At 40.8% G+C, this 72,089-nt stretch overlaps 4 protein-coding genes and 1 long non-coding RNA gene across 5 annotated transcripts; 2 read left to right on the top strand and 3 right to left on the bottom strand.

Moving 5' to 3' along the window:
* The first annotated feature begins 23,583 nt into the window (after positions 1-23,583).
* On the top strand, positions 23,584-24,867 carry LOC141641636 (uncharacterized). Its single transcript, XM_074450290.1, has 4 exons — positions 23,584-23,710; positions 23,803-23,991; positions 24,077-24,237; positions 24,763-24,867. The coding sequence occupies exons 1-4, from the start codon at positions 23,584-23,586 to the stop codon at positions 24,865-24,867; spliced, it is 582 nt and encodes a 193-aa protein (XP_074306391.1).
* An 11,921-nt stretch (positions 24,868-36,788) lies between these two features.
* LOC141641635 (uncharacterized) lies at positions 36,789-37,876 on the top strand. The gene is made up of 2 exons (XM_074450289.1): positions 36,789-36,965; positions 37,211-37,876. Exons 1-2 carry the CDS (start codon positions 36,789-36,791, stop codon positions 37,874-37,876), a joined length of 843 nt encoding a protein of 280 aa, XP_074306390.1.
* A 4,325-nt stretch (positions 37,877-42,201) lies between these two features.
* LOC141641634 (uncharacterized) lies at positions 42,202-42,621 on the bottom strand. The gene has a single exon (XM_074450288.1). It carries the CDS (start codon positions 42,619-42,621, stop codon positions 42,202-42,204), a length of 420 nt encoding a protein of 139 aa, XP_074306389.1.
* Positions 42,622-50,067: 7,446 nt separating this feature from the next.
* LOC141641633 (uncharacterized) lies at positions 50,068-50,781 on the bottom strand. Its single transcript, XM_074450286.1, has one exon. The coding sequence runs from the start codon at positions 50,779-50,781 to the stop codon at positions 50,068-50,070; it is 714 nt and encodes a 237-aa protein (XP_074306387.1).
* A 9,264-nt stretch (positions 50,782-60,045) lies between these two features.
* On the bottom strand, positions 60,046-62,361 carry LOC141631154 (uncharacterized). The gene is made up of 3 exons (XR_012537598.1): positions 62,302-62,361; positions 62,134-62,212; positions 60,046-60,188 (listed from the first exon to the last, which is right to left on the bottom strand). It is a non-coding gene; the product is annotated as an uncharacterized LOC141631154 (long non-coding RNA).
* Positions 62,362-72,089: the final 9,728 nt, after the last annotated feature.

Here is a 72,089-nt window from a genome sequence, read left to right as displayed (position 1 = left end):
GTGTTTAATACTAATACAATACCTAAAGTGCAAGATTCTGATGTGGGCCTTCTCTCGTCTCTTTGTTTTTATGTAATAATAGGTCTCTTGCCAGCCGGATAGCATACAATGTGGATACTACGTTTGTCGGTTCATGTTGGAGATTATTATGCGAAGATATATCCTTATTCCAGAAAAGGTTAGTAATTTAATAATGTGTTTATTACTTTTTTTAAATTAGAGTTGATGTTGTCTTGCTTGCTGCTATACCATGATGTTGCTATGCTGAATGATGTATGTTGTTACAATAATGTCTTGTCTTTGTTTTTTCCGCAGTATGTAATCAGCGCGCCACAAGAACTTCAGCAGTACAAACGGCAACATATAGACGAGTGTGGACATGGGACCACGGGGGCGCTTGGGAAACAAGCGTTTGCATTTGTGGAGTCGCCACCAATTTATTGTGGAAAATTGGAAACTGTTCCAATACCTCCTGCCATGTCAAGACACAAAGTAGTGACATGAACACCAAGAACTCGTTACCCTTAGCATTCTATGTCTAGAATGACTCTCGTGGATGCCAATGAACACGGATGTTCACAGAGATCTGGAGTAAGGGGTGAGGGTACGTATTAGGAAGCTCTTTTGATCGAACACCTAATCCCGCCCGCCTCGATAGCGGCCTCTACTAATGATTAGGGAAATCGTCTATACTTGATATATTGTCGATTATATGCATGCAATGCAACATCCAACGTTTTAATCCTAACATGTGAGAATTAGACTAAGTCGGTGAGACACGTAGTTTAGCATACAATGAATGTCAAAGTCGGGAGTTTATGTTCAATTACATGTGAAAAGCATACAAGCAATGCGATAAAAGAAATACAATAATACAATAATGAAAATTACAACGGATTCATGATTTATGTCGAAAATACCTTTAAAACGGATAATTTGGAAAAAAGAATAAATAAACGAATTAACGAACAGGAATTAGGCGATAATACGATTAGTAGTTAATTATACGTAGATTAATTAAACTAGGTCAGAGCAGAACGGAAGTTCAGAGACAGAAGTCATCCTGGAACAGGCGCGGCAGAGCTGCGCCCTCTGGAAGAGGCGCAGCAGTTGCTGCGTTTGTTCCAAGGGTGAGTTCTGGCTGTGAAGCCGGAACTGCAAATCGTTAATGTTAATTGGTTAATTTAAGGATTGATTATGATATTTACTCGGATGAAAGTGATTAATAGGTTATTTACATGCGATTGATGGTCATAAAAGCAATAAAACATAGATGAGACGGATGCAAACGGATTATTTACATGAACGAACGATTGATTAGTGACATAGATGAACAAAATAGGTTAAACATGACGAATTAATGACGAAACCGACAATAGACAGATGAAAATATATCCACGGTCGAATTCCAAAACTCAATATGAACAAATCGAATTCCTACAACCCGGATTGAATTTTATGACGAAAACCCGCAGATATGAGATTATAAGGGATTTAAGTCGAATTTAATGACGAATTAAACGTGTTAAAGATGATGAAAAATATACATGAGATTATTAGAATATTGTATCGAAGAATTAAAGAAAACAAACGAAAACAAACAAAGATTGACGAATTACAGAGGACGAAGGAAGAAGAAAGGAAGCAGGATCTGCGGCAGCCTCACGAAGAGGCGCAGCAGGAACTGCGCTCCTTCGAAGAGGCGCAGCAGTTGCTGCGTCCTTTCTCGACGGTTTGTCTTCTGGAAATCCGTAAAAAAAAAAGAGTTTTAAAGCACGGTTTTAGAAATCGGTTTTAAGAGGAATTTTCGACATAAACCTTACATTAATGATACAAAAAGTAAATAACAATAAATAAACAAGGATTTACACCCTCAGACTTACATGTTTGACGAAACGAGATGAACTAAGTTATCGATTAGTGATGCTCGACTCGAATGTAGACGAAAGTGCCCTCGTAAGAGGAAAACGATTAGATTAATTAAGTTGATTGATGTGGAGTTGGTCAAATTGGTCGGTCATACAAACGAGGCTGGTACTGAGAAGGATCCGAGCTTACTTGGTCGAATGTTCAAGCATGTAGACGCCAAAACGTAAGAACGTGGTCTAGAATGCAAAGGGAGAAGAGAAGGGCGGACACTCGCGTGAGAAATATGTGAGACCGAAGGTCTCTATTTATACTAATCACACGACGGAATTATGGTAAGACTAGGATACGGAAGGAAAGATCCGGAAACAACCGACTTAGGTTAAACACGAAAACTTGGACAAAAAGAAAACCATGAGGAAAAGGCCCAGCAGGTGCTGCGTTCCTTGGAAGAGGCGCAGCACTTGCTGCATCCTTTCCTCAGCGAGTTCCTCCTGCGCAAGAAAGCGCGTTTGACAGCCTGTCGTATTTCAGGAATAACTTTCTCTACAAGACTCGGATTAAGGTGATTTCGGTGGCGTTGGAAATCTAAGAAAGAGATCTAGAACTTTCTGTGAAATAGGCCTGACCCAAAAAAGTCGTTATGACCTCGTAAAATGGGCCTAAAAGTCGGGTTGTCATTTTAGCTAAATGAAATGCACATTTTGTAATGTAAACTTTAAGTTTAGCCTAATGAAATGACATGTGACTCAAAATGAGATATAATCTCAACATTTTATGACATCTTAACCTTAGGTAGACAAGCACATTGCTTTGACTCGGGATTTGACGGTTTTAGGAAATGAAGACGGTTTTTGACCCGGACTCCAAATGTACTCTAATTACTGCCAAAACGACCGTAATGACACCTAAATGACAACCATGAGGTAGACACAAGTGTTTGAGCGATCACTTGACGATAAACCTACGAACTGTCACAAATCGTTCCGCGTACCAAACATGCGGCCCAATCATCACCGGGTGTTTGCGGGAGGTGTAGAAACGAGGTGTCTACAGAGCCCCCACTTTGACTGAGGCTTGGACAAGGCGAAAGTCAAAGTATAGACATCAGGTCAATCGAAGATTACAACCTGATGACTATGGCGACGCGAGGCGGTTCAAGGGGTCTGAACCAAGGACCTGTCGTCGGGAACATTTTAGAGTCTGTCGACTATCGGGGAGGGTCGTTTAAAGTCCATTAGACTACGTAAGGAGGCTCGCCAGCCATAAGAAGAGACCATACCTGAGAATTCTTTCTCGAGATGCTTCCGGAGTTGCGTAGGAGCTAAGGTTAAGACCTAAAAGATATGTAAGGATTGTGCTAGGGTGTGGGACCCTAAAGGAAAGCATCGACGGGAAGGAGGCCAAATATAAGTTCAACTTAAAGGGGTAACCAAGGTTTGAGTTGTAGGAACTCTAAGGAAGTGATGATCCTAAAGGAATATGATCCTAAAAGGAAAAGGTGATCCAAAGGAATATGATCCTAAAAGGAAAAGGTGATCCTAAAGGAATATGATCCTAAAAGGAAAAGGTGATCCTAAAGGAATATGATCCTAAGGGTAGAAGTGTATGAACTCTAGGGATTTTGGGAACTTAAAAGAAGCTAGGTGTGTGAACCTGGGTATATGAACCTAAAAGGGCGGCTGGTATGGGAACTTAAAGGCTTGTGAACCTAAAGGAATTGGGATCCTAAGGTTAAGTTTAGGAACTGCTGGGTTACTAATTCTTGTTTTAAACGCGTGCGTTTAAGCTTTCTGAGGTATGAGAACTCCAAAAGGATTTTATGGGTTTATGAACCTAAGGATGTTGGTGTGGGAGCTTAAAGGCTTATGAACCTATGGGAAGCCATTTTGGGATCTAAGAATCTAGGGGTCACAGGGATTCTGAAGAAACTTCTTAACACTTCCGAAGGCTAACTCTAAAGGCTATCTCTCACTAAAGAAAAGGCTGAAAGACAACTCTCTCTAAAGGACTGAAAGGGGACTTAACTGAAAAGGAGTTATCTGAAGGTTACTGAAAGAATTATCCTGAAGTGTCTGAAGAAATAAAGGATTATCTGAAGGGAGGAAGGCTCAAGGAAGGATTATCCCAAAGGTTATCTAAAGGGTTGTCTGAAGGATATGAAGGTCAGTTTCTGAAAGATCTGAAGAGTTTATCCTGAAAAGAGGTTACCAGAAAGATATGAGGGTTTATCCTGAAAAGGGTTACCTAAAGATATGAAGGATCGCCTGGGGGTATCTGCCTCTCTCTGTCCTCAAGCAAACTCTCACTGGGGAATAAACCAATGATTTTGGGGAATCTGCATGTTTCTGTCCTCAAGCAAACTCTCGTTGGGTGATTACTCTAGGGAATCTGCATGTTTCTGTCCTCAAGCAAACTCTCGTTGGGTGATAAATCTTGGGAACTGATCTCCATGTCTTGAAAGGGAATGTCTGTCCGTGTACTCTCGTTGGGGGAACATAATAAAGGTATGTCGAAACACCTGTTAGAGAATACTCGCTCGTTGTGGCAAGCAAGGTCTTGATAAAGAACTGCTTCTGATACTTACCTGCATGGTTAGTAGCCACACAAGAATGCAATCTAATATATGCACGTAAGCAATTATCACATGGACCTCGAATAAGGAAACACATAGGTTTTCAAAAGTTGTTTCTTTTTAAAAGTCGTTTAAAACTTGTTCAAAGAAGTTTGTCGTTTGTAATGCGTTATGCATATTCAATGGGCTTTAGACACGTGACTGACGCGACGTAGACCTTATGCGGACCTGAAAATATAGACTTAGCTTGGACTGACGCGACACAGGGATGACTCTAACAGACTTTGTTTAAGTATGCGCAACCCCTAGCCAAATGTGGGTGATAACGCGTATCAATTCCAAAGGTAGAAGAATTACAAGAATGATGAAGGCATATAAAGGTAAGGCATGAGTCATGGATCATCTGTCTACTGGGACTTCTTTCACCACCGTTTGCTATAAAAGAGACCCCTCTTGAGGCACGATAAATCGGAGAATCGATCTAAGACCCTTGTCATTATCCAGACCAAGTACTAACTTGGCTTAAAATAAGAGAGGAATAAAGGAAGGGTGGCATCTCGGAAGAGAAGCCCCCAGGATGAGAATATGACTCTGGAATTTGGTAAAAAAGAGACTGGGCGACAATAAGGAGCCCCCAGTATAGAGGTGTTGTTTGTGGAAGGGATATTAATTGAGGTTGGAAGGTTGAAAATTGTGATGGTTGAGATGGTTGTGTCATTGAGGACTGCCTACGTATTCACGTGAGGGGAAATCAAACCAGATCGTAGTTCCGAGGTTTGGTTAATTTTGTTTGGGTGTTGTGGTTGTATCCTTCTTGTGTAAGAAAGGACTGCCTACGTATCCACCTGAATAGGTGAAATCAAACCATGCTCGTAGTTCAAGTGTGTGCCTAAGCTATGTTGTTAGTGTAATACTCCGTATTTATGGTCTTGGGGGTACTCTATCGAGTAGCCCTTACTCTGTCGAGTAAGGGTATGTCGCAGAATAAAATAGTTTCTGACCTGTTGGGTACTCGATCGAGTAGCTAGGGCACTCGATCGAGTAGGGGGGTACTCGATCGAGTACCTTGGGTACTCGATCGAGTGTCCGGTTTATCGGGGGTTTTTCTCGGGTTTTGTTAATTACGCGATTAAGGTATTTAAATCAATTCGTCTTTATTCTAAATCACTTTTTACAAAACCTAAAATCTGCTTAAGAGAGAAAGCAACTTGTCTTCTTCCTAATCGCGTTCTTGACAATTCCCGGAGTTCAGACGGTCGGTTTGCATCATAGTTTGTGTCGTTGGATTCCTTGCGTCGAGGGTAAGCTTCTAGCATAATTTTTATAACGTTTTGGTTAAGATTAGTGAAACCCTAATTTAGTAATTGGGGGTTTTATGAATGGTGTTTGAATAGTAGTATCCGTGTGTTATATGTTAGGAGGAGAATTCATAGAAGAGGCGTTTTGAGACAAATTGAGATACCGTCTGCGTGTGTGCTTTCCAGGTAGGATTTCCTACTCGGTATTAGTCCCATAATGGGATATTGGTGATGTCTTTGTAGTTAGTTAATTGATTTGATGGTTGTACTTGTGTTTGTGATTGTGGTTGTGTTGTTGATGGTTCTCGAGATGCGTTCTCGGCTGAGTGGGGTCACTTGCGGGAGTGATCTCACGCCCTAGTTTCGCCCTTAGTGGAACCCGCCACGAAAGGGGATGTGCACATTAATGGACAGGGTTATCGCTCGTACGATGAGCGGGGCTTAGGTGGGAACGGCTGCGGTCCCCCACCGGCGGGTGTCCAGTGGACGATCGATGATTGAGACGGTTGGTTGGATGTGTGCGTGTGTGTGTGGCGGTTCAAATTGTCTGTTTGTCTTATTATTGTTATCTGTTTTGATTGTGTGATTAGTAATCGACCCGGTGTTGTTTTGTAAACTGCGGTGATCCATTCGGGGATGGTGAGCGGATATTGAGCGAGTATAGAGATGATACGGGGATAGCTGGGATGGCCACGACATGACGATAGAGTCTTCCGCTGTAGTTTAGCATTTATTTATGTTTCAGTTTGAGTAGACAGTTTGGAATAATGTATCTTGCTTTCAGTTTGGTTTCAAGGATTGTTTTCATTCATTAAACTATTAATAATAAATGTTGTTTCTTTATCGCTGTTGTTTGATTATCATACCTCGGGCAACCGAGATGGTGATGTCTCCATACCTGAGTTGGTCCTGGTAAGGCACTCGGAGTATGGGGGTGTTACAAATGGTATCAGAGCGACGATCCTGAAACCTGTAACCAATGAACTTAATGAACATAGGGAGTCAATTAAAATGAACCCGGGGTAAAAGTGGTAGGAGCTAGTGCAAAGGCTTGGGAGACGTCCTAAAGTCGCGGGGGTCGCCCTACAACTTTGAACCGGTCACATGGGAACGTATTTGTTGAGTTGTCTGTGTGATTGTTTAACTTGTGCAGCAAAGTGATGAAGTGTGTTGATTGTTTGGTGTTGAAATAGGAAGTTGAGCATGTGAAAGAGAATGATATGTGGAACATGTTAATGAGATGATAACATGTTGGATGTTTATAATGTGGCTTTAATAACATGATGAGTTGATTTTGTTGATTAGTAGAATAGATACGTAGCCTATTTGTTAGAATATAATGTGGTTTTATAAAGTTTGGCATGTTAGCATACGAAGTAACATGCGGGTAGCTCTTACGTATTGGGGGTACTTGATCGAGTGAGACTGACTCGATCGGGTAGATTTTTGGCGAATTTGAGACCAGAATCGAGTTTTGGGGCACTCGATCGAGTAGCTAGGGGTACTCGATCGAGTAGGGGGTCACTCGATCGAGTAGCCTAGATACTTGATCGAGTGGGTTAGAGATCGAAGGCTGTTTAGTTCGGGTTCGGTACTCGATCGAGTACATAGGGGCACTCGATCGAGTAGCCCGTTACTCGATCGAGTGGGTCCGGATACTCGATCGAGTAGGTCTTTGGGCAACGCGTGTTCGTGTTTTGAGGTTTAGTACGCGTGTTTATGTTTACCCCTTTCTTCTATAGCTTCAAGATGCCGCCAAAGAGAAATGCCTTGTACGCGAGAGCTGAGCTTATGACTACGGAAGACATCGTTAAGATGTTGGAACACCAAGACGCTCTTACGGAGACCCTGAAGAGAGTGAACGAGGACAAGGATAAGGGTAAGGAGAAAGAGGCTGACCATGCTAAAGTCAGCCTCTATATCGCAAGGTTTAACCCGAAGGAGTACAAGGGGGTTGAGGAGCCTAATCACCTTGATAGTTGGGTGAGGGAGATGGAGAACATACTAGATTTAGTTCGCTCCCGATGAGATGAGAGTGGATCAGCCGCATTCTATCCGAGGGAGGCACTGGTGGCAAGTGGTGGGACTCGGTGAAAGTGAGTGCCAAGGAGATATATACCAACCAGGGGTTACCCGCTATACCTTGGGAGGAGTTTCGTAGGGGTCGTGAGGAAGGAGTTCGTGCGAACATGTGAGGAGTAAGTTGAGGGAGGAGTTCGACAAGTTTAAGATGACGGCCGAAATGTCTCGTGGGTCGAGTACTACAGGCGGTTCAATGAGAAATCCAGATATCTTTGAGGACATGGGTTTGAGTGAGGAGAATCTTGCTTTGAGGTTTGAGAGAGGGCTAACCACGACAATTATGGATAAGTTACCCGTGGGAGTCCTTACGATGTGAAGGAAGCATATGAGAGGGTCGGGAGAGCCGAGAGGCTAGTGGAGATGGCTAAGGAGAGGTTAGGTGGAGAGAAGAGGAAGTCGGAGAGCGAGGGTGGTGGCCAATCTAATTTCAAGAAAGGCAACCACAATCGCCTAAGGGGTTTTCTTCTGGTCCGGGTTCGATCGGAACTTCCTTTGGGAGAGGTCGTGGAAGTGTGAGCAACAAATGGGAGTGACTGCTTTGGATGTGGTGGCGTAGGCCACAAGAGACATGAGTGCACAAGTGCACCGGATCTTTCCGGAGACTGCGCAGCTTCGCGAGCAACGGACCGGCGGGATCATGGCCAAACCGTGGAGGTCGAGCTACCGAGTGGAGGCAACCGCAACGGCGGTAATTCTTATCGGAAGACACCGATGAACAACAACAACAATCAAGGGTCGGGTGCCAAGCCGACCGCATCGGCCAATCTTGTCCGGGGAGGTGGGCGGAAGACAAGTGGCAAGTCGTTCATAATGGACAAGAAGGCGGTGAGGAGGATGAGCACGTTATCACCGGTACATTTCTTGTTAATGGCGTTCCTACGTTTGTTTTGTTTGATTCGGGGGCTTCTCGATCGTTTGTGTCTTCGAGTCATGTAAAGCGATTGGGTTTGAGGGTATATGAGTCCGTTAGGGAGCAAGTTTTCATACCTTCAGGTGAGTCTGTATCGTGTGGGAGGTTGTTTAGGGATGTGTCTTTGATAGTTGGGCAAGTCGATTTCCCTGTAGACTTGCTAGAGTTTCCTTTTGATGGTTTTGAGATGATAGTTGGGATGGATTGGTTAGGAAAGTACAAAGCCAAGATAGACCATCATCAAAAGAAAGTGTCCCTAAGAGGTCCTAAGGGTGTTAGTGTGTCTTACCGTGGGTTTCTAGTCAAACCCAAAGTTAAGTTGATTGCAAATTTGTCACTTTGAAGTCGTATCTGAGGAAGGGATGCCCTCTGATTTTGTGCCATGTGAGAGATGATCGGATAGAGAGCCCGGCAGTTGAGGAGATACCAGTGGTGGGAGAGTATGCAGATGTCTTTCCAGAGGAGATTCCGGGGTTGCCACCGAAGAGGGAGATAGATTTCACCGTTGAGTTGAAGCCCGGGGACGGGGCCAATCTCTAAGGCACCGTACCGTATGGGTCCTAAGGAGATGGAGGAGCTTAGGAAGCAGTTGGATGATTTGATAGAGAAGGGATACATTAGACCAAGTGTATCGCCTTGGGGAGCACCAGTTCTGTTTGTGAAGAAGAAGGATGGAACTTTGAGGCTATGCATAGATTACCGGGAGCTGAACCGTGTGACGATAAAGAACAAGTATCCTTTGCCAAGGATAGATGACCTGTTTGATCAGTTGAGTGGTGCAACGGTCTTTTCTAAGATCGATTTGAGGTCCGGGTACCATCAGGTGAAGATTAGAGATGTGGACATACCAAAGACAGCCTTCACGTCGAGGTATGGCCATTATGAGTATGTGGTGATGCCGTTTGGGTTGTCCAATGCGCCGGCAGTGTTTATGGATTTGATGAATAGGATCTTTAGACAGTTCTTGGACCAGTTCGTGGTGGTGTTTATCGATGATATCTTAGTCTACTCAAAGACTAAGGAGGAGCATGAGGAGCATCTGAGGATCGTGTTGCAGACGTTGAGAGATCATGAGTTGTATGCTAAGTCGTCCAAGTGTGAGTTTTGGTTGGAGAAAGTTGCTTTTCCGGGGCATGTAATCTCTAAAGATGGGGTAGGCGTGGATCCGGCGAAGGTTGAGGCGGTGACAAGGTGGGAAGCACCAAGAATGTTGCTTGAGGTAAGGAGTTTCTTGGGTTTAGCCGGATACTACAAAGCGGTTCGTGAAAGATTTCTCCAAGATAGCTAGACCGATGACGGCGTTGATGAGGAAAGAGAACAGGTTTCGTTGGGATGAGAGTTGTGAGAAGGCGTTCCAAACATTAAAGGAGCGTTTGACCACGCTCTGTCCTAGCATTACTGAAGGAAGCGAGAATTTCGAGGTTTATACGAGATGCCTCGAAGAATGGGTTGGGATGTGTCTTGATGCGAGAATGGTAAAGTGATTGCCTATGCTTCTAGGCAATTGAAGCCTTATGAGGAGAATTACCCTACTCATGACCTGGAGTTGGGTGCGGTGGTGTTTGCTCTCAAGATTTGGAGGCACTACCTTTATGGAGCAATCTTTAAGGTATTTTCCGATCACAAGAGTCTCAAGTACATCTTCACGCAGAAGGAGTTGAACATGAGACAGAGGAGGTGGATGGAGCTGATTGGTGATTACGACATGGAAATCATCTACCATGAAGGAAAGGCCAATGTTGTAGCTGATGCTTTGAGTAGGAAGAGTGTACATTCTTTGTGTACGGCTCTATCTTTGATGAGGTTGAGGGATGAGGTAGCGAGCTTTGGGATTCATATGTTGCGAGAAAGGAGATGCCATAGGTGATATGACAAGACATATGGAGTTTTATGATGATATTCGAGGTAAACAGCTTTGGATCCTAAGATAGTGGAGTGGAGAGCTGGAGTAGAGAAAGGGACAGTGTCCCGGTTTTCCATCCATACAGATGGTAGTTTGAGGTTTGATGGTAGGTGGTGTGTGCCTAATGACGAGGAGTTGAAAAGGATAATCATGACAGAAGCGCATTGCACACCATATTCAGTTCATCCGGGTGGAGACAAGCTTTACAAAGATTTGAAGAAAACGTTTTGGTGGCCTGGGATGAAGAAAGAGACAGCTGAGTTTGTGTCCCGTTGTTTGACATGCCAGAGAGTAAAGGGGGAACAGAGAAGACCACAAGGTAAGGTTCAGTCTTTGGAGGTGCCCGAGTGGAAGTGGGAATCCATTTCCATGGATTTCATTGTGGGTTTACCTAAGAGTCAACAAGGTAACAATATGATTTGGGTGATAGTAGATCGTCTGACCAAGTCAACTCACTTTGTTCCAATGAAAGATACATGGACTAAGGCACAATTGGCTATGGCCTATCGAAAGAACGTGCTTAAGTTACATGGAGTCCCTAAGGACATAGTGTCTGACAGAGATGCGAGGTTTATATCAAGGTTTTGGAAGGAGTTGCAGGAATCGTTGGGAACGACTTTGAAGATGAGTACGACATTTCATCCTGCGACAGATGGGCGACGAGAGGACAATCAAGACCTTGGAAGATATGTTGCGAGCTTGTGTGATGGATTTCGGTGGTAGGCTGGGAGCGAGGTTGGACTTGATAGAGTTTTCTTACAACAACAACTATCACACCAAAGATAGGTATGGCACCGTTTGAGGCTTTGTATGGGAGGAGGTGTAGGAGTCCAATCTGTTGGGACGATAGTCTTTGAGGCAAAGTGGTTTTAGGACCAGAGATGGTACATGAGATGGTGGAACAAAAGATGATCGGGGAACGGATGAGAGCGGCTCGGGATCGACGAAGAGTTATGCGGATCTACATCGTCGAGACATAGAGTTTCGGGTTGGGGACAAGGTTCTTCTGAAAGTGTCTCCTATGCGCGGAGTTATGAGATTTGGGAAGAAAGGCAAGCTAAGTCAGAAGGTTATAGGGCCTTATGAGATCTTAGAGCGAGTTGGGGAAGTGGCGTATCGCTTGGCTTTACCGGCTGCGTTGGAGAGAGTGCATAATGTGTTTCATGTATCGCAGCTACGGAAGTATGTGAGTGACCCGTCACATGTGTTGGAGGCAGAGAGCTTGGAGCTTGATGAGTCTTTATCATACCTTGAGGTACCTAAGCAGATCCTAGACCGAAAAGTTAGAAAGACCAGGAGTGGTGAGACAGTGTTGCTTAAGATCCTTTGGTTTAACCATGAGACCGAGGAAGCTACATGGGAGGCGGAGGATATCATGAAAGAGCGTTACCCTTTCCTTTTTGATTAGGTATGTATGGTTACGAGGACGTAACCTTATTTCTTTTAGGGGGGTAGGAGATGATCGCGAGAGTTTTTAAGAGTTTTTACACCCTTTTATATATGTTGTGTCGGTATGTTGGTCGGGATAAGTTGGGTTAGTAACATGTTTTACGTTGTGTTTATGTTGACCTGTTGACCTTCGAGTCGGGAAGCTTATGGGAGTACCTTGGTTTGGTAGTGGTTTGAACTTCGGGGACGAAGTTCCTTTTAAGGAGGGAAGACTGTAATACTCCGTATTTATGGTCTTGGGGGTACTCTATCGAGTAGCCCTTACTCTGTCGAGTAAGGGTATGTCGCAGAATAAAATAGTTTTCGACCTGTTGGGTACTCGATCGAGTAGCTGGGGCACTCGATCGAGTAGGGGGGTACTCGATCGAGTACCTTGGGTACTCGATCGAGTGTCCGGTTTATCGGGGGTTTTTCTCGGGTTTTGTTAATTACGCGATTAAGGTATTTAAATCAATTCGTCTTTATTCTAAATCACTTTTTACAAAACCTAAAATCTGCTTAAGAGAGAAAGCAACTTGTCTTCTTCCTAATCGCGTTCTTGACAATTCCGGAGTTCGGACGGTCGGTTTGCATCATAGTTTGTGTCGTTGGATTCCTTGCGTCGAGGGTAAGCTTCTAGCATAATTTTTATAACGTTTTGGTTAAGATTAGTGAAACCCTAATTTAGTAATTGGGGGTTTTATGAATGGTGTTTGAATAGTAGTATCCGTGTGTTATATGTTAGGAGGAGAATTCATAGAAGAGGCGTTTTGAGACAGCTGTAGATACCGTCTGCGTGTGTGCTTTCCAGGTAGGATTTCCTACTCAGTATTAGTCCCATAATGGGATATTGGTGATGTGCTGTAGTTAGTTAATTGATTTGATGGTTGTACTTGTGTTTGTGATTGTGGTTGTGTTGTTGATGGTTCTCGAGATGCGTTCTCGGCTGAGTGGGGTCACTTGCGGGAGTGATCTCACGCCCTAGTTTCGCCCTTAGTGGAACCCGCCACGAAAGGGGATGTGCACATTAATGGACAGGGTTATCGCTCGTACGATGAGCGGGGCTTAGGTGGGAACGGCTGCGGTCCCCCACGCGGCGGGCTGGTCCAAAGGGACGATCGATGATTGAGACGGTTGGTTGGATGTGTGCGTGTGTGTGTGGCGATTCAAATTTGTCTGTTTGTCTTATTATTGTTATCTGTTTTGATTGTGTGATTAGTACGACCCGGTGTTGTTTTGTAAACTGCGGTGATCCATTCGGGGATGGTGAGCGGATATTGAGCGGTATAGAGATGATACGGGGATAGGCCGGGATGGCCACGACATGACGATAGAGTCTTCCGCTGTACTTTAGCATTTATTTATGTTTCAGTTTGAGTAGACAGTTTGGAATAATGTATCTTGCTTTCAGTTTGGTTTCAAGGATTGTTTTCATTCATTAAACTATTAATAATAAATGTTGTTTCTTTATCGCTGTTGTTTGATTATCATACCTCGGGCAACCGAGATGGTGATGTCTCCATACCTGAGTTGGTCCTGGTAAGGCACTCGGAGTATGGGGTGTTACAGTTAGGACCTTAAAGTGCATGGGTCAAGAGGGTATATTCCTTTGGTGACTCGAGGAATCGATTTTGAGATAACTCCCTCTGATCATAGACCAAAGAGGTATAATTAAGTTTGTAAAAAAAATTATTTGTCGCGTGAGCACACCTAAAAGTGGACCCTAAGGATGAATATAGGTATCTCCCGTTCTGGGTAGCAAAGTATTTGAAGACTCCGTGTTTGGGTCAAGGTGAAACTGGATTGGATATTTGGAATGTGGAGCTTGGACATAAGAGGCTTTGATGAACAAATCTCTGGAGCTTGATTTTGTGGAGTTAAGGCTTGATGGGGTTATGGCTTGTAATGTGGCTTTGAAATGGAGTCTCTTGGCTTGATGTAGCCTGAGCACATAAAGGTGGGTTAAATGACGTGGGATCAAGTTTCCATGTCTTGGCCCTAAAGGATGGGTATATTTGACGAGCTTGAGAGGATTCTCAAAATTCCTAACTATCTTCCTGTAACGGTCTCGAGAAGGACTTAGGGTGTACGATGTGTGAAAGGCTAAGTGAGAGTGCTAGCTAACCATCTTCATTGATGTCTTGATTCTATACTGTAACTTGATTCTATATAGACTTCAGGAGTATTCCGTTTAGCATCTGATTTCAGGCTTGTTCTTGATTCATATTCAGATTCTTGGTCTAGAATATATCTCGGCTTCTTGCTCAGATTTTTGATTCGGTTTTTTGAGGATAACATTGACTTTCGATATTGATTTGTTTGATTGAGTCTTCTTCTTTTGACTCTTTTGTCTTGGATTACGGGCATAATTGTGGCTTTGGATATTGACCTCAGTTTCTCTTGATTGAGCCTTTTGTCTTTCATCATGGCTCGTATCATCTTGGATGGACTTGGGTCAGACTAGCACCTTTGGGTGTGAAATGGGTTGCTTTTTGGTAACACGGGTTGTTTATTGTGGGGAATGGGCTTGCCTTCCGTCATGGATTGTCAACAAAGGAGATGGTCTATATTCGTCCTAGAATTTCTTAAGATACGCTCGTCCTAAACTGGGGTATATTGTGGTTTCGATTGCCAGACATGGAATAAGTAAGAAAAGAACACGGAGTTTCAGGTCCTCTACAACTTTGAACGTAACATCATATAAGTGCACTCACATTGACTGTCATGTGTTGTTCGTTTTAAAATGTCTCAAACCAATTCTTGTTGTCACGGGAAAAGGGGAAAGGAAGAGATATGATAGAATATGTGGATTGAAAAGTGTACTTTTATTGAGATGAAGAATGAATATATTTAACATAGACTCGAGAAGACACGTGACTCGTGGGACAGCCCTCAGGTTGTCACTAGGAATGAAAATGGAGAAAGATACTAGAACAAATATGAGATAGAAAGCCTAAGACTCGGACTCGGACCCGGACTTTGACGCGATCTTAAACCTAGACTCGTAATCATCGGCCCATGCTTGAGCATTTTCCTTTCCAGCAACTGGCTTCGGCATCTGACTTTGAGCATTCACCCATTTGAGCACCTCATCTTCGTCATTGGGAACATTGAAAGGGTAATAGTCAAGAAAAGTTTCTTGATAAGTGGTATATCCATGAGGATTGCCTAACCTGCCATGTGAGTTAAGGGTCGAGAGGGACAATTCCCCGCTTTCGATCATATCCTGAATATCGTTTTTTAATTTGTAACATTTCTCTGTATCATGCCCTTTGCCTCTATGTTATTTGCAGTAGGCATTCTCATCCTAAAACTTGGATTTTTTCTCTGGGTTAGGCTTAGGTCCTATAGGCTTCAACATTCGTCGCTCCATGAGTCTCTGAAGGCATCGGTGTATGTAATACCAATGTTGGTAAATTTCCTGGGAGGTGTGCCCTTATTTTCGGAAGCCTTTGTAAATGACCCCGAAGGCTCCATGAGGTTGCCTTTGTTGATTTTGATTCTTGGATGAGAAGAACTAGGAATAGATTGTCCATTTGTTGCTTTCTCCTTAAGACTGTCAAGCTGAGGGTTTGTCTGGACACTTTTCATCTTGAGAGGTTGGGCATCAAGCTTCTTACTCATTTCAGCAAACTGTTTCTCCATGTTGGAAAGTCGGAAGTTTAGATTATCAATAACTCCTTCTATTTTGGAGAATTTATTGTTGAAGGTAATGGAAAGCATGAGCATTCCATTTTGGATATCTTCATCTTCGAGGACATTGATCTCTTCACTATCATGAGGAGCGAGGAGGTGAGAACAGTCTAGGAATGCGTCTTTATGGTCATGTTTAATGATGTTGGACCCAAGAGGGTCGGTCTTCTTGGAATTCTTGGCGGAAGGTGGCACAGGAAGCTTGCCATCCTCGATCATATCCTGAATAATATGCTTTAGACAAAAGCATTCCTCCGTATCGTGTCCCCTACCTTGATGGTACTGACAATATGAATTGCCCTTCCATCTAGGGAATATATTTTCAGGGTCTGGGGTTGGACCAATTGGATGAAGTTTTCCTTGGGAAACCAACCTTTGTAGAGCTACTTCATATGTGGTTCCGAGGTCATGGAATTCCCTATGAGCTCGTCCCGGCCTTCTGGGTGGAGTTTTCAAGAGGTTAACTCCCTTGCCTTCATTGGCCTTCTTAGATGGGTGAGTCGTGTTGAAGCTATGCCCTGGCCTTAGGGTATGAGAAGATGGTAAAGGTTTCATCATATCTATCTTGTTTTCCATATTGATAACACGAGTTCTCAAGTCTTCGATGGTGGCCTGGAGCTTAATGATTACAGCACTTAATCCCTTGACGTCAACAGATAAACGTTCTTGAACACTTTCATTGGAAATTGCGGAATTCCTACCGAGAAGAAAATGATGCGCATTACAACTTGATTTGACATGGGATCACGCATACTAGAGCAACAAAGGATACACGACAAGACGAGATGACTAGACTCTTAACTTGTGAATCCAGGAAAGGTCGTGAGTGACTTCTCGTGTTTGGACTCACGATGTTTGACCTTGACCTTAGACTCGAGTGTTGACTTTGACGGAATGACATTTATCTGGTTGACATTATTGAAGGGATTAATGACACATGTTAATTCTAATTTGTGTTGTTTAAGACAAACTTGACTCGAGGTTCGGGTATGTGTGTCCCAAACGTGTACTAGGAGAATTCGAGAAACGAATATGGGAATGACTCGATGTGTTAGCCTCGAGCGCATGAGTCGAGGTGTGGAAATGTTTAGATCCTAATTGAGTTGGGGTAGGGAGTCCAAAATGACGGTGTGACGCCTTAGGACTTGACTTGAATTTTGAAAAGACCCAAAATGTAAAGGAAGACGAGTTTATGACTCGATAGAGTTCCGACTAGGACATAGTCGGTTTGAACTTTGACTCTAACTTAGCCCAATTGAATTTACACATTTACATGGTTTGAAAAATATTTTGGTTTTCTCTTTTTTTCTTTTTCTTTTTTTTTCGGACCTTTTTTTTTTCTTCGTTTTTTTTTTTACTTTTTTTGTTTTGTATTTAGTTTTGAAATGGGTTTTGCGCTATCAATGGCCTTTTTGAAATTTTCATTTGAAAATGGGTTTTGATTTTTACAAAAATCGTCATGGTTTCGTTTAGAAATGGTGATCACGTAAGGTACAAACATTTATACAAGCATTATAACGGGATGCTGAGTGCATTTAAAAAAGGTTTTGGCTTAAAGGGTGGGTTGCCATACCGAACAATCAAACCCGAAGTCTGTGGAGAGGCTCGTACCAAACAAGAGTAAGGTCGATTCCTAGTCCATTTCCTCAAGTAGTGAAGGTCCTTGATACAAACAAGAGTAAGCATCATGGTATGGATGACGTCAATCGCTATCCATCCTTAGGCCCAAATAAGAATTAGGACCGTTTAGACGGGACGATTGGTCGAATGGGTTGGGTTGGGCCTAGGAAAGCCGAAATAAAACGGTCTAGGAAGACCGAGTTATGAAAACCAACAATTGTCTTGTACAAACTATTCCCTAACCTTGTTCAAGTTTCACCCTTTTGGCTACACGTAAGTGTATTATCCCCAGCGGAGTCGCCAAACTGTGGACATGGGGCCACGGGGGCGCTTGGGAAACAAGCGTTTGCATTTGTGGAGTCGCCACCAATTTATTGTGGAAAATTGGAAACCGTTTGAATACCTCGTGCCATGTCAAGACACAAAGTAGTGACATGAACACCAAGAACTCGTTACCCTTAGCATTCTATGTCTAGAATGACTCTCGTGAATGCCAATGAACACGGATGTTCACAGAGATCTGGAGTAAGGGGTGAGGGTACGTATTAGGAAGCTCTTTTGATCGAACACCTAATCCCGCCCGCCTCGATAGCGGCCTCTACTAATGATTAGGGAAATCGTCTATACTTGATATATTGTCGATTATATGCATGCAATGCAACATCCAACGTTTTAATCCTAACATGTGAGAATTAGACTAAGTCGGTGAGACACGTAGTTTAGCATACAATGAATGTCAAAGTCGGGAGTTTATGTTCAATTACATGTGAAAAGCATACAAGCAATGCGATAAAAGAAATACAATAATACAATAATGAAAATTACAACGGATTCATGATTTATGTCGAAAATACCTTTAAAACGGATAATTTGGAAAAAAGAATAAATAAACGAATTAACGAACAGGAATTAGGCGATAATACGATTAGTAGTTAATTATACGTAGATTAATTAAACTAGGTCAGAGCAGAACGGAAGTTCAGAGACAGAAGTCATCCTGGAACAGGCGCAGCAGAGCTGCGCCCTCTGGAAGAGGCGCAGCAGTTGCTGCGTCTGTTCCAAGTGTGAGTTCTGGCTGTGAAGCCGGAACTGCAAATCGTTAATGTTAATTGGTTAATTTAAGGATTGATTATGATATTTACTCGGATGAAAGTGATTAATAGGTTATTTACATGTGATTGATGGTCATAAAAGCAATAAAACATAGATGAGACGGATGCAAACGGATTATTTACATGAACGAACGATTGATTAGTGACATAGATGAACAAAATAGGTTAAACATGACGAATTAATGATGAAAACGACAATAGACAGATGAAAATATATCAAAGGTCGAATTCCAGAAACTCAATATGAACAAATCGAATTCCTACAACCCGGATTGAATTTTATGACAAAAACCCGCAGATATGAGATTATAAGGGATTTAAGTCGGATTTAATGACGAATTAAACGTGTTAAAGATGATGAACAATATACATGAGATTATTAGACTATTGTATCGAAGAATTAAAGAAAACAAACGAAAACAAACAAAGATTGACGAATTAAAGAGGACGAAGGAAGAAGAAAGGAAGCAGGATCTGCGGCAGCCTCACGAAGAGGCGCAGCAGGAACTGCGCTCCTTCGAAGAGGCGCAGCAGTTGCTGCGTCCTTTCTCGACGGTTTGTCTTCTGGAAATCCGTAAAAAAAAAAAGTTTTAAAGCACGGTTTTAAAAATCGGTTTTAAGAGGTATTTTCGACATAAACCTTACATTAATGATACAAAAAGTAAATAACAATAAATAAAGAAGGATTTACACCCTCAGACTTACATGTTTGACGAAACGAGATGAACTAAGTTATCGATTAGTGATGCTCGACTCGAATGTAGACGAAAGTGCCCTCGTAAGAGGAAAACGATTAGATTAATTAAGTTGATTGATGTGGAGTTGGTCAAATTGGTCGGTCATACAAACGAGGCTGGTACTCAGAAGGATTCGAGCTTACGTGGTCGAATGTTCAAGCACGTAGACGCCAAAAAGTAAGAACGTGGTCTAGAATGCAAAGGGAGAAGAGAAGGGCGGATACTCGCGTGAGAAATATGTGAGACCGAAGGTCTCTATTTATACTAATCACACGACAGAATTATGGTAAGACTAGGATACGGAAGGAAAGATCCGGAAACAACCGACTTAGGTTAAACACGAAAACTTGGACAAAAAGAAAACCTTGAGGAAAAGGCGCAGCAGGTGCTGCGTTCCTTGGAAGAGGCGCCGCACTTGTTGCGTCCTTTCCTCAGCGGGTTCCTCCTGCGCAAGAAAACGCGTTTGACAGTCTGTCGTATTTCAGACATAACTTTCTCTACAAGACTCGGATTAAGGTGATTTTTGTGGCGTTGGAAAGCTAAGAAAGAGATCTAGACCTTTCTGTGAAATAGGCCTGACCCAAAAAAGTCGTTATGACCTCGTAAAATAGGCCTAAAGGTCGGGTTGTCATTTTAGCTAAATGAAATGCACATTTTGTAATGTAAACTTTAAGTTTAGCCTAATGAAATGACATGTGACTCAAAATGAGATATAATCTCAACATTTTATGACATCCTAACCTTAGGTAGACAAGCACATTGCTTTGACTCGGAATTTGACGGTTTTAGGAAATGAAGACGGTTTTTGACCCGGACTCCAAATGTACTCTAATTACTGCCAAAACGACCGTAATGACACCTAGATGACAACCATGAGGTAGACACAAGTGTTTGAGCGATTACTTGACGATAAACCTAAGAACTGCCACAAATCGTTCCGCGTACCAAACATGCGGCCCAATCATCACCGGGTGTTTGCGGGAGGTGTAGAAACGAGGTTTCTACAACGAGGTAAGGGACATGTTGGGCAAATACGTCTTAGAAGATAGCAATGCTGAAGGGTAAATGCATGATACTCAGAGCTTAGATCAGCTTAGTAATTTTTTGTTGAAGTTAGGGAATGATCTTAGTTCATGTAAAGTTAACTCCTTGTAAGTATATATGATGCTGTTGTTGTGGTTGAATTGAATCTATTGAGTTCTGATGAACCCAAATTGTGATTTATCTTTGGTCTTGATATATCTTCTTTGATATATATATGCGAGATTTTGAATGGCATGCAACAAATTTAATTTTTAAAAAAATTAGGAGTTCGTAATAAAAACGGTTACTAAAACAAAAACCGTTGTAAATACCTTTCACAAATACCCGCCATAATATTCAACAATAGGTTTTAAAATAAGAACCGTTGTAAATACCTTTCACAAATACCCGCGCATAATATTCAACAACAGGTTTTAAAAGAAGAACCGTTGTTACTAACGATTTCAACAACGGTTATTTACCGTATACCCGTTGTTAAAAGTCTTTACAATTTTGGTGGGAAAGATACAACAACGGTTATTTATATGATAACCGTTGTTACATTATTCCCACCAAAATTTTGAAATAATACTTTCCACAACGACTTACTCGCAACAACAACGGCTTTTAACCGTTGTGAATACTTTCCACAACGGTTTTAGTAAATAACCTAACCATTGTAGATACCTTTTACAACGGCCGCTTTAACAACAGCCGCTTTTTGTTTTTACAACGGTTTTTACCCGTTGTTATAGCCTGTATCTGTAGTAGTGATATATGTGAGGATTATTTTATTGAAATGGAAAAAAAAAGTGATTATTATTGACGAGTAATAAGTACTCTGTTATTACTAGGCCTAAATCAAAGACTATCACGGATTACATTGGCGTCCCTTCAAAGATATACGGATACTAAATGATTACTATTGATGAATAAATGAAAGATGATACTCATACACGAGGTGTATGAGTTTTTTAACATATTGGGTTAGCAAGTTAACTATAGTAGTTAACAATTTTTATGGAAGTTTTTTTATTTGTTTTGACTTTTTTCAATTTCATTTACTCACCTAAATTTATGTTATTATTTATATTTTTTTTGTTATTTAGCTTTTATATAGTAAGGAAAATCGTTTTTTTTAACCAATAAAATAAAATAAATAAAAATCGAATTCGAGAAAACCCTAATTTAATTTATTGATCAAATTGATGAAAACCCTAATTCCAGAATTCGATTTCATTAATCAAAGAAAACTCAAAATTTCGAATTCATTTATCAAATTGATGAAAACCTAATTCAAAATTTCGATTTCATTAAATTTCCCTAAATCAATTAACCCTAATTTCATTTCATTAATCGAATCCCTAATTCAATTCGCCCAAACTGATTATTCAAATCCGTAATTCAATTTGTAGATAAATGTTTGCCTTAATCAAAATCAAAATGTAAATGTTAATGTAATGATTAATCGAAAAAAATGAAAAAAAAAATCAAAATCGATATTAACTAACCCTAACTTGATTAATCGAAAAAATAGGAAAAAAATTTGTTGGTAAGGAGATTAGAGCACGGGTTGTTGTTAGTAGAGGGCTATTGTTTGGAAAGAGTCTAGTAACCATCTAAGCTAGGGATATCAGCACGTCAAAGTACGTATTACAATTCATTATATTGTTAAAACTAAACCCTAAATTGATTTTTAACCGCCTAATCAAAAAATTTGTTTCCATGATCGATAGTGTTTTAGCAGGATTTTCCCTAAAAGGATCCGGCCTATTTATTACGTGATCAGGGTATCTAGTTCTATAAATTAGAAATAAAAGTATGAACGGATGACAGAAGAGAATATAATATAAATTGTGTTGTTATGTTTTCAATATATGCTAAATACAAACATGCGTATAAACTCCAATACTAGAGAGAAAATAGAGGATAATTTGTGATATATATTGATTAATAAGTAAAATGTGTATGATCCTTTACAATTGTGTTTTCATTCTATTTATACTTCTCAAATGATAACGTTGGATGCTGTTCAACGTTCCTCTTAACCGTTGGTAGCTACTTCCTGAAATATAGCGCACACCTCCTATTAATCCGCTTGACTGAGTCTTCTTCAATGAACGTGGGTTTCTTCCTTTTTATACGATCAGTTATATGGGAATAAGATGCTTTTGGAATTGGACTTGGTCTTCCATGAAAATAGGGCATGATCATTTCCTTTATGTGATAGTCACATTGTCCGGTAATTCAATACTGACCGCCCGAGAGCTCTACCAGGCTATTCTATGCTTTCCTTCGGCTTCTCTTCCAAAGATAAGGCAAGCTGATTGCAATAGTAGCTAGTATTGTCCGGTCTTCGTCTTCTTTAGTCAGCCTTGTAAGGTCAGGCCAGGTTATGGTCAGGCCAGGCTAATCTGGACCTAACAATTGCCCCTTGACATTTTACCCGTGCTGGACCAGGCCAGGGGTGAGATGTCAACTTTTACCGGGTTGAATAATAAAGAGAATTATACTTAATCAATGACTCTTAGACTCCTAGTTACCGTTGGACACTGTAACGGCTAGGTGATGTCATGCTGAGAGTTTTACAATTTCTAGGGTTTTCATGCCGTTGCTCATCTTCTATAAATACGGTATCTGAGACGAGATTGTTCTCCACCAAATTTTCCTCCACTTTCTTTGCTAAATTTTCTTCTGAAATTCTTCCCTACTTCTCAGCAATCCTGTTCTGCTAGTTTATACTCTTTAAATAATTTAACTTTATCACAAATAAATCTGACAATAAAAGACATGGGAGCCAAAAACGTCCCGCATCCCGAAAGCGATCTTTGTTTGTTGAGCCCGAACCCACGACATCCAAGAGGAAGAGGTGAGGGAAATTGATCCTCCCGCTCGTCTTTGTGGCTTTCAAATATCGTGGATTCTGTTTTTACTGCTCTTCAATCTCTGGATTCTTCCTTTCCCGAGGAAAACTTACTAAAAACAAACTATGACAAGATTCTAAGGGAGAAGAAAATAATTCCCGAGTCAACTGAGGTATGGATCCCTGAGTCTTGTCCGGTCAGGGCCAACTGGGTATCACCTGGCTGGTTCTGTATTTTTGAATGGGCGTTCAAAGCAGGCTGTAAGTTACCTTTTACTCCCTTAATGATTGACACCATTCGTGCTATGGAGGTATCTCCTTTTCAGATTATGCCAATGGTTTGGAAACTTGTCCATTCTATTGAAAATTTATGTGCTAAACATAATCTTGTAATTACTATTAATGATATCAAGGCAGTATATCATATGAAAAATCTTGTTGATGGTCGCTTTAATTTGAGAATAAAATCGAAAATGTCTCCATTAATTACTAACCTGGACTCTAGAGATGATAAAAATTGGGCAAAGACTTTCCTGTTTGTCCGGACTGAGACTTTGAGATCAGGCTTTGATTATCTGAGATATCCTCCCTTGGAGAGTGGTAGGTTCCCTGTACTTTTTATTTTGCAATATATATTACATGAAATTAATGGATTTTGATTCTTACCTGTGTAATTTTGACGGTTTTTGCAGCTCCTGATTGGAGTTGTGATCCTCTTGATGAGGAAGCTATTTCCAGGATAGAGGCTTTCCTTGCTATTCCTGAGGAGGAGAGGACCTGGCCAGCTAGTTTGGGCAGGGAGTTGTTGCCCCGGTATATGAAGACCAAGCTGACTGGGGTCAGAGTACCCAAAGGCAAGCCTAGTTCTACTGCTCTTTCCTGTACGTCTTCTGTATGTTTTTATGTTAGCCGTTATCTTCCTGTCGTTTTTTGTTTGATACTCACGTATATTTTTTATATATTCAGTATTTAGGTCTTCTGCTAGGCTGGCCAGCTTTTCTGCAAAGGATTTGAAGGCTGGGGTGGCTAGAATTGCTGAACAGTCCAAGAGCCAGGAGGCTAGTGGGAGTGACAAAACGCTTGATATCCTGGTTTCTGATGTTCAGCCTCCTCAAGATCCACCCAGGGTAGTGTCACCGGAGATCATCCAGGCTCAAAAAAGAAAGAGGGAAGATGTTATCCTGGAAGAGGAGGAAGGAGAGAAAGAGCCTATCCATGCTCAGCCAATCAGGAGTATAAGGCAAGTGCCTGCTAGGATTGATGACATGGATGATGCCCGGGCACGGATAGATGAGTTTTCTGCAAAGATGAGCGACCAGCTATTGTCAGCTAGTACCCTTGAGTCGTCGACCATAGTGGTTTCTATTCTGACTTCTCTTGTAACAAGGGCTGCTGAACTTGCTTCCCAGGCTAGGGAGGTTAGTTGTAAAAGGATATTTTTAATTGTTCATGTGCTTTTTGTTTTGCCTTGTATTTGGCTGATTGATTTTATATATATGTAGGGATTGGATGCCGGGTTGGCTACTGCTTGTCAGCTCAGGGATGCCCAGGCCAGGGTTTCTAGTTTGGAGGAAAAACTGGATAAACTTAACCGTGACTCGCACACATCCGGGGTAATGAAGTAGTACTTCAATCTCGGTTGGGGACACTAGGAGTCAACCAGGGTCGCTATAGTTTGTGAAGTGGCTGCGAAAAATGCCGAGAAGGCTGTTAGGCAAGAGTTGGAGGCCGAGAAGCAGCAATGCGGGATCGATTGAGGAAAAATGAGGAGCTTGTTCTTGAAAAGGAATTGTGGAGGCGAGGTTGGGCGATCTTTCTCAATACTTCTTCGGGAAAGGCCGGGTTGATGCTATGAGGGATCCGGAATCTGACCGGGCTAATTGGAATCCGGACCGGGATGAGATGGCTTTGGACGCCCAGTATCCTGATTTGGCCAATATGGGTCAAGAAGAAGAGGTGGATTCTCCTCCTTCCAAGGCGAAGTCTGGTGACCAGGAAATGGCGGATGGTTGTGAGTCGGTTACTGGCTCAAAGATAGCTTAGTTTAGTTTTCCTTTTTAGGTTTTGGTCTATCCAGGGGGAATGTCCCTGGAATGAAGATTTAGAAATGTTTTTTGGCCCATCCAGGGGGGATGTCCCTGGAACGGATGGTTATTAGGTGTGTGGTAAGGCCAATTATTTTGGATGAATAAATATTTGGTCTTTGTTTGTTTCTTTTTGTGTTCTGACAAGGTACTTTTGTGATGGTGCATTTGTACTGGATCTGACCAGTTTTTTTTTTTTTTTTTGACGATCGGGCCGCTTTTTGTCTTGGATCCGCGATCTTTATTGTATGTTATGGGTGGGGTTGTTGGCTGTCTGGAGGGCTTACGTCCCCTGCCTGTCTGGAGGGCTTATGACCCATCTATGTTATACAAGTCAGGAAGGAGTTTTCCAGGTTTGTATGTTTAAGTGGAGCTCAATATTTAAGGCCTGTTTTGCAACTGAAATTTGGATATCAGTTGGATATTTGATGGGGGTGGCCCCCAATCTTTAAGATTTGTTTTAAAAATGCAATATGTAAAACAAGTATTGAAGATTTTACTAAGTAAATATGAGAATATAGATAAGTACTTGGGCACATAATTTGAAGAAATCATATACGGCATTTATTCATATAATTGCAAGTATCATACATGTAGTTTCCAGGCAAGAAATGTCAAGGTGAAGAATTATACCTGGATTGAGAGATGTATTTTATATGTGAAATAGTTTTAAATGTGCAATATTCCAGGCTCTTGGGATCATTTCGCCGTCCAGGGTTTGTAATCTATAAGCTCCCTGGCCGACTATTGAATCAATCAGATAGGGACCTTCCCAGGTTGGGGCCAATTTGCCAGCATTCTTTTCTTTTGTGTTTTGGAATACTTTCCTGAGGACAAGATCTCCTACCCTGAATACCCTGGCTTTGACAGTCTTGTTGTAGCTTTTCGCAACTCTTTGTTGATATGCTGCTAATCTGATGCTTGCTGCATCTCTTAGCTCTTCTGTTAAGTCCAGGCTATCCTCCATTAGAGGTATATTGTTTGTTATTGTGTTCAGGCTACATCTGGCTGATGGAATGTCCACCTCGGCCGGGATTATCGCTTCACATCCATAGACCAAGGAGTAGGGGTTTGGCCAGGTGGATGTTTTAGGCGTGGTTCACACCCAAAGGACCAGGGGAGTTCTTCAGCCCATCTACCTTTTCTTCTTTCCAGCTTTTTCTTTATGCAGTGATTACCACCTTATTACTGGATTCTCGCCCGACCGTTGGCTTTTGGATATCCTGTTGTGGATGTTACCGATTGATGTTCCATTGAGCACGGAAGGTCGCTTTGCTTTTTTTTCCCACAAATTGTGTGTCATTGTCGCATACTATTTCAGAGGGGATGCCATATCTACATATGATGTTGTGTTTGATGAATGCTATGACATCCTTCTCCTTGACTTGCCTGTATGATTCAGGTTCTATCCACTTGGAGAAGTAATCAGTCATTGCTAGCATGAAAACTTTCTGTCCGAGTGCTTGAGGTAGTTTTCCTACTATATCCATGCCCCCACTTCATAAATGGCCAGGGTGCGGATATGGAATGTAGTTCCTCAGATGGCTGATGGATATATGGTCCGTGGATCTGACAAGCTTTGCATTTAGAGCTAAAATCCAGGCAATCAGCTCTCAGGGTAGGCCAATAATAACCTGTTCTGAGTACTTTGCTTGCCAGGCTTCTTCCACCTTTATGATTTCCACAGTATCCTTCATGGATTTCTGATAATATCTGCTCAGCTTCTTGCGGTTCCAGGCATCTGAGGTACGGCCCGGCCTGCGATTTCTTAAAAAGCACGTTGTCAATAATAGAATACGAAGCAGCTTTTATTTTTAGTGCTTTGGCATCTTGCTTATTTAGGGGAAGGATTCCCTGTTGTAGCCAGTCATAGTAGGGTTTTGTCCAAGAATTGGCAATATAAATTGGGAAGCTTTCATTTTGTTTATTTATTGCAGGTTCTAATAAATGTACGATGGGTATTTTGTCGAAGTCTAGGGGACTAAAGTTGGATCCTAGGCCGGCTAGAGCATCGGCCTGGGTATTCAAGTCCCTGGGAATTTGGTCAATATTAAAATTGCGAAATTTTGATTTTAAGATTTGAACAACATCTAAATAAAGCATCATCTTTGAGTCTTTAGCTGTATATATCCCATTTACTTGGTTTGAAATAAGGAGGGAATCAGTACGTACCTTTAGGTTTTGTACACCAAGGTCAATACATACCTTTAACCCAGCTATTAGGGCTTCGTATTCTGCTTCATTGTTGGTGGCTTCAAATGCACAGCTTATAGCCTGTACTATCTTATCCCCCTGTGGCGATTTTAGTACTACTCCCAGGCCTGTGCCCCTCATGTTGGCTGCACCATCGACAAATAGGGTCCATTCTAGGTCTGTTTGGTCGCTGGTCAGTTTATTTACTTCTTTTATTAGGTCGGGTTCTAGGGTCGGACTAAAATCAGCCACAAAGTCTGCTAGTGCTTGTGACTTAATTGCTGTTCTTGGTTCAAATGTTATGTTGTATGTACTTAGTCAGTCTCGACCATTTACACATTCGTCCGGATAATTCTGGCTTCCTAAGTACAGATTTGATAGGAAGATTGGTTCTGACTATTATAGGGTGGCTTTCAAAGTATGGTCTTAATTTTGTGCAACTCATGATTAAAGCTAAAACATATTTTTCAAGCAGGCCATACCTGATCTCTGCATCCAGTAGACTTTTACTTACATAATAGACGGGTCTTGTTGTCCGTCTGCTTCTTTGACCAAGACAAAGACGACAAAGAAGTTTACGTGGATCGATGTATATCTTGTCGGGGCTCATCTTTGATTGGTTTTGCTAGCGAGGGAGGAGAGGATAGATATATTTTTAGGTCTTCAAAGGCGGTCTGATGATCAGGGGTCCATTGAAAGTCCTTGTTTTTCCTTAGTAGGTTATAGAATGATTTGCACCTCTCTGATGATCTTGAAATGAACCTGTTCAGGGCCGCTATTCTTCCAGTCAGTTTTTGTATGTCTTTGACTGTCTTTGGTGGTTCTAGCTCCAGGATAGCTTTGATCTATTCAGGGCTGGCTTCTATTCCTCTTTTTGTCACCATGTAGCCCAGGAATTTGCCTGCTGAGACTCCGAAGTGGCATTTTTGTGGGTTGAGCTTCATATTGAATTTCTCCAGTATTTGAAAGGCTACTTCCAGGTCTTTGACGTGGTCTTCTGCCTTTTTTGACTTGACTACCATGTCATCTATATAGACTTCCATGGTGTCTCCTATCTGGTCTTTGAACATCATGTTGACTAGCCTTTGGTAGGTTGCACCTGCATTTTTTAATCCAAAGGGCATAGCAAAGATAACAATATATACCTCTTTCGGTGATGAAAGCTTGTGCTTTCCTGGTCTCATTGGATGCATTTTTATCTCGATTGAATCCACCGAGGCATCCATGAATGTTAACATTTCGTGGCCTGCAGTGGCATCTACCATTGCATCGATGTGTGGCAGGGGAAATGGATCTTTTGGGCAGGCTTTGTTTAAGTCGGTGTAGTCTACACAGACTCTCCATTTGCCATTTTTCTTTTGGACGACTACTACGTTTGCAAGCCAGTCAGGGTACATTACTTCCCTGATCATTCCCATGTCTAGTAGCTTGTCAACTTCTTGGTTGATGATTTCATGCCTCTCTGCAGCGAATTTTCTTCTCTTTTGCTGTACAGGCTTAAAGGATTTGTCAATATTTAACTTATGAGTAATAACATCAGCATCTATACCAGTCATATCAAAATGTGACCAAGCAAAACAAGACATTTTAGTTTTGAGAAAGCTGACCAGATTTGGTCTGATTGAGTCGGGTGCATCTGACCCTACAAGTACTTTCCTGTCAGGGAATTCTGGGTCTAATGTGACTTCTCCTGTTTCCATCTGTGATTGTGCTATATATTCTTCCCTGACAGGTGACTTTAATTGCTATGCAAGGGACTTACCTGACTTTGAGGGTTTCAAAGCCTGAGTGTAACATTCCTGAGCCGTCCTCTGTTCTCCTCTGATGGTGGTTATCCCCCATTCTGTTGGAATTTTCACACATTGATGGTATGTTGATGGGATTGCTTTGACATTGTGGATCCATGGTCTGCCCAGGATTACATTATATGAGGATAGGCAATCCATTACTCCAAATCTTTCATATGAAGCCACGCCTTCCACATAGGTTGGCAGGCTGATTTCTCCCAAGGTGTTCTTTGTTTCTCCACTGAATCCAACCAGGACGCTGGATTTCTTGATGATCTTTCCTTCGTCTATCTTCATAGCTTTAAGGACGTCAAGCATCACCAGGTTGATTGAACTGCCTCCGTCTATCGGGATTCTTGATACCTTTGCTGTACCAATTTGCATGGTGATTACCAGGCTGTCATGGTGTAGATCTGATATTCCCTGCAGGTCCGAGTCATCAAAGGTAATAGCGGGCAATGACTTGGGTCTGGAAGGAGGTTGAAATCTGGATTCCCTGGATATTCTTTTGGCGGCTGAGCTGGTCAGACCACAGATTTCTGATCCTCCATTTATGAATTTGACTTCATAGATGGGGGGAGGAGGAGGAGGGTCTCTGCTGCTTCCTGGATCTCTCTTGTTTTGTTCTTCATTTTTGTTCTTTGGCTGCTGGATTAAGTCTTTCAAGTAGCCTTTCTTTAGAAGATATGCCACCTGTTTCCTGAGTTGGATGCATTCTTCTGTGGTGTGTCCGATGTCCTGATGGAAGTCACACCATCTTGTTGGATCTTTCCTGGGGTTGTCGGATTTCTTTGGCCATCTGACCGTATCTCCCAGGGTTTTCCAGGCGTTTGATTAATCCTGCGGTATTAATAGAGAAGTTATATTCAGGAATAGTTGGAAGGTTAGAAAGGTTACCTTTATGTTCTTGTGCCATATTGACTTCAGATCGCTCAGGCCTGGAATAGGGTGCTGATCTGGGATTGCCTCCTTTCTGGTAGGAACTCTTCCTGTTAGTGTGTCCATAGCCTTGCTTTCCTCCGGATGAGTTCGTCCTGAAGTTGAGGTCTTCTTCCAATCTGACATGCTCTAAGGCGATGGACTGAACAGTGGCAAAGGTTGGGCATGCTTTCTTGGTCAGGTCCGCATAGATGTCACTGTCAAGCAGGACTCCTTGCCTGAAGGCTTCCACCGCTGTTTCTTCATCACACCTGGGAATGGCCACCTTTTCTTTGACAAATCTGGCCAGAAATTCTTTGAGAGATTCTTCAGGAAGTTGCTTTACCCTGAACAGGTTACTGGGTCTCTTGGCCATATCTCTGCTGCTCGCGAATTGTTGATTGAAGGCATTGATTAATTCTGCAAAATTCTTGATACCTCCATTTGGGAGATTGATGAACCATTGTAATGCTGCTCCGGTCAGGGTTGTACCAAAGCCTTTGCACATGCAGACTTGCCTGAGTTCACTGGGTATTGAGGCAGCCAACATTTTTTGTTTGAATATGGCAACATGATTTTGTGAATCAGAGGTTCCATCATAAGTTCTCATGGATGGAACAGTAAATTTCTTGGGGAGATCAATCTTTGCAATTTCATCTGCAAAGGGTGAATCTGCAAAGCTGTCAACTTCTACTTCACCACGAGTCCGTACTCCGGGTATATTTTCTATTTTGTTGTGGAGTTTTTGAATTTCCTGAAGCATAGCCATCATTATTGCTGCTTCAGTTTTGTTTGTCTCATCATTAGGAATGGTTGGGGTGCCGGATAATGTATCCTTCTCCGGGGTTCCAAAATTAGAAAAGTCAATGTTTTTGATAATGGATGAAAATGGGGTTCCTGGTTCGAATCTGGTCTTGGATCCCGAAGCTTGATTTTCCAATTTTTTCTTCAGGCTAGACTCAGATTCTTTCAGCCTATTGATTTGATTTTCACTGCTGGGCTGCCTTCTCTTGGATTGTCTCCAATTCTTTGATTTTGGCCAGGGCAGCCGCTAATTGTTGTTCTGCGGTAAGTTCCACCATTTTTGTGTGAATATTAAATGAAAATTGATAAGGGGAATTTTATTGGTTGAAGAACTAGATGCCCCACGGTGGGCGCCAATTGTTTTAGCAGGATTTTCCCTAAAAGGATCCGGCCTATTTATTACGTGATCAGGGTATCTAGTTCTATAAATTAGAAATAAAAGTATGAACGGATGACAGAAGAGAATATAATATAAATTGTGTTGTTATGTTTTCAATATATGCTAAATACAAACATGCGTATAAACTCCAATACTAGAGAGAAAATAGAGGATAATTTGTGATATATATTGATTAATAAGTAAAATGTGTATGATCCTTTACAATTGTGTTTTCATTCTATTTATACTTCTCAAATGATAACGTTGGATGCTGTTCAACGTTCCTCTTAGCCGTTGGTAGCTACTTCCTGAAATATAGCGCACACCTCCTATTAATCCGCTTGACTGAGTCTTCTTCAATGAACGTGGGTTTCTTCCTTTTTATACGATCAGTTATATGGGAATAAGATGCTTTTGGAATTGGACTTGGTCTTCCATGAAAATAGGGCATGATCATTTCCTTTATGTGATAGTCACATTGTCTGGTAATTCAATACAGCCTGCCCGAGAGCTCTACCAGGCTATTCTATGCTTTCCTTCAGGCTTCTCTTCCAGTATAAGGCAAGCTGATTGCAATAGTAGCTAGTATTGTCCGGTCTTCGTCTTCTTTAGTCAGCCTTGTAAGGTCAGGCCAGGTTATGGTCAGGCCAGGCTAATCTGGACCTAACAGATAGTAAGCTATAATCGGAACTAGTTAGTGCCTAGTTACATAAAATGTCGATAGTAAGCTATAATCGGAACTAGTTAGTTCCTAATTACATAAAATGTCGATATTAAGCTATAATCGGAACTAGTAAATAAGTAATTACGTAAAATGTCGATAGTAAGCTATAATCGGAACTAGTTAGTGCCTAATTATATAAAATGTCGATATTAACCTATAATCGGAACTAGTTAGTTCCTAATTACATAAAATGTCGATATTAAGCTATAATCGGAACTAGTAAATAAGTAATTACGTAAAATGTCGATATTAACCTATAATCGGAACTAGTTAGTTCCTAATTACATAAAATGTCGATATTAAGCTAAAATCGGAACTAGTAAATAAGTAATTACGTAAAATGTCGATAGTAAGCTATAATCGGAACTAGTTAGTGCCTAATTACATAAAATATCGATATTAAGCTATAATCGAAACTAGTTAGTTCTATAATCGAAACTAGTTAGTTCCTAATTACATAAAATATCGATATTAACCTATAATCGGAACTAATTAGTTCCTAATTACATACAATCAAACTTAGAAACCCTAAACCCTATATTCTAAACCCAAACAAGTATATTCAGTTTTGCGCCAATTGTGTGAAATTCAAAATTTCTAACTTAGTTTAAATTTAAATTATTCACTTTATTGCCTAAAATCAAGCTAAGAATATTTTTAAAAAAAAAAGATATTTTATCAAATGAAACCGAAATTATTTAAATAAGGCAATTTTTAAATTTAAGAAATTTATTGCCTAAAATCAAGCTAAGAATATTTTTTTAAAAAAAAAAGATATTTTATCAAATGAAACCGAAATTGTTTAAATAAGGCAATTTTTAAATTTAGGAAATTTATTGCCTAAAATCAAGCTACGAATATTTAAAAAAAAAAAAGGAAAGTTTTAAGAATTTTAAAACGGAATTTTTAAATAAGGAAAGTATTCGAATTAGAGTTCAATAAGGTTTAATGAATTAAGGAAATTGATTCATAATATAATGAATTGTAATCAATAAATGTATGTGCGGATACCCCTAGCTTAGTTGGTTAATAGTCTCTTTGCAAAAATTTAGTTGCTTCTAATGTCAACCCGTGTTCGAACCTTTACAACAACAACTTTTTTTCCCATTTATGCCTTAATTAGGGTTAATCAATTAACTGATCGATTTTGATTCAGTCAATTAGGGTTCATCAAAAAATTTCCCCTTTCCCCAATTCGATTTTAAATGATTAATAATAAGCTGGCTAATTCGATTTATAGAATTGAATTAGCTTTTAATTACTCCAATGCTAGGGTTAATTCGATTTTTATTGATAAGGATTACAATTTGATTAATAAAATTTGATTTTGATCATATGAATTAGGGTTCTTCAATTTGATTAGGGTTCATCAAAAATTTTCCCCTTTTTCCCATAATTCGATTTTAAATGGTTAAGAATAAGGCTAATTCGATTCATAGAATTAAGTTACTTTTTAATTACTACAATGCTAGGGTTAATTCGATTTTTATTGATAAGGATTACAATTTGATTAATAAAAATTGATTTTGATCAACTAAATTAGAGTTCATCAATTTGATACGATTTTGATTACTTTATAGAATTGAATTAGGATATGATTAATCTTATGAAATTAGGGTTCATTTGATTTTGATTTTGAATTTTGATTGCTTAAGAATACGATTTCAAACACAAAAATTGATTAAGAATACGATTCTGATGAAGAGGTCGAATAATAATAATAATAATAATAATAATAATAATAATAATAATAATAATAATAATAATAATAATAATAATAATAATAATAATAATAATAATAATAATAATAATACGATTCTGATTTTTTTTTCATTTTTTTCGATTAATCATTACATTAACATTTACATTTTGATTTTGATTAAGGCAAACATTTATCTACAAATTGAATTACGGATTCGAATAATCAGTTTGGGTGAATTGAATTAGGGATTCGATTAATGAAATAAAATTAAGGTTAATTGATTTAGGGAAATTTAATGAAATCGAAATTTTGAATTAGGTTTTCATCAATTTGATAAATGAATTCGAAATTTTGAGTTTTCTTTGATTAATGAAATCGAATTCTGGAATTAGGGTTTTCCCCTAGTGTTTTTAGGTCTGTCCATCTTCCTTTTGATGTCGCTCTTCGTTCTAGCTTGGAACGTATTGTCACCGCGTCAGGGCCGGGTTTTGGGGATTGGCAGTGGCGCCTTGCTACTTTCCCTTTTCATCTTGGTGGTCTTGGTGTCTATGCGGCGGGAGATGTTTTATTTTATGCTTTTATTGCGTCCCGCTTGCGGTCTTGGGTTTGCGAGCTAAGCTCCTCGGCCCTTCCGGTATTGTAGCTGCCCCCGCTTTTGATGATGCTGCGCAGATGTTTACTGCGACTACAGGTTCTGGTTTATTAGGTCACCCTAGTGAAATTGCTGCCCCCAAACTTATGAAGAATTTGGCAGACATTTATTTCACGACGGTAGCTGCTGCCTCAGAGTCTGTTTTCTCTTTGACACCCCGCCAGCTTGCTTTATGGCAGTCTCAGCAGGGTTCTCACTCCTCTGATTGGTTACGTGCGGTTCCTATCTCAGGGTTGGGGCAGACTATGAACGGGAGGACTTACCGTAGTGTGCTGGGGTATCGTCTGGGTGTTCCGTTATTCACGGTATCTAGGCCTTGTCCTGCTTGCTCTCAGGTTTTCGCTGGGGATGTTTTTGGGGACCACGATGTTTCTTGTACAGGTACTGTGGGCGTTAAATATCGGCATAACCTTGTCCGGGACACTCTTTTCGACATCTGCTATAGATCTGGTATTACTGCGGGGAAGGAGGTTGATATCGGTGTGGTTGATGGGCATGGTGGCTCTCTTCGTCCTGCGGATTTATTGCTTTATTCTTGGGACAGGGGGCGTGATGTGTGTGTCGACCTGACAGGTTCTTCACCTTTGACTCAGACTGGGTTGGCAGATTTTGTGCCGGGCCGGGTTGTCGTTGATGCTGCTCAGCGAAAGTGTGCTAAGTATGGGGATTTGTGCGCGGTAGCGGGTTACGGTTTCCTACCTTTCTCTTTCTCTTCACTTGGAGAGCTGGGTTCGGATGTTGTTGCCTTGCTCAAGCGGATCCAGAAATTCTCGGTATCTCAAGATGCGGGGACTCGGGTGGCCGCTTACATTTTTACTAGACTTAGCTTTGCTATTGCTAAGGGTGTGGGGGCCCAGATTGTTTCTCGGCTCCCCACCAATTTCATGTAAACTTTTATTTTTATTTTAATGAAAGCTGCGCGCATCCCTTTATTAAAAAATAATAATAATAATAATAATAATAATAATAAATAATAATAATAATACAAAAAAACGTTAAAAACAATAATAATAATAATAATAATAATAATAATAATAATAATAATAATAATAATAAATCATAACCAAGTGGTGTTAGTCCAGTGGTAGCCGGGTTAAACATTGAAGCTTGCAGAAATGCAGGAGTTGAGAGGTCCCGGGTTCGACTACCAGCTGGGGCGATGATCACTTGGCCACTGCAGCCCCCGAAGGGGGTGGCTTACATGGTCCATGTGGTGGTGCGGGAATGTATGGGCCCGAGGGGATTCAACCCCTTCGTCATCAAACAAAAAAAATAATAATAATAAATCATAATATGTAAAACAAAGGAAATTAAAAATTATCCTAAATATAGTTAACTACATGTGGTTAGCAAGTTAACTACATATGTGTAATTACTAATATAACCCTTAATTAACTACATATGATTCACTCTAGTTTGCCACATGGCGCAATTTAATTGGTCGTGTATGAGATTTTCATACACCTCGTGTATGAGTAGCCTTTTTTCTGAATACATCGATTATTATTGAATGAAGTAATAATAATATGATATGGGTAATAATAATAGAAGGAGGAGAAGAAGGAAAGCTTACAAATTATCTATGTACATTCCAACAGTAAATCAAGAACAATTTATAAACATTGAAGTTATATCCAATTACTGTTATGCATCGTAGCTTCCTTTAATTATGTTGGAATTGATGGCTGGTAAAGCCACTTGGTTTTTTTCCAAGTTTCCATTTCTTTGTCCCACATCGGTGGGTGAAGAATAGTTTGGTCACTTTATATTAACTAGTGTACTCCACTAGTTAATTGTGTGGACCAAGGAGGCTTTTGTTGGGAGTATTGGGCCAATGGGTTTGGGTCCAAACATACACGCGCGCGCGCCGGCCTCGGCTTGGGTTTTGGGTAGAGCACCTGCGGTGCGAGCCAAAGGCCCCTTTTTACCTTTTTGCTCTTGTGTGTTTATGGGCTTGTTTTGTGTTAACATCAGTCAACATGATTGTTAGTGGGAGAGAGTCTTACTCCCCTTTTCGTGGTTTGTTGCCTGCGGTTTAGGAACACGTTTTTGTTCCTCTACCTGCTCTTATTTCCTATAAATAGAGTAAACAGGAACACACTACAGAACACACAAAAACAATCACTCTCATCTCTTCTTTCTCTTCTTCTCTTCTTATAATTCTGGGTAATGATAATTATTTTCGTTCCAAATCTCACAGTTCCGAGTGGGCGAAACTGAGTGGAGACTGTAGTGTTATCCTTGGGGAACTACCGGCACTAACTGATCGCCACCACGGTCGTACCGGAATATAGTTTTCAAGGCAGTGGCTCCCTTACCACGGCACTACGAATCGGGTTATATCTCTTCTGTTTTTTCTTGCTTTTCATTGTTACTGCATCGTTTACTCCAACAATTTGAAAACTATATATCTGTTGTTGTTAATTGTTGTAACAATGTCGTCTGTTTTAGCAAAAACTCTTCCTGATTTGACTAAACTTGAAAAACTAGACGGTCATAACTATAAGCGTTGGTCACAGAAACTGCTGATGTTTTTCGAACAACTGGAAATTGATTATGTGCTGTTTAGTGACCCGCCTGCTCCTGTTAAAGAGGCTACTGTTACTGAGACCGTAGAGAACACCCCCCCCCCCCTGCTAAATCTGCTGTTAAGTCAAACGAAAAGGATATTAAGAAATTTGATAAGGACAATAAACTTGTTAGATGCCAGCTTCTAAACAACATGACTGACACCCTTTTTTACCTATTTATGGTTAATAAGTCTTCCAAACTGATATGGGAGTCCTTAGAGGCCAAGTATGGGGCTGATGATGCGGGGGAAAAGAAATATGTTGTGGGTAAGTGGCTGCAATTTCAGATGGCTGACGGGAAACCCATCATGGAACAAGTTCATGTCTACGAGAACCTATGTGTTGATGTCGTTAATGAGGGTATGAAATTAGATGACACTTTTGTGGCTAATGTTTTGCTAGAGAAATTTCCTCCCTCCTGGTCTGACTATAGGAACCACCTTAAGCATAAGAAAAAAGACCTGTCTCACCAAGAACTAGTAGGACACATGAGGACCGAAGAGGTAAATCGCCTTAAGGACCAACCTGTTAGTCTTCCTGTGAATGCTTTTGTTGCTGCTGTTAAAGTTAATCTGGTTGAGTCTGTTGGTCCGTCCAATGCTGAGAAGTTCAAGGGTAAGGGTAAGGCCAAGGTTGGTCAGGGTAAGAGTCATGGTCCAGCTAAGAAGAATGGTCCAGGAGAGCATACCAAACCTGTTGCTAAGATTCAGAAACCAAAGGGTCCCATTGTTTGCTATGTCTGTGGGAAACCTGGTCACAAAGCCTACCAGTGCACTGAAAAGAAAACTGCTGAAGCCAATGTTGCTGTGACTGATGATGTCATTGCTGCTGTGGTTGTGGAAGCTAATCTGGTGGGTAATGTTGCTGAATGGGTCTTGGATACTGGCGCTTCCAGGCATCTCTGTGCTGATAAGGGATTATTTGCTGAGTTCGAGGAGGTAGCTGATGGGTAATGCGTCTACATGGGTAATTCTTCATCTGCAATGATCACAGGCAAAGGCAAGATCTTTCTAAAACTCACCTCGGGGAAAAAACTTGCTCTCACCAATGTTTTATTTGTACCCTCATTGCGTCGAAACCCCGTGTCTGGTGCCTTATTGAGCAAAGCTGGTTTGAAACTTGTTTTTGAGGCTGACAAGGTTGTAATGTCGCGTAATGGGGAATTTGTGGGCAAGAGTTATCTTTCTGGGGGTCTTTTTGTATTGAATACTGATTCAGTTTTTAATAATATTGCATCTACTTCTGCTTATATTGCTGAGTCTATTGATGTTTGGCATGGTAGACTAGGTCATGTGAATGTTGACTATATTAAAAAACTTAGAACTATGAGTTTAATTCCAAGTTTGACGAGTCAAGAATTCTCTAAATGTGCTAGCTGTGTTGAGGATAAATTCACAAAGAAACCTAGTAAACCTGTCACAACTAGGAATACGAGTCTTCTTGAGTTAATTCACACCGACCTAGCTGACTTCAAAAATGTGGCAAGTAGAGGTGGAAATAATTATTATGTCACCTTTATAGATGACTGTTCAAGGTACACCCGTGTTTATCTGCTTAAGACTAAAGATGAAGCAGAAAAATCGTTTATAAACTTTAAAAATGAAGTCGAAAATCAACTCGACAGAAAAATTAAAAGGGTAAGGTCTGATAGAGGTGGTGAGTATAAATCTAGTTATCTAGCCGACTTTTGTGCTGCTAACGGTTTAATACATGAGACTAGTCCACCTTACTTACCTCAGTCTAACGGTGTAGCTGAACGAAAAAATAGAACCTTAAAAGAGATGATGAATGCTATGCTTTTAAGTTTTGGCCTATCTGACGATATGTGGGGGGAAGCAATTCTATCGGCTTGTCACATTCTTAACCGTGTACCTCATAAGAAACTTGACAAGACACCCTACGAGATTTGAAAGGGCTATCCTCCTAACCTGAGTTACCTTAAGGTATGAGGGTGTTTGGCTAAAGTGGGTTTACCAGACTTTAGGAGACCTACCGTTGGACCAAAGACCTATGATTGTGTTTTTATAGGTTATGCTCAAAATAGTTCTGCTTAAAGATTCATGTCTTTAAGTGATCGTTCTATATCTGAAGCTAGAGATGCTGTGTTTTTTGAGCATGTTTTTCCATTACAGAAGAATGTTGATTCACCTCCTAGTTTACCTGTTACATCTATTGATATCTCTTCACATGCTAGTAGTAGCACTTCTATTGATCATGTTGTTGAACCTAGAAGGACTAAGAGACCTAGATGTCCAAAGAACTTTGGAGCTGATTTTGTTTCAACTTTGCTGTCTGAACATGGATACACTATTTGTGCTAGTGATGAATTTATTTCAGTCTTTTTAATAGAAGATGACTCAAAAACGTATAGTGAGGCAATGAAATCCATTGATGCTAATTTTTGGAAAGATGCTATTAAAAGTGAACTTGACTCTATTTTGTCAAATCAAACTTGCGAGTTGACTGATTTACCTAAAGGAAGTAAACCCATTACAAGTAAATGGATCTTTAAAAAGAAAATGAGACCTGACGGTACAATAGAGATGTTCAAAGCTAGACTTGTAGTTAGAGGCTTTACACAAAAGAAGGGTATTGATTATTTTGATACTTACTCTCCTGTGACCAAAATTTCGACTATTAGGACTCTTGTCGCCTTAGCTGTTATTCATAACCTTGTTATACATCAGATGGATGTTAAAACTGCCTTTTTGAATGGTGAACTAAGGGAAGAGATCTATATGTCTCAACCTGAAGGTTTTGTGATTGAGGGTCAAGAGAGTAAAGTGTGTAAACTGAACAAGTCTCTTTATGGACTGAAACAAGCACCTAAACAGTGGTATGAGAAATTTAACAACACTTTGATAAGTAATGGCTATGTGGTTAACAATTCTGATTCATGTGTTTATTCAAAAATGATGGGATCTGATTGTGTAATTATATGCCTATATGTTGATGACATGTTAATACTTGGTAATAATTTGGAGGTGATAATTAGAACCAAAGAATTTTTGTCATCACAATTTGAGATGAAGGACTTAGGAGAAGCTGATGTTATCCTAGGAGTTAAGGTCATCCAAAACCCCAATGGAATCTGTCTAAGTCAATCTCATTATGTTGAAAAAGTGTTGAGAAAGTTTAATTGCTTTGATGATGTGCCTGCTAGAACACCCTATGATCCTAGTGTACCATTGTGTAAAAACTTGGGTAAGAGTGTTTTCCAAGAAGAGTATGCTAAAATCCTAGGTAGTGTGATGTTTTTAATGAACTTTACTTGACCAGATATTGCTTATGCGGTTAGTAGACTTAGTCGTTATACACATAACCCTAGTAATGAACACTGGAATGCTCTTCGTCGTTTACTAAAATACCTAAAAGGAACTGTTGACTTATGTTTGCATTATGGTAAATTTCCTGCTGTGTTAGAAGGATATTGTGATGCAAACTGGGTTGTAGGTAACGATGAGATTTGTTCTACTAGTGGTTATGTCTTTATCATGGGTGGAGGTGCCATATCGTGGAAGTCCTCTAAACAGACTTGTATCGCACGCTCTACCATGGAATCTGAGTTCATAGCTCTTGAGTTGGCAGGACAAGAGGCTGAATGGTTGAAAAAGCTTTTAGCTGATATACCAGTGTGGGGCGGACGGCTAACACCGGTCTCCCTGCACTGTGACTCGCAGGCTGCTATTGGTGTTGCAAAGAATAGTGTCTACAATTCGAAAAAGAGACATATTCGAATAAGGCACGCTGCAGTTAGACAACTCCAAGACAATGGAGTGATTGCTTTGGACTATGTGAAGTCCGAAAACAATCTTGCTGATCCCTTTACTAAAGGGCTGGCTAGGAGACTAGTCGTTGATACGTCGAGAGGAATGGGGCTTAAGTCCTTAGGTCAAGAGTGAGACTTGACTAGGTCTAAAGCTTCTATTCCTATGGCGTTGTATGATTCATAGCCTTCATGGTGGTGCTTTTAAGACGCACTTGATGGATCATACACCAGGTTGGACTTAGGTCCTTAATGACTCATGTGAGAAGTGCTACTGAGAAGCACTTGAGTCACCTACGTAGGTGTAACGATCATTAGACTCTGTGAAGTCTTCTGAACACATCTATTAGTACCGAGGTAAACGCATAGCTCTAAAAGAGCGCGTTGCACTTTCGCGTAACGATCTTAATCTGAAGGTATGATATGTGTTGTGGGGGGTATCGACCGAAGCTCAGCTAGGAATTCAAATCGCAAGATATTCTCTCGCTGTAAGTAAGTTGTTTCCTCATTTCACTAAAGTGTCAATTCAAATCGAAAGATATTGATACCTAAGTATCCAATCCTTCCTTTACCCAGAAATTTCTTTTCTTTGCTTTTCTTCGCCATCTGTGGGGGATTGTTGGAATTGATGACTGGTAAAGCCACTTGGTTTTTTCCAAGTTTCCATTTCTTTGTCCCACATCGGTGGGTGAAGAATAGTTTGGTCACTTTATATTAACTAGTGTACTCCACTAGTTAATTGTGTGGACCAAGGAGGCTTTTGTTGGGAGTATTGGGCCAATAGGTTTGGGTCCAAACACACACACGTGTAGGCCCGGCCCGGCCCGGCTCGAGCTCGGGCTCGGGCTCGGGTTTGGGTAGAGCACCTGCGGTGCGGGCCAAAGGCCCCCTTTTACCTTTTTGCTCTTGTGTGTTTATGGGCTTATTTTTGTGTTAACAGTCAGTCAACATGACTGTTAGTGGGAGAGAGTCTTACTCCCTTTTTCGTGGTTTGTTGCCTGCGGTTTAGGAACACGTTTTTGTTCCTCTACCTGCTCTTTATTTCCTATAAATAGAGCAACAGGAACACACTACAGAACACACAAAAACAATCACTCTCCTCTCTTCTTTCTCTTCTTCTCTTCTTATAATTCTGGGTAATGATAATTATTTTCGTTCCAAGTCTCACAGTTCCGAGTGGGCGAAACTGAGTGGAGACTGTAGTGTTATCCTTGGGGAACTACCGGCACTAGCTGATCGCCACCACGGTCGTACCGTAATATAGTTTTCAAGGCAGTGGCTCCCTTACCACGGCACTACGAATCGGGTTATATCTCCTCTGTTTTTTCTTGCTTTTCATTGTTACTGCATCGTTTACTCCAACAAATTATACCCTGTAAACCGCCTCCAATCAACCTCGATAAAGATCGGAAACCAAGAATAGACATCAGATCCAAGACGACAAACAGATAATTGGCGCCGGATTCAATGCAAGGGGTGACCAAAAAACAATGGGGGACGGATTTTTTTTTATTAGACTTGGAATTGCTCCATTTGTTTATCCTTAGCAGTTAAAGGAACATATTCCCCGCGATAAGCCTCAAGATGATCGGCCAAAGAAGACTTGTCGATATTCTGATGGTGATACGACTTGCACACGAAATAGACGATAGTTTGAACAACAAACCCAAATAGGAAGAGCAAAGTCACTACCAAACGTACAATTCCATACCCAATTTTACTTCCAATTCCAGTACTACTACTATCAGTAACCTCAGCTCTCTCAAATGTATATTCAATCCCCACCAAGCAAAGGAAAAATGCCAAGAAAATCGCAACTGAAATTCCTGAGTTTCCCTTGATCAAGATTCTGCTTTCGCTATTGCTTGTATATATACCATATGTGTCTTCCATGACAGAAATAACAGTGGCCAGTTGCCATTGAACACTCATATGTACAAACCCGAGTAGATATTGAAACAAGATGGTTAACATTACTAATCCCCCTGGTAAACTAATAGGAGTATCAGGATATTGATTAAGGAATAATAACATGATTATTATTATGACAAAAAACAAACTGTACGCAAAAATCATACCGAAACTCCATAAAAATGTAACCATGACTCTTTTCCAAACCTTAGGAACAACACTCGTGACCTTTTTGTACGAGATATCCTTACCCGTGTAGATACAAGCGACAGTGTAAACGATGGCGGAAGTCGAAGGCAGGGAAAACACAAGGGCGATTAATAAGTAAACAAGCTTAATGAGCCAAAGGGTGATCAATTCTGAAGAGATTTTCTTGGATTCGTCGTTAAAAGCAGGTGTTCCAAGTTGCGTGGCGTTTAAGGTATCTTCATTTGTTATGATCTTTTGAGACAGGAAGGTCGAAAATCCATCATGTGCTAGGAAGATAATGGATAGAGGGAGGATTAAGGTAAGGGTAAGCTTTTTTTAAAGATTTTCGACCTTCGTAATGTGATGGCTATAGCTTCCTTGCATATACCAAAGAAGCCTAAGAATTGGAGCTCTTCTTGTTCCATATCCATGGTTTTTGATTGTGGTTTGGGAAGATGATAGAAAATACTCCGTAATGTATAAGAAGTTAATATATCAAAAGACAAGAAACATTCAACAATGAGTAACTCAGACAACTAATTTTATACGATTGTGTTGTCCTTGGGGTTGAAAATTACACAATGTTAAAACTGTCTCACCTATTTTATAAATGTATGATTGACTTGGCTTAGCACTGGTTCTTAGAAATAGCCATAGATAGATACTCCCTCCGTCTTAGTCAATAGTTTACATTTGCTTTATTTATTTCCTCCTCAATAGTGTAAACTATTCACTGAGACAACACAAATTCTCATTTGTGACGGCACTATTCCGTTACAAAGCTTGTGACCTATCACAAGGAGCAAGTGGGAGGAGGGTTGTGAGAGGTCACAAGCTTGTGACCGTCACAAGCAAGACGGTGTGCTGAGACAGAGGGAGTAGTTTATAAATCGGTATGACAAGAGCGAGCAGGTGCATGCCCCCTTCCTCCTTTGATGTGGGATCCTCACGCTTAACTTTGTTTTATTCAAAGGGCGAACAGCCCCCCCCAACTAGTCGTATGGGGTGGGGTGCTTGTGGTAAGCTGCCTTGGATCTTAATGATCAGAATGTGCTTGGCTTTAAAGAAGGGGATTGCGTCTGGACTACGCGGCTAGCAAACCTGTCTCTGCCTCCGCCCGAGCACGTGGATTGTATTCGTCAAACCAGTAATAAGAATGCCTTTTAGAGAGCAGTACTCTACTCTGGACAGCTTCTTGCGTGCTTCGAGAGCATTCCGCCAGTTTTTGGCGACGGTTAAGAATTAGTTACCTGTTTTAGCTACACCTCTGGAAAGCGCCTACACTAATGGCTTAAGCCGCTGTTCCCATTTCCTCGCTGACCCATCATGCAAAAGGCTTTAAATCGAAATTCTTCGCTACTTCGTGCCTCTACTTCAATGAAAGCTAGCTCCTACTCCTTTTCCTCCTGAATCCCCGTTGGTCTTTCGCGCTCTCAAGAAAGTCATCTCAGGCTTCAGGCTTAGGAAAGGGATTTCGTGACATCATCGAAATGAACTGGCCTTTCAACTGTCTACTGAGATGGTTGTTCCATTGAGACTGCGGCGCTATATCATGAGGGTCGAGTTGACCTTGGAACCGGGCTTCCTAAAAAGACAATTGGGTTTGATTTGGTAATGATTCAGATGTGCTTGTATGAGTTGTGTGCGAAGTCTTGGTAATACGACACAGACTCGTATTTTTATTTATTCTTGAAAGAGCTTTAGTACTTCTATTCTTTAAAGAGTTTTATCATTAAATATAAACATAATAAATGTTGTATGAATCTCAGCAAAATATTAATTATACTTGAATAAATTTTATTATAAAATTATATTAAATAATCAAAATTATTTTCGTAAAAATTATAAAATGTAAATAATACGATCATCACGAAAAGTATTTTTAATTGAGTATTTTGATATGTAGAGATGATTAAAGTGAGTTTTCAAAATTTTTACATTTACGTAAAAAACATTTTCAGAATGTGATAAAACTTAGATCATTAAACCCATTAAAAAAATTATATTTGGAAAAATAATATCCGAATATGTAGACCAAATAGTATAACACATAGTAAATGACAAATTATAATTGACCACGAATAAAAAGGTGAGCATATTCCCAATGCACAAATATTATTCACTAAAACTTAGGAGATACGGTCTTTCACTAAGCTGTTGATCGTGACATAGTAATTTCGTACTTATTTACATAATAAATGTACCCATTTTATCATTAATCATGATTTGTACCTATTTTATTACCTTTTGTACCACTTTTTCTTAAAATTGTACAATGATCTTTCAATAAAGCTCATTAAGAGACCGTCTCTCAGGAGACCTACTCTATATTATTATACAACTGGTTGTACAAGAGCAGTGTACAACCATAATCAATCTTGTTCGGCTTATGTGTATTTTTTCGAGCTTTTATATGTTTTTATTTATATTTAAATTTTTTGATGTCAAAAATTAAAATTTAATTGAGCTCCTATATATATTATTTTTGAGTTTCATTATAATTTTTTAAGTTCTATATTTTTATAATGGAGCTCGGATTCTTTTAAACAAAGCTTATAATTATCTATAGGTCTAAGCTCGACTAAATAATTCTAAAGCTCGGGTTCTTTTCTATACAACCAATAGAACTGGTTGTATAGTCTATTTACTGTTCCCAATGTATGTATTGTTTGTATATGAGTGCATTGCAATGTTAAATACGCAATATTAACATTAGAGATAGATACGTAGTATCAACAATAGATGAAAAAGTAGTGCCAAAAATTCATGGTCAACGCACAATTTCCCAATTTTGTTCAAAGAGACTAAACATTGAATGTAATCCATGTCTATTTAGTGATTATTGATTCTTGCACATATTTAACCTATAAAAGTACGCAAAAACTAAACAAAAATATCGAAACAAAATTTAATTTACAATACCGTCCTCTCTTTCTTTATATTTTTATATATATGATCTACAAAAATGACAAACAAAAACTGACCATCAAGAGTAGTCACTATACTTATAAAAACCGTCAATTTCCTAAATCACATTGAAAATCATATGGTGGGTAAAAAAATTATTTCCTAAATTATGAGGATCGATCATCTGGCTTTAGTCCTGGGATAGTCATCGCTCTATGCATCGCAAACAACACTTGATAGAACACATCTTCAAAGTATTACTCCGTATTCAAATTAGACGAATAGCAAAGCGAAACACATGGTGCATGATTCTATATCTTAGTCGTAGAAAATTAGATATGTACCGAGTATGATATTTTCTAAGAAATGATTAATACAGTAATAAATAAGGAAATTTAAGTTGAGAGGTTTTGGTTGTCAAGAGAAACCTGAAGAGCAATTGAGCAAACTACATTCTTTCATTCATTAGAATTACTACTTTGTATATTGCTTGGTATAGTAATCATAAGTTATGGATAGGTTCAATAAAGTATTATTGATGACGAACATGTATAAAAACAGCGAAGTTGATGACATTTATTCTTGAAAATATAGTCTATATCTTTAATTTTAGAGATTGTTTTTCCATTGGGCTTGCTGTTTATTAGTCGTTAGGACTTACCTTGAATCCATGCGATAATAAGGGATAAATTTTAATCAGCCAATTGGGTGATAATCATTAGGGAAGTTAATTACTTAGTTAATGAGTTCCTTGAAGATAAGTTTGACATATACACGTAATGATTACTAAGGAGATGTTTTACTCCCTTAATCTTTACTATTCATTCTTTTGTAAGCATCATTTTAATAAAATGTTAAGAATCTGTTAAATAAGAGGGTGTACAATCCAAAGAACAAAAAATCCTTACATAGATAAAGTCCTTGAAGTAGTGTGATATCTTGAAATTCGAATGTATTTTTTTTTTTCCAAGTTATGCCATTATTCATTTTTAAATCCAAAAATACAAGAATTATACATAAATACATAATCAAAATATGCTAACTTTACTAATTACTTCGTATAAGGTAAATTAGTGAGATGGGTATGTATATTATGGGGTAGTTGGTAACATATTGTCTTTATATAAGCTTTCTTTTATGCACAAAAATGGGTCTACAAAAATACATTATTGTTCTCACACCAAGTCGATAAAAGTCCTACACAAGAAAAAAAAAATTATTCCAATAAAACATAAATTATTATGTTTGGAATATATACTTAGCATATAGAAATTGACCGTGCGAAACACAAGATTCTAACTAATCAACTAGTGTGTTGATAAAGGGCGGCTTGTCAAAAGTTTTGAAACATAATCTCCTTAGTATCTCTCAATTGCGTAATAGAACCTATCATGGAACCGAATTTGAAAATTCATCTTTTTTTTTTTTTTTGATTAGGTAAGAAAACTAGGTTGATCCTCTAGGGTAGGACCAACCTATCTCATCCTTTCGAATGAGGGAGGTAAGTTGAAGCCACCGGCTATCAAACCACCTCGAAAGAGTTGGACATGAATGTCCAACAGAAGCCATGAAGTCAGCAATCTTGTTGGCTTCACGAAAGCAATGTTTAATGATCACTTCATCGAAAAACTGAAGGTCTAATTTCACATCTTTGATAATATTAGAAATTTCCCACGGAATTTGCCAAGTACCTCGAATCGAGTTAATAACACATAAGTTATTACCCTCCACAATTAACTTTGAAATTCCTAAGTATTTAGCTGCTAAAATACCTTCTTTTAAAGCAAGTGCTTCCGCAACAAGGATACTATTGGATCCGCACTTTTTTGCTCCCAACAAAACGACTTTACCATTGTGATCTCTTATAGAATATCCTAAAGCAACTTTATTACTTTCTATTCTCGATCCGTCAAAATTTAGCTTTAAGAAACCGTTTGTAGGTTTTTCCCACCAAATCTCTTCCTTACTAGAATTGTTTCTAGCTGACTCTTCTACCTCAGGATTGTTGAGATCCTTAAATCTAGTCACATTCCAGGTCTTAATGCTATTATTACATAAAGTAATAAGTTTGCTGATACTTAAATTAACATTATTAAATATAATATCATTTCTATGAAACCGTGCATTCCACCAAATAAAAATAATCTTAATGAAATCATCTTTTGGAATTAATTCTTTGAGATAATTAAGTTTCGTTATAAAACTTTGACTTGTAATATTATCATAATTTGACAAAAACTCGTTGAAACTAATAATGTTCAGGTCTTGGATGACAGACCCAATCAAGGGACATTCGTAAAATAAATGATCTTTATTTTCAACAGGATTGTTGCACAGAACACAATGAGGTGAGACATCAATATGACTCTTGAGAAGTCTACTTTTCGTTGGAAGGCCGTCAACACAGGCTTTCCAAAGAAAAAATTTCAATTTAGGAGGAATATTCAATTTCCAAATCCATTGAAATTCACATTTGTCAAGAGCTTGATCGAACAAACCTTGCGCTAACCAAGTTGCTGTTTTGGTAGAGAAATTTCCATCTACGGACAACCCCCAAATGAGGGTATCAGGAATATCATTATGTGGCACTGGAATGTTAGTAATCTGATTAACAATATCGTTATTCACTAAATTGGACAATTTACAAACATTCCATTGCTTGTCTGAGGTTATGAAATCTTTCACCAAAAGATTAAGATCACGGTTACTATCATCATCAACCATACTGCTTGCAAGTGGGTGTGAAAAAACCTAATTATCAGACCAAAACTTAATATTGTTACCATTACCTACCTGCCATCTCAATCCTTTTCTAAAAAGAGTCCGAAGACTCATTAGTTTACGCAATTGCCAAGAAGAGGCTGAATTAGGCTTATGATCAAAGAGTGAACAATTTCTCAAGTATTTTTTCGATACCACTTTGACCCATATACTTTCCTTATCCATAAGAATTTTCCATAAAAGTTTCATTTGAAGAGCTTTATTAGCTGCTTCAGAAGATTTAATTCCTAAACCACCAACCGACTTTGGTAAACAAACTTTATGTCACCCAACCAAATTAGGAGAACGCTGGGTAGGATTCTTATTCCAAAAAAAGTCTCTATTAATTTTATCTAATCTATTATGGATCGATGAAGGGAGAAGGAAGCTTTGCATCTGAAAAGTTCCCTTCGCGGCTAAATTAGCATTGACAAGAACTAGTCTACCTGCTTGAGATAGAGAATTCGCTTTCCATTTCGATAATTGAGTGCAAGAAGATTGAATAATGTTCTCGAAAGTATTTTTGGTCACTCTGCTATCAATTATAGGACATCCCAAATACTTACCCAAATGAGCTTCCTCGTTCATATGAAGAATCCCTCTAAAGGATTCACGAAGAGGACGCTCAATATTTCTAGTGCATTGAAAAGTGGATTTGTCAAAATTAACAAATTGTCCGAATATCGTGCAAAATTTATCTAAAATAGACTTAATAGTTCTACAACTCTGGTTAGATGCTTTAGCGAAAATGATAGTGTCATCCGCAAAAGTGAGAAACGGAATTTTCTCCACCCCGGATCCAATTCTAACACCAATATCACTAGAGCTAACATCACTATTTTTTTGCAGAGATCTTGCTAAAATCTCGGCGCACATAATAAATATATATGGCGAAAGTGGGTCTCCTTGTCAAATACCTCGAGTGGGTTTAAAAACGTCTCCCGGTATTCCATTTACTAACACTGAGTAAGAAACAGTGTTTATACATGCCATAATCCATGAAATCCACTTAGCATTAAAACCCATTTGCTTAAAAGTTTCCTCGATAAAATTCCATTCGAGTCTGTTGTATGCTTTCTCCATATCAAGTTTGATTGCAATCCAACCTCCTTTGCCTTTTTTACGTTTAAACGAGTTAAAAATCTCGTGTGCTAAAAGAATATTATCTTGAATGAAGCGATTAGGTGTAAAGGCACCTTGAAACGGGTGAATAATCTTATGCAAGACACTTCGAAGACGATTAGCCAAGATTTTTGCAATAATTTTATAAATTGTTGAACAAAGACTAATCGGGCGAAAATGGTTTGCTGTTTGAGGATTTTCAATTTTAGGAATCAATGTTATGAAAGTATGATTCATTTCTTTTAATAATTTTTCAGAATGGAAAAATGCTAAAACTGCTTTAGTGACAGAATTTCCTACAATATCCCAGTATTTTTGAAAAAATTCTGCAGGAAATCCATCGGGACCTGGGCATTTATCTGCAGCTAAACTAAACACAGTTTGTTTAACCTCTTCCATACTAATATTACTAGTAAGAAAATTGTTATCTTCATCTGTAATTAAGCCACTAATAGACTTAAAATCCTCATTTTTGTCAAAATTACAAAGTTAATTTTTTGTAAACCTAAGTTTAAACTCGTCAGAAATTTCTTGTTTAATAAGTTCTTGATCAGTAATACAAGCACCATTCTTATTAATAAACTGATTAATACCATTTCTACTACGTCTAATCGTAGCATAACTTTGAAAAAACTTGGTATTGTTATCTCCAAAATTCGCTTTGGTTATACGAGATTTTTGTTGCCAATAAACACGTTTATAGTCAAGAAGTGCATCACGCTTTTTCAGCCATCTCAATTGAGCGTTTTCTAAATGGGCAATATGAGAAGAGCCTAGTTGTTTTTGAATATTTTCTAACTTTTTTTCAGCAATTGAAAGTTGTCTAAAAATATTACCAAATGTAGACTGATTCCATTTCTTAGCCTTTTGTTTTAAAAGTTTGCATTTTTGAGAAAGACAAAACATATACGATCCTCGAAACTGATAATGCCAACAACTTTTGACCATTTTACTGAAATCATTTCGGAGAGTCCACATGAGTTCAAAACGAAAATGAGGCGCTTTCTTATGATTCTGGTCCTGAAACTTCACAGAGATAGGACAATGATCTGAGCTAGTAAAAGCATGATGCACAAACTGCATGTTTGGATAACTACTAATCCAACTAGGAGAGGCTAAAGCTCTATCAAGAATTTCAAAGACATTTTCAGAACCAGTTTTCTTTTTTCTCCAAGTAATTGTGATGACAATCGTGTAGATCATATTTTCTCCGCTCCTAGAACTCCCCAAAAAAATAGCGCTGTAGAGCTAGCGCATGAATACACCGCTTGGAAATATGGCTAGAATTATATTATTATCTAGTAAATTGCCAAGAAACCTTTGGCTGGATCGGAGCTGTTGACACTTCTTGTTATACTCATAACCGTGTCATGATTAGGAGTATAGTTGTTCATGGGTCATCCCGCCCATTAGCCCGTCCCGTCCAGCCCAGCCCACCAAATTAAATGGGCGGGTATGGAAAACAAGAAAATCTCGTGGGCCAGCCCATTAGGCCCGTTTACAATTTAAATCCTTTAAATTTACTCTTAAAAAAAGACATTTTTAAAGAAAATTGTATCAATTTTATAACGATGTGGAACACTAAAATAATACGTAAACTATAAAGGTTAAAATATAACGAAAATATTTATATATTGGGTACCCTTATATATTTTAATTAATAAAACATTTAAATTGAAGTTTCGTGTTACGGCCCATTAGCCCATGGGCCGCCCGAATTTTGACAAAAGGGCGGGTAAGGTCAAAGATAATTGGCCCATAATTAAGGCCCGGCCCGCCCACTAAGTCTTAAAGGGCAACTTTTTCCTTCACAACCCGGCCCATGTCCGGGCCAAACCCTGGGCCGGGCCAAACCCGCATTTGAACAGCTCTAATTAGGAGTATGCTAAACAAAATCCCATATGAGCTACTACATGGAAAGAACCCCAATATTTCACATTTTATATGCTTTAATAGTAACTACAAAGCTATTTCTCTAACACGGTCTTATATTTATATTCATATTCACATAACCAAACATGTCTTTAGAGCATTTCGTTTCGTTTATTAGATCAAGTCATTTGGCCCTTGAATGAATTAATCGGTTTGTTAATGTGTTACAAGCTCTCGCTAAGTAGGAGTATGAGAGCATGGACATTGAAGAGTATGTAACAATCCTCTTATTTTTTCCTTCTCCCTCTATCTTTTTGACACATCACATTCTCTTTCATCCAACACATTTTCCACTATCTCAATCCTCCTCCTTCTCTTCTATTTTTTTTTTCTCACATCAAAGAGGATCCTCTCTAGTTCCTCTTTCATATTTTAATTATTTTTTCTATTGGAAAACAAATAAAATAATGTGCAAATGCAATATTTTTATAGGTGGGTGAAGAGAGTGGGCACAAGGGCCTATGTTGTACTTCCTCTAAAAATAGAGGAAGACTTCCTCTTCCTCCTTCAAAGAGGATGTTTAATAGTAGTTCCACATTGAAGAGGACATCCTCTTAGCACCCTCTTTTATCTAAGAGGATGGTCAATCCTCTTCAATGTGGATGCTCTGAATAAGCAGGAGTGCATGTAGATGAGCCGAGAAGCCATATAATAGTAAAAACAAAATACCTACATAAGTGCCTTTAAATTTTATTGAATATGTTGATGATACGGTACATGGTCCAACTTAAAACCGTAAAATAGAGCGACTGAAAAAAAAAAAAAAAAAAAAAAAAAAAAAAAAAAGGTTATCAACGTAATATTAAGATACGTTGGGACACGAGAGCAACACAACTACCATAACCATACGTAGCATCAACACTTGACGATGATTTAAAGGCCTAAGAGTGAGAAATTGAATGCTCAATGAATCGATGAATTTCTCATTAGGTTAAGCCAATACATACATCCTATATATACAAAACTTACGTAAGACTTCCCTACAAACATATGGTAACTAAATATATACCTAACCTATAATACAAGATATGCATACAATATAAAATCTTAACATGATCATAATAATATCAAAAGATATTATTCTTTTACTCCCCCTCAAGTTGGAGCACTTGGTAAACCGAGTCCCAACTTGAACAACAAATGATCATACAATTCTCCCCCGAGCGCCTTGGTGAATAAATCTGCTATTTGTTCTTTGCTGCGAACGTGAAACGTGGTTATGACATTAGAAACCAAATGTTGTCGGACAAAGTGACAATCAATCTCAATATGCTTTGTCCGATCATGAAAAACAGGATTCTTGGCTATATGTAATGCGGCTTGGTTATCGCAATACAAATGCATTGGCTTTAAATGAAATACTCCTAGCGATGCAAGAAACGATTTTATCCATATTAATTCACTAGTTGCTGCCCCCATCGCTCGATATTCGGCTTCTGCTGTAGACTTAGCAACTGTTATTTGTTTCTTAGCTCGCCACGAAATCGGACTCTTTCCCAAAGCAACGAAATACCCACTCAATGATCTTCGGGTCAACGGACAACTTGCGTACTCTGAGTCAAAGTAACCTTTAAGTTGCAAGTCTGAGTCTTTTGTGAAGGTAATTCCCTTACTCGGATTTCGCTTGACGTATCTCACGACCCTCAACGCAGCCTCCCAATGTTCTTTTCTCGGTTCAGCTACAAATTGTGATAAAATGTGAACTGCATACACCAAGTATGGTCGAGTAATTGTCAAGTATACTAACCTTCCAACAAGACGACGATATTTCATAGGATCCTTCAATATGTATCCTTTCGCTAAAGCCAAATTATGTCTTGGCTGAATTGGCGTATAATCAGGCCGTGCTCCCTTCATTCCTGTTTCCTCGACAATGCTCATGGCATACTTCCGCTGGTTGAGGAACAATCCACGAACTCCATGTGCTACTTCGATCCCTAGGAAGTACTTTAAACGCCCCAAATCTTTGATGCCGAAGCTCTTGTCGAGAAAGGCTTTGAAGTCATTGCAAGCATTTCGATCATTTCCTACCACAATCATATCGTCTACATAGACGAGAACAGCGATGAAAATTCCATCCTTTTTAAGCGTGAACAATGAGTAATCAGCTAGCGATTGAACAAACCCGTAATTGGTCATTGAAACGGTCAATTTTGCAAACCAATTGCGCGATGCTTGTTTCAACCCATAAATTGATTTTAACAATTTACATACTCTATTGTCACCTCTGGATCCGAATCCCTGTGGAACTTTCATATATACTTCTTCATCAAGGTCTCCGTGTAAGAAAGCGTTATTGACATCGAGCTGTTCAATAAACCATCCTTTGATGACCGAAACAGCAAGCAAGCATCTTACGCTAGTCATTTTCGCCACTGGTGCGTAAGTTTCATTGAAATCGATTCCCTCGACCTGCGTGAATCCCTGGGCTACAAGGCGTGCTTTATATCGCTCAACATCTCCATTAGCTTTGTATTTAACCTTGTAAACCCATCGACATCCTATTGCTTTCTTTCCTTTCGGTAATGGGACTAGCTGCCAGGTTTCATTTCGTTCCAAAGCATCAATTTCTTTCTTCATTGCATCTCGCCACAATTGATGCTTTGCTGCTTCATGATAATAAGCAGGTTCTCTGTGTTCATCAAGCTTGGCAAGAAAAGCTTTATGGGTCAGTGAAAAACAATCGTTAACAACGTAATTCGCTAGGGGATATCGCGTGCCTGAGTTGGAGGGATGCGCTTGTCCGTTGTGAACATCGACTGGTGGAGTAACTATTCGTGTGGACTTGCAATAATAATCTTTCTTCCACGCCGGTTCGAATTTTTCGCGTGCTCCTCGTCCAAGTCCCCTTTCATTCTGTTCTTGAATAATTTGATCAGTTTCCGTTCGTGGCTGTGTATTCACGTCCAAATCACCATTGCTCATACTCCTATCTGGTGTTTCTGTGCTTTCAATTGGACTGCCCCTGTCGTCATTTGAACTGCCATTTGCATTACTGATCAAAGACTCTGTTACCCGGGGTTCCTCATTATCAACATCTGACTGCTCATAATCATTACTCCCCCTGTCTACGTAGGGTGTGTCATCAGACAACCCGTGTTCATGTGTATTTTGCAACCCAACATCACTATTAATCCCTTGTTCCAAATTAGAGTCAATATTGGATAAAAATGGGAAAGTATTCTCGTAGAACACAATGTCCCGTGAAACAAAAACACGTTTTTCGCTGAGGTCATACACCTTCCACCCTTTCTTGCTATGAGGATAGCCAATAAAAATACACCGCTTTCCCCGTTCCCCAAATTTATCTCGTGGCTTGTCTTTGTTATGAGCATAACACAAACATCCGAAAATTTTTAAATTATCAAATTTGGGTTTCTTAAGGTATAAAAGTTCATACGGTGTTTTTCCTCCAAGTAAAGGCGTGGGTGTACGATTAATTAAATATGCCGATGTTAAAATGCATTATTCCCCCCAAAAATAAATGGGCAATCCTCCTTGAAATCGCAAAGCTCGTGCCTTTTCAAGAATGTGACGGTGTTTTCTCTCTACCCGTCCATTTTGTTGTGGTGTATCGACATTGCTAGTTTGAAACAAAATACCATTTTCTTTGCAATAAGATTGCATGGGTCCAGATAATAACTCAGTACCATTATCGCTTTGAATTATTTTGACACAGGTATCAAACTGAGTTTTTACCATTTGACAAAAGGTTTTCATCAAATCACTTGCTTCACTCTTTTCTTTCATGAGATATACCCACACGGCTCGACTATGGTCATCAACTATGGTCAAAAAATAATGGGCACGGGTCAAACTTGCAATACGATACTTACCCCAGATATCACAATGGACTAAACCAAAAATACTTTCACATCTTTTATTATTAAGTTTAAAAGGCGCACGAGTCTGTTTTGCCCTACAACACGAATCACAAACCTCGTCTGAAGTCCAATTTAAATTGCAGCCAACTAAATCAGAAAAACGATTAAAAATACTTTGAGAAGGATGTCCCAATCTCTTGTGCCATAATCGACTCTCTTTGGTGACCACGGTTTTAGCTACTTGCTTGATTTTCCGCGGTTGATAATAGTATACTCCTTGTCGATGTTCACCCCGTCCAATCTGCATCCTCGTAGTCAGGTCCTGCATTTCACAATAGTCCGAATAAAACGTTATTATGCAATTGTTTTCACGAATTAATTGTTGGACAGAAATTAGATCGCAAGTTAGAGACGGCACAAATAAGACATCTCGTAAAACAAATGTTTCGCTTAATTTAATAATGCCATGAATTGTGGCTTCAACTCGTCGTCCGTCAGGGAGGCTTACTGAGGACGGGTCTTCGATCCAAATATTCTCCAACAAGTCCCGCTTTCCGGTCATGTGGTGGGACGCTCCACTGTCTATCAGCCATTCAATATTATTAAAAAACGTACCTTGTAATTTATCATTACCATCAGGAGTAGTCATTAATAAAACCCGCAGCCTTTCTATCTCTTCACTCGTGAAAGGAATATTGGGTTTTGCAGCATCTGACTCTTTCGTTCCCGAGCTGCTTCCAACGGCATTGGCCTGGTAATTGCCTTGCCCACGGCCCCTGCCTCTTCCTCGACTAGTCCCACGGCTGCCTCTTCGTCCCCTGCCTCTCTCACGAGCCTTCACAACTTCGTACCCATGTTTATCGTAACAGTTCTCTTCTGTATGATAATATTTCTTACAGTGGGTACATTGTGGTGGTGGTGTCTCGTCGTCATCGACTTCATGCTTGACATAGGACCTTCTTCCCGTTTCTCTTCCATATGTCCTTGTAGCCATGGCTGCATCTTCTCGTTCTTCCTTCACTTTGGTGAGGGAATTGTGCCTTTCTTCTCTTAACACTAGGGCATACGCACGGGTCAAGGTAGTAATTGGGTCCTCCATTAATAAATTTGTTCGTAAATTGCCATATAATTTCGAGTCCAGACCCATCAAAAATTTATGGACTTTTTCTTCTTCACGTTCTTTTGCTATCGACACAGCTGCTCCGCAAGTGCAATTTTTAATCGTACTGTAATTCGCCAATTCGTCCCAAATTGTCTTTAATCGCGTGTAGTACTCAACCACTGATTCTCGTCCTTGTTTGCACTCATTCAATTCGTCTTTTAGCTGATGGACTCGAGGCGCGTTTCCAGCCGCATACCTATCCCGAAGTTCCTCCCATATGTCTGCGATGGGTTGGGAAAACGTGATACTTGCGTGAAGTTTCGGGTCGATGACATTCCGAAGCCACGCTCTTAGCATAGCATTACATTGACGCCACGCTACAAGTTCCATGCTTTCTTTTTCTCCGTTTTCTTCAGCCGGCTTCTTTACCTTCCCCTCGATAAAGGCTAGTTTGTTCTTCGCATCTAGACCGTTCCTGACAGCCTCTGCCCACATATCGTAATTATTGCCATCAAACACGATTTGTGTGACTGTCAAGTTAGGATTGTCAGAAGGATGGAGGTAAAGAGGAGACGTCATAGGGATAGTCTTTGAACCACCCAATTGTCCTTTGAGTTTGCCATCATCTTTCGTCATGATGAAATTGGCTTATCGTCTGTTTTGTTTGGAATGAATTTTTTTTTTTTTTTTTTTTGTGATTAATCGAACCTCGCTCTCGATACCATGAGAAATTGAATGCTCAATGAATCGATGAATTTCTCATTAGGTTAAGCCAATACATGCATCCTATATATACAAAACTTACGTAAGACTTCCCTACAAACATATGGTAACTAAATATATACCTAACCTATAATACAAGATATGCATACAATATAAAATCTTAACATGATCATAATAATATCAAAAGATATTATTCTTTTAAAGAGCGAAGTCTAGTGCGAAGACATGCTTACACCGGGGTGGAATCATCATCCCCATTCCTTGTCTCCTGAACATACCACCAACACTGGTTACTCAATCACCGTTAAAGTTGTTAATTATTTCAGTATATGTTAAATTATAATCTTAATACATTCATTCTTTTTGGCTCAATCTTTTGTTTAAGATTAATTAAAATATCTCTCACAAATAATACAAAAAGTAAAAAAATAATTTGAACAAAAGAAGTAGGAAGTAGATGATAAATATGGAGTATAACTATACCTGACAAGGTCTATCAGATACACCAAACCAGCGAGGGTTTAAAAATGTTGGAATAACAGCCATTTTCACAAACAGTAAAATTGCACTTAAAAGAGAATTGGATTACTACCTGCTTAGATTTGCTTTGATGGATATTGTATACTGTCTCTATTTATAGACCTGTTTTCATTAACTAATCAAATATTAAATCCGTTTGCACTACGACGTGTCATGTACAACTGTACAAGCGTAAATACGAAATTCATGCCAGCGTGCCATGTGGTTATGGATTGTAAATACGAAATTCATGCAATCGTGCCATGTGGATTGGTTAACTGGTTATGGATTGTATATACATGGTTTTACAACTCCAAATCTATAAAACTGCGTTTAGGTAGGGCTAATAAGGGTTAGATTTTGAATAAGTACAAAAATAAAATAAAATAAAAAAGTAAACTAAATATTATTGTAACATTTCGTTTGGTGGTTGATCTTACTTGGTGGATTGTTTTGATATTGAGTTTTCTAGTGGACAATATTTTTTTTTTTTTGACAACGTAGTGGATAATATGTTAGTGAGACGAAGCTAGCGGCGTTTGTGGATGGTATTTGGAAGTGTATGGAGTTAGTGTCGAGAGACTATAATGTGGCGGATACGATATTGTGAGACCAGGTTGTGGGGGTAGGCATAGTGGGTGGAGTTGGTGTTAAGAGTTCATGTTTTATAGGTTGGGTTTGAACTTCGGGGACGAAGTTCTTTTTAAGGAGGGAAGACTGTAATACTACGGTTTTCCATGTCTATGGGTACTCTATCGAGTGGGGCTTACTCTATCGAGTAAGTATGTTTGGTTTACGAAATAGTGTTCTGCTGAAGGGTACTCGATCGAGTAAGTTGGGTGCACTACTACAAAATAAGCCAAAGAAACCGGTTAAAAAAGGCCTTAGAAACCGGTTTATAACAGCTCTCTAGCTTACAGGTGTCTTAGCCTAAAGAGACCGGTTATTAAACCGGTCTCTTTGATTTTGTGAAAGAAACCAGTTGTGCAAAAACCGGTCTCTTTGATTATTTAAAAGAGACCAGTTGTGTGCATAAACCGGTCTTTTTGCTTGTTTCAAAGAGACCGTTTATTGACCATAACCGATTTCTTTGATCTTATCTTTGAAACCTGTGATTGACTAAAACCGGTTTCTTAGGTTTTACTATAAAACAAAAAAAAAATACGATTCAATAAATTAAGACCTAGATAAATTTAATCAAAAATTAAAATTATAATACATCCGTCACAATAAAGTAATAAACATATAATATCAATCACTCTTATTATAACTTTCTGAAATATGGTACAAAATTCATATAAATCACAATTATTAAAAGAATAAATCTAACAAAATAATAAGTCTGAGAGTTAAACTTGTCAAAACAATCATCTAATCTGTACCCAACTCGGAGTCTTCAAACGAGTCGTCGCTGGCCTCAATGTTGTACAGAGAAAAAAAACAAGCAGTAATATATTGACGATTGGGATTCATCGAAGGAGTCATCGCTGGCCTTGCCACGGTGCTGTTAGTGCTGCACGATGAACAAGGAGTACTATGTTAATAATTAATACTGGATGTTTCCATGTAACATATACTGAGAATTATTTCCGTGTAATATATAGTGAACATACACATGTTATTGTTTTTAATTTTGAAAGAAAAAGGATGTAAAGCACCTTACGTGTAAAAACTCGGCATTCCGTCTGCCAAGAACACTATCAAGAGCTTCTAATCCACCTTTACTTCCACACTGACAAAACAACAGACAAACCAGACCGCACAAAGAAATTCTCAAGTTTCATAAAAATAGAAAATAAACTATTTCGAAGATGTGAGTGGTGACAGTAACACCAACCTGGCTAAGTTGTTCAGATCAACGCCAGCGAGCATTAGATTCACCTCACGTTCTTCCTGAGGAGCAGCACTCTAAAGGTTAGCAAATACCATAACGTCTATTTTACCGACTCTACGCTCTACCACAAGCTATTTCTAACATATAACTAGCTTGCTAGTACAACGTATAAGAGAGCGACTTTGTCCCTATATTGTCAGAATCATTGGTACACAACTACTAAATTTGTTGAGCTCAAAGACTAAAGACAAAAACATGAATGCAGGCTATACCGTACGACGCGTGAAGATATATTTAAACTTGAGGAGCACACTCGGTGGATCACTTCGGAAGAAGACCAGGACTTAAAGAGTACTTAGAAAAACTCATATTTTCTTCCAAGATGTCAAATCAATTCCTGGATATAAACAATAAATGTCAATGACAATATAAATAAACTTTGATATGGTTGAACATTTTCATGCTCATACACATTTGAACTCGTGAGCACAACTAATAGTTATACCGAATAATACTATCTTTTACCAAATAAAGATGGAGATTTAATATACGCTCAATCACGAACTCAATGCCGATACAACAAATGGTCACTACTTACAAGTGGCTTCTGCAATGATCCCATCCTGGAATCTTCTAAGCTCGGCTTCCATTCCCAAAACTTCCTAAATTTGCCAGCCTAAATTACAAAAAATATTAGAGCGGGATGAACACCAAAAACAAAGAGAGCTACAGGCCACACATTTGAAAACACAGTCATGTGAAACTAACTTTACTTTATGCTCTGAAATTTGTAAAATTGAGTTTCAATAGTCATTGTTAGTCTAGGTGACTTTATGTAAAAGGACGGTAAGAGCTAGGAAGGACAAAGGAGTAAGAACGAGGACTCGTATAGTAATGCATGACTAATGAGGGAGGGACATGGCAGAAGGTCCAATGTACTTTACAGTGTCGGGATGTCGTCCCTTTGCCAAGTCAGAGCAAAGAGGTTAGGTATTAGTTTAAGGAGGAATGCATTCACTCTATAAGACTCTAGAAATGAAACGAGTGAACTGCCATCCGTCATATATATAAATGTGAAGAAAGGATGAATTCACAAGTTTATGTCAATCTACATTTCAATTAAGTAAATACTAACCAATTTGTGCTAATGCTTTCAACATTCATCTGATCACTACTATGAAAAAGGCTTTTAGAGACGCTTTATAATGTCTTTTAACGACGTTATGTAGGAGATTGTATATCAAACTTGATTGTATATGCTAGATAGAAGATAGATACGTGTATTTTATGTGCGAAGACTCACTAATTAACATAAGTAACAAGCTTAAGCAATACACATATTCAGTCATTGGCCAAAGAAAAACTCTTCATAAAAACTTCCAGAAACTCACATATCAGGACAAATTCATATGCTCTCTAACTTAAATATGTGAAACCATGTACAAATGGGATACCTTGCTTCAATACGAAAAATTTCCGTGAAATAAAAGTGAGCTACAATTTCTATCATTGCTTTTAATCACCCATTTGCACAACTTTCACTGCATCATTCATTACACACTAGCCTGTAAAATGATGCTTCTCATGCTTATCAAGTAACAATCACACAACAACAACAACAACAACATCAGAGCCTTAATCCCAAAATGATTTGGGGTCGGCTGACATGAATCATCCTTTCGAACTGTCCATGGGTGAACGCACGCCTCAAAATGCGAATAAAAAGGGAAGATGAAAAACAAAAAGGGAGAACGAAAATGTAATGGAAAGTCAAGGTGAACTTAGAGGTTTTAAAATCGAATTCCGTCTTTCTTTTATAAAAACTTAAAATTTAAATCGAGAGAAAAGATTAAAGCGATTTTTAAAAACCGAAATAGAGTTAAGGATCCGGAATGAACCAGGTCAAAACTATAAGAAAGTGGTTGTTGAAAAAGTGTGTAATAAAGGAGAGAAAAATAAATAAATTAATTTCTTTAAATTAAATGAATAAAAAAAACACTAAATCTGTCAAAAACATCAAATACTAAAAATCCACATGTATCCTTTCCCTCCATTGTGCCCTCTCCGTCACCATACTCTCCTCAAGCCCCAGAACTCTCATATCGTGCTCTATCACTCTCAACCATGTCTGTCTCGGTCTTCCTCTGCCTCTAAGGACCTTTTTCTGTTCTCCAAGTCTCCAGCCTCCTAATCAAAAGGCGTCCATAGGTCTCCTTCTCACATGGCCAAACCATCTTAATCGGTTTTCCATCATCTTGTCCTCTATTGGCGCCACTTTTACCTTTTCCCTAATCACCTCATTCCTTAACCGATCTTTCCTTGTATGTCCGCACATCCACCTCAACATGCGCATCTCCGCCACACTCATCTTTTGAATGTGACAATCACACATTCAGATAAAATCAACTTATCTCACACAAGGAAAATTCCAGCTTCTCAGTTACACCATATGACCAATCAATTAACTCAAACAACCTAAATTATGCAAAATCAAGCATAAAAGAACTAAAAGTATCAATTCAGACCCAAAAAAAAGCACACAAATCACAATTGTTGCACACTAATCAACTTAATCATAATATCTGACCTAAAAAACAATAGTAGAAACTAGAATGATGTACCTTTAGAACATGAGACGCCCTTCCGCCGTTGGCATTCCTAGCCACGTTAATAGAGGACGAACAACATCCAAATATAGATCTAAATTCACAAAATTGGACTTTACATAAAATTAAACAAGAACTGCAAATGATTTCAAGGAATTAATTCAAATCGAATAAAATTAATACCTAGGACTGGCGATGGACGACCTGAAGATGTCGCGGATGTTGTTGAAAGAATAGTGACTCAGAAGTGGCATCGTTGTGGTGAAGGACTAGCACGACTCAGGACTGACGGCGTCGCGACGCTGATTGGTGAATGAGCGAGAGAATATAGGTGTTGGGTTGGTTATTGGAGAAACACCTCCCAATATTCCATTATATTAAAATAATATAAAACACCGGTGCTTTCTAAACCGGTTTCATATATTAGTATAAGAAACCAGTTTAGCTTCTTAACCGGATTTTTATATTTAAGAGACTAGTTAGAATATGAACCGGTTTCTTATATATGGTTCCTTTGAGCATTTTTGTAGTAGTGGTACTCGATCGCGTAAGTTGGGTACTCGATCGAGTAAGGGTCACTTGATCGAGTAAGTTACGTACTCGATCGAGTAAGTTGGTTCTGCGGGTTGTTTTAACCGGGATTTGTTATTAACGCGTGATTAATATTTAAAGATTTCCGTCACTTTATTCATCACTTTTAGTTTTTCTAAAAACCTTTCAAAGAGAAAAGAAGTTACGTTGTATTCGTTCGTCGCGTTATTATCAAATCCTAAAGGCTAAGGTTGTCGGATCGTCGTGTTCTTTACGCCGTTGAGTCCGTCGTTTTGTGGGTAAGATCCTAGTATAGTTTTTATGTTGTTTCATTGATTTTGTTTAAAACCCTAATTGGGTAGATTGAGGGTTTTGGGAGTATTGTGTTTATTATATGGTGATTGTATGATTGTATGTTTGATAGGAGGTGATTTCGTAGAGGAACGTTTCTGATTAGCTGATTGTGACGATCTTGGTGATTGCTTCTCCAGGTAGGGTTTCCCTACTCAGTTATTGTATAAATGATTATAAGATGGTTGTTTGGTTGATTGGCATGATGATTATATCGTGATTGGTATTGGAATTGTTTTACTTTGATATTGTGATTATTGGTTGTTGTTGATTGTCTGTGGTTCTCGAGGTGCGCCCTCGGCTGAGTGGAGTCACTTGCGGGAGTGGCTTCACGCCCTTGATTCGCCCTCTGTGGAACCCGCCACAGAAGGGGATGTGCACATTAAGGAACATGGGTTATTCGCTCGATGGAGATGAGCGGGGCTTAGGTGGGAACGGCTGCGGTCCCCCACTGGCGGTGAGGAATATCTGTTGTGATGGATATTCTGGCATGACTACACACTTGGTGGTGTGACGGTGTTGGAGTTTGTGATTGTGTATCTGTTGTTGTTTATCTTATATTGTTTATGCCGTAACTGGCCCCATTTAAATGTTTTAAAAATTGGGGTGATCCATTCGGGGGTGGTGAGCAGTTGTCTAGCAGGTATACTGTGGATGCGCGCGGGATTAGCTGAGGATGGAGTCTGATAGTAATCTTCCGCTGTGTTATCATGAGACCTTTTGTTACTTTAGTTGTAGTTTGGTTTTAGAACAGTTGTACTTTACCTTACAGTTGGTTTTGTTATGTAATCACTTAAACTTATCTATTAAAGTATGTTTCTTTATGGTCTATTTGATAAACATTGACTCGGGTAACCGAGATGGTAACATTTTCATGCATTAGGTGGCCTTGGTAAGGCACTTTGGTGTATGTGGGTGTTACAATTATAGAGGAACTAACATGTAGAAAAACTAGTTCCACATGTTCCAAAATAGACCGGGTACTCCACTTTTAACGCTTTCTCTTCTTTTCCTTCACCTCTAAGGATCTGAACTTCTACCACCGCCGTCCCCCTACCATACCTGCCTTCAACACGGGTTCCGCCAGGGGTTTGGCTATTTACAGCCGGTCTCTGGCGGTTTCCGTCGCTCGATCTCTGTTTAATTTATTAATTTGATCGAAGCCACTCCTATTTCCTCCTTTTTACCTCTGTTTGTGACTCTTTCTGCCTCCACCCCAACCCGAGTCTCCGTTTACAGTTGGTTCCCATCATCTCGGGTCCGTTGATCTTTGTTGGTATGTACTATTTGGATTTATCTTTGTCCGTTGAGGGTTTTTTGTTTGCTCATAATTTCAAGCTTGTTTATGGTTCATGAACTAGTTGAGTGGGATGGATGTTTTTGGGCGCTTCTAAATTTGTTTGAGGACTGATTCCAAGTTTTTTTTTTCTTTTTTTTTTGTTCGTCTTCTGGGCTTCGCCTGATTGATGGGCATGGTCTTTTCTCTTTGTTGATTTAATGGTCATCCTTTTTGTTTTTGAGTGGCTCAAGTGTTCGGTTGAGTGTTTGTTATCAGTAGTTCAAGGAGGTTGTTGTTTTTTATCTTTGGATTGGGGTGTTTTCTTGCTTAATTCTGATCTTTGTATGGAGGTTAGAGGGTATGTTTCTCTAGTTGTGGCTGTCGGTTTGAGCTTTAGTCTCGTGATCGAGCATCTTTTGGGTGGTTGGTGTGGCCTTGTAGCGGTGGCACTGGTTTGGTTATAGTAGTCCTTTTCGTCAATTACTGCTATCGTTTTTTCCCCGCCTGTTTAGTCATCCTTTTTTTCACTTCTGTGTACTTGTTCTCAAGCTCTTGCTTCAATGGATTATCAATCGTTTCTTCTCAATCTTAGTGAGTTGTTTATTTTCGATGACAATGATCATGTGGAGGATGAGGACTTAATTAGGTGGATTATGAGTATGGGGGAGCCATCTATATTGATACGTGCATTTTATATAGTCTTTTTAGACCTTCTATGCACGTATTTCTATGCTATTATCGTAGTTTTATGCTACGAAATGCCCCGAATATGCTACTTTGGTTTGTTTTGTCTTATTTGCAGGAATGAACCAGAAAGTAGTGAAATCAGGCCATTTACCGTCCGTTTTGCATGCATTTGGAGGAAGAGTCAATTTGGAGCGGAAATATAGCTGTCTTGGGATGCGTGAAGCCATTTCGGAAGCTAAAAGACGAGTCAAAGCTGAAAACTAACGAACAAGTGGCTGCTGGAGTCATATTTCACTCGATCGAGTACTTTATTGGTCGATCGAGTGGATTTAGAAGAAATAATAAGTTGATCGAGTACTATACATGGTCGATCGAACAGATTGATATTAGAGTGAAGTCGATCGAGTACTTATTTTAGTCGATCGAATGGTTTGAGCTAGGATTTGCTCGATCGAGTAGTTTTAAACCACTCGATCGAGTGGATTCTCTTATGGGCTTGGACTTTTTGCTTTATTTCGTCATTAGGTTAATTAATAATCCTATTTTCTTATAAATAGGAAGGTAGGACGTCATTTGTAAGGGGGGTCTACCATACCTTATACACTACTGATGGGGCATATTCTGCACCCGCTGACCAGTCAACATATTGAGCAAGGTCAAAGATATCCACAGCAAGTCAACGGCTTAGACAAACCTTAACCGACGACGCAGCTGTCGGCGGCTGTCTCTTGGGTCCCGGCCTGGGTCAATGGGTCACCGAGGCACACATCCGCGAACTCATATCCAAGACCCCTCGGCGGTGAGTCAACAGGGCCCGTCGGCCTGCCATGGGTCCCTCGGCCGAGGGGTAGATCGATCTTTCCACCGCGCTAGCCACTTGGCCACTACGTGACAAAAGGTGAAAGTCTATAAATACTCCTCAACTCTCATTGAGGAGGAGATCCACAATTTAACCTAAGAATCACTATTCATCTGGTAATATCTTCCTTATCTCTCTACAATATATACTTCACCAAGTAACAACAACTTATCTCTCTAAGTTTACTGACTTGAGCGTCGGAGTGAGTTCGCTCGGCCCAAAGCCGAGCCCTCAGTTTGTTCATTGTTTCAGGAGACCGCAAGGAGGATTCAACCAAAGACGTCATTCTACAAGCACGGGTGGTAACAAATAACTGCTCTGGAATTACACCCGGAACAATTGGCGCCGTCTGTGGGAATAGATACTAGAAGCTAGTCACATTCATTCCCAAACAAAAAAAAAAAAAAAAAAAAAAAAAAAACAAAAACCCACCCAAAAAGCTAAGAAGATGTCAAAACAACAAGAGGTATTCAGAATCGACGAAACCGACTCGCCAAGATGATACCATCCACAATTACTGAGTTGCGCACCCTCCACCGGCCGGTAATTCAACCGAGTACGGATGCCAATAATACCGAGATACGCCGCGCTCAACAACCAGTCACCATCATGGGACATGTGGTGGATGTAGCAAAACTGAAGCTACTCCTGGACCTCATTGGTAGTACGTCGGCTCACACTGTCACACCGACAAGAGCGGCGGAACCCGTCCAGGAGACCAGGGCCCAGAATGTGACTCCAAGAGACTTGAATGGAGCACTGGAAGAGGCTGGCCCTGTCAAGACGCCGGAGGAGCCCAGAATGCTAGTGGTAGACCTGAGTCCTTCCCGCACTCGCGGGAGGACGGCGTCGCCGCAGCACCGACGAGGCATCCCCCAGAGGAGTGAAAGAAGTCCGACTCGCCAGAGTCGAAGAAGAAGCCCGACTCACCAGAGTCGAAGAAGAAGCCCGACTCACCAGAGTCGGAGAAGAAGCCCGACTCACCGGAGTCGGAGAAGAAGCCCTTCCCGCCACGGGGAGAGGAGCCGGACTAGGAATGCGAGGAGCCGATCGCCGCGTGTCGTTCGACACGTGGTCGACACCCCTCAATGCCTACGTCCTTGAAACCGCCGTGCCAACCAAGCTAAAGTTGTCGGCGTTCACATACAAAGGGAATAGCGACCCCACCGACCATGCCGAGGCCTTTGAGTCGTACATGTCGGTGTGGGAGCAACCCGACGAAGTCTGGTGCCGAGTCTTCCCAACAACCTTGCATGGGATGGCTCGAGTTGGTACAAGGGGTGCCCGACGGCTCGAGATATCTTTACGCGCCGACCTAAGGGACGTCTTCTTAGCCCAAGACTTTTGCAATAAAAGGAGGGTCGTGGAGACATCGGACCTCCCGACTATCAAGCGAGAGGGAGGCGAGTCTCTCCGAAGCTATGTAAAGAGATTCGACGCCAAGGTTCAAAGCAGATTCGTGAGTCGAACAATGAGTGGGCGACCTTCGCGATGAAAAGGCCTCCCAAGGGGAGACTTAAAAAACGAGCTCATCAAGTGCGGCGGCTTGGGCTTAGACGCCGCTAGGAAGATGGCCGCCAGGCCATCAAGGTGGAAGACTATCACAAGACTGGGTAGGCCACGAGGGGGCACTCGAGAGAAGAAGAGCCACCGGGAGGACAACCCGGATGAAAGACGCCGTGACAATAATAGGTCACGGTCGACAGTCCACCAGGAAGCGAGCTCGGCGGCGCGGGGAGTTCGGGGACGTACCACCAAAGGCGGTACAATGATCACACCCCCGGGTTGTATCTCGCCGCCGAGGTCTTCGCTCCGAGCAAGGGCGAGGGCCGGTGGGGGAGGCCCCCAAGCCGAAGGGAGACGGTGACACGAGCCGATCGTGAGTACCACGGCCACACACGGCCACCTTATCGACAACCGCGCATCTCAAGAATGTCATTGAAGAGCTAATCCGGAAGGGGAGCCTCGGCAAGTATGTCGCCAAAGGCCAAAAGACCGAGGCCGGCGGTTCAAATAAGAAATCCGTCTTTGAACGGATAAGAGTGATCCATGTTGTCATCGGGGGCAACGAGAACGGTGGGTCCGCTCACGGGCACAAACGGCACTGAACGGGTCGTATCGGGCCATCAACTTTGTGCCCAAAACAGCGGTCCCCGCTTCCAACATCCCCGACATGACTATCGGAAAGAAGGACTACGAGGGAGTCATCGCCCCTCACAACGACCCACTTGTAGTCAATTTGGACATATCCAACCACCTGGTCAAGAGGTGCCCGATTGACACAGCGCCTACACGAACATCATGTTCGGGGAGTGCTTTCTCAACCTCGGTCCCGAAGGTTGAAGACTTGAGCCCCGTACCAATCCGTTGTACTGATTTTTCCGGCCGGCTGGTACCCCCGGTGTTGATCGGGATCACCGGTGATGTTCGGCGAAGGGAATGCGGCGAAGAATGTCCTATCCGAGTTCGTAGTCATTGACGGCTCGTCCGCCTACAACGTCCTCATAGGCCGCGTCACTCGAGCGAGGCCGATGCGATGTCAATCCGGCCCGACACCGATGTATGTCTCGGACCGTGGGGAAGCGCATAAGCTCGTCTCCAAGGACGAGAAGGACGAGGTGGTCAACACCCAGATATCCGCCAGAGGGTGCAACATGCAATCCCTCAAAGTGGCAAAGAAGTCAGGGAAGGGGAAGAACCCATCCTTGCAGCAGGAGGGCGACCCGATGAATACCGACGTCGGCATGGTTGAAGGAACCCCGACCAACCAAGAAGAGCCGCATCCCGGCGTATGGGAAATAACTACTGACGGGCCCCCTACGGCGAACAGCTCAGGAGCCGGCATCCTTATCACCAGCCCAAACGGGGACGTGTTTAAGCACGCCTTGAAATCTACCTTCTCGGCCTCCGACAACGGATCCGAATACGAGGCGGTGATAAAGGGAGTCGAGTTAGCTAGGGCTGCCGGGGCGGAGCACGTCGTGGTAAAAACATGCTCACTTTTGGTGGCCAACCGAATCAGGGGAAAGTATGAGGCTCGAGACGATGGGATGGGAAGATACCTGGAAAGAATAAAAGCCGACACCGCCAAATTAAAGTCCTTCCAGATACAGTACATTCCCAGGTCCGACGCTCTCTCAAGACACACCGGCTGACAGACATGGAGGGTGCGCCTTTGATAAGCCATTGGGACGGGCAATCTCGGGAAAAATTTTGTATAGCGGCGGAGGTGCCCGAGACAACTGTGGGCACCCCGACGCATGTTTATTTCTAATGAAGAATGGTCCCAAGTTTTCCATCAGTGTTCATTTCCCCCATAGTCACTATCAAGAAGCAGGCGCCGTCGCAGTCACCCCAAGAAGTAGACGTTACGGCAGTCACACCAAGAGGTAGACGCCGCAGCAGTCACTCCAAGTGGTAGACGCCACTAGCGATCACTATCAAGAAGCGGCGCCGTCGCAGTCACCCCAAGAAGTAGACGCTACTAGCGATCACCCCAAGAGGTAGACGCCGCAGCAAGCCTCCAAGTGGTAGACGCCACTACATCACTATCAAGAAGCGGCGCCGTCGCGGTCACCCCAAGAAGTAGACGCTACGGCGAGCACCCCAAGAGGTAGACGCCGCAGCAGTCACTCCAAGAGGTAGACGCCACTAGCCCACTACCAAATGATTGATACTGCAAAAGCGATCGATGCCTCGAACGTTAAACACGGTTGAGATACGCATTCTAACGCTCTCGGCCAGACCGAGGTAGAAACAAAAGAAGCGCTCAATTAATAACGTAAGAAGACAACTCAGACGAAGACAAGAAAAGACCTCGGCCAAGCCAGAGGCAAAATAAGCAAGCTCTTATTAAAAATGTAACAGGTTACAAGTAAGGAAGATACAGACGACGGCCGTCCCCATAGGGATAAGCCAAAACACAACCTACCAAAGTTGTACAAAATACAAGGAAAATAAAAGCAAAAGGTTACAGACGTATCATTTAAGCGCCAAAAGATGGCGAGGGAGGAAAGGCCTAATAATTGGCTCCCGAACCTACTACAGCCTATCCGAGACGCCGGTGAGCCTCGGTGACGACCGCCCGTCTCCCTATACCCGTTGTTCTTGTTTGCCATCGCACGGAGCAAGACACCATCTTTGATGGGCGACCCGAGTCGTCTTGGCGATCTCGGCTTTCTCGGCGACCTCGGCCTCGGCCTTCTTGGCGGCCTCGGCCTCAAATTTGCCTCGGTGCCCTTGCCCTCTCAGCCTCCTCCTTGGCCGCCTTAGTCTTCTCAGCAAGGGCTGCCCTCTCCGCGGCCACCTCTTCTTCCTTCTTCACCCTTACCTCCTCCTTGGCCCTCTCCTTCGCGGCTTCCTCCTTAGCTTCGAGCCTGTCATCAAACAGCTCGTCAAATTTGTCCCACGGAAAGGAGCCATCAAGAGGGAAGAGCTCCTCAATCACTTCCCTGGCAGCCTCTTCGGCCAGGTCCCGGTATTGGGCGCACATATTAGGGAGGAGAACGGTTTGGAGTGTCTCAATGTCCTCCTCCCTTTGGGCGATGATAGCATCCTTGTTCCGGACCACCTTCCCCTGAGCCTGAAACAAGCCCCTAAATTCGTTCCTCTGCGTAAAGTAAAGGTCGGCGTGCTTCTGAACGAGGTCACGCATCTCCCGCAGCCTTAGCGGCTTCACCGCCAGCCGGCCCTCGGCCTTGGCTCTCTCAAAGAAGGACCTCCTTTTCGCGTCCTCCCCGAGTTTTCTCTCGACGGACGCCTCCTCTGCCTCGGCCTTGGCCCTCTTAGCCTCCTTGTTGGCGCGTCGAGTTCAAGCCTTAGCCTCTCAAGCGTGGTGCGGCTTCACCATGGTCTTCTCTTGCTCCATAATAAGAGCACCGGCCGTGTCAGCCCACTTCGCCAGTAACCTGATCAAACCTAGGCCCTCCGACTTAATCTGGAGGGGGGTAGGCTTCAGGAAGGAGGTGACAACGGTGGCATCTTGACCACTTGCTTGCGCAGCTTTCCCTCCGGCACGCCGTTCAACATTGTGTCCGGTGGACGGCAGCGGTTGATCTACAAAAATTCAATCAAATCATCCATGTCAACATTCATGGATAAACCGTAAAGCTTTGTCATCGGAATGCCCAATGAGCCGGCTAAGTCCGAGCCATGGGATAGATCGATGCAGGCTTGGACTTCTTGGTCGGAGGGCCCATTTCCTCGCCGCCCTCGGTAGCAAAGAGCGGCGGCAACAATGGCAGCAGCAGCAGGGGTAGACCTTTTCCTCTTAAGGACAAGGGGAGACCCCTCCGCATCAGAGTCCTCCCCATTGGTGATGTCAACGATCTCCACCGTCTCCTTCATCGGGGGTGAAGGGATGGGAGGTGGAGCGGACGCGTCGACGCGCCGCCGCCGAAGACTTTGCTTTCCGCGTTCGGCGCGGCATGTTACTAGCAACCTTCGCCCGGGCCGCCTCCACATTCGGGCCTTTCACCGTTGATCCAGGAGATCATTCGGCGATACTCTGCGATCACGGGCTAGAGCCCTAGGACGCAAATTTGCAACGGTCTTGTCCTTGGCAAGCCCCATTCTCCGAGAATATCCTCCGACAGTCCGGTCCAAAGTGGTCTGCAAAGGAAACAAAGCAAAAGTTAAGTAGAAGAAATAAATCGAAGTTCAAAAAATGTAAACATTGAGAACAGAGATGGGCCTCACACCGACCCCACTCACCCCGTGCTAGGGCCGGTATGAGGCCGACATGGCAGAGCACGACTCATCCTGGAGAATGATCTCGCGTCGGGGAATCCATTTCTTCGACCCCATTCTTATCTGCGCTCAAAAGCCTCATCGCCGCTTCTCATCCGCATAAGAGAGAGACTTCTTGTCAAGGCGTCCATCTTAAGTTTATTCCGGGTGACCCATCTCTCATGCTCCGCCTTAGTCTCGCAGCCGCAAATTAACTTGGTGCTTTGAAAGGACCGGGCGGCGGATAGTCATCCCAAGACCTCAACATACACCCACCGATCCTTCCAGCCCTTGCAAGAAGAGAGCTTATCAACGGAGACATAACCCGCTCAATTTGCATCTTTGTACCATCCGACGCGACCAGGAAACGACGGCCGAAGATGGTGAAGCCGACGGAATAGGTTAATCGTTGGGACCTCCCCTTTGAAAAGACAGAGCGACAAAGCCGACTATGGTCCCGATAGCCCGGGGTGCGGTTGGGCCACAAGAACATTCATGGCTCTAATAATAGCCATAACATATTCGTTCAACTAAACC

Source organism: Silene latifolia, chromosome 2 (genome assembly GCF_048544455.1).
Source record: "Silene latifolia isolate original U9 population chromosome 2, ASM4854445v1, whole genome shotgun sequence".
In the NCBI taxonomy this organism is placed as follows: Eukaryota; Viridiplantae; Streptophyta; class Magnoliopsida; order Caryophyllales; family Caryophyllaceae; genus Silene; species Silene latifolia.
This window is presented reverse-complemented; position numbering and strand designations above follow the sequence as displayed.

Bases quoted from the DNA above. Each gene is read 5' to 3' on its own strand.
- LOC141641636 (XM_074450290.1), top strand. From the start codon at position 23,584: ATGTCTCCATTAATTACTAACCTGGACTCTAGAGATGATAAAAATTGG. The intron at 23,711-23,802 runs GTAGGTTCCCTG...CGGTTTTTGCAG, and splicing joins ATATCCTCCCTTGGAGAGTG to CTCCTGATTGGAGTTGTGAT. The intron at 23,992-24,076 runs GTACGTCTTCTG...TTATATATTCAG, and splicing joins TAGTTCTACTGCTCTTTCCT to TATTTAGGTCTTCTGCTAGG.
- LOC141641635 (XM_074450289.1), top strand. From the start codon at position 36,789: ATGTCGTCTGTTTTAGCAAAAACTCTTCCTGATTTGACTAAACTTGAA. The intron at 36,966-37,210 runs GTAGAGAACACC...CTGCAATTTCAG, and splicing joins AGGCTACTGTTACTGAGACC to ATGGCTGACGGGAAACCCAT.
- LOC141641634 (XM_074450288.1), bottom strand. From the start codon at position 42,621: ATGAGTGTTCAATGGCAACTGGCCACTGTTATTTCTGTCATGGAAGAC.
- LOC141641633 (XM_074450286.1), bottom strand. From the start codon at position 50,781: ATGATCTACACGATTGTCATCACAATTACTTGGAGAAAAAAGAAAACT.